Source organism: Anomaloglossus baeobatrachus, chromosome 9 (assembly GCF_048569485.1).
Source record: "Anomaloglossus baeobatrachus isolate aAnoBae1 chromosome 9, aAnoBae1.hap1, whole genome shotgun sequence".
Taxonomy (NCBI): domain Eukaryota; kingdom Metazoa; phylum Chordata; class Amphibia; order Anura; family Aromobatidae; genus Anomaloglossus; species Anomaloglossus baeobatrachus.
Window position 1 is genome coordinate 172,526,766 of NC_134361.1, and position 72,089 is coordinate 172,598,854.

The following is a 72,089-nucleotide window of genomic DNA, read 5'->3' on the forward strand; positions in this document are numbered from 1 at the left end:
ATCCATGGCCGCCAAATGCTGTAAAACTTTTTCAATGTTTTTCTTTTTAAATAAACTCCCCTTTCCAATCTTATGACGTTATTTAATTTGTTTTTGAGCTCTGGTAATGTTGGTGGTAGAGGGTCTAACCAGTGATATGCAAGTAGTTTTCTTACTTGGTACAAGATACGTGCTATTCGCAGGGCTGTTGGAGAATCCGGATCCACTTCTCCTTCCCACAGACGCAACAGGCACAGGCGGGGCGACGGTTGTATTGTGATATGATATATTTGACCTATAAGTCCCAGGGTTTGGTTCCAGAAATCACCAATGTGTCCACACTCCCACATAACATGCATCAAATGGGCATCATCCTGTCCACACCTAACACACTGTGTGTTTGGTCTGAGTCCCATCTTAAATAGTAGACTGGGAGTTTTACATACCCTGTGGATGAGATATATTTGAGACAGCTTTTGGTACTCTGATACCGCCAGTTTAGGAACTTGTTCCAATATATCAGACCACTGGCCTTCTGTCAGGGGACCGACGTCTCGTTCCCATTTGCTTTCAACAATCAATGGATGTGTTTCCAGATGGGCAGGTAGTAATTTTTTATATAATTCCGAAATAAGACCCTTAGAGGACTCAGATGTAAGCAGCCTATGTAATGTTTGATTATGTGTCACTGTTACCGGGTTTGTCCTCCCCTGTCTTTCCAGTGCGTGTCTCAGCTGCAAATACTGATAAAAGAAGACATGCGGAAGGTGAAACTCCGTTCTCAGTTGTTCAAAGCTTTTAAGAGTATTATTTTGTAGTACTTGTGACACTAAATGGATCCCTTTATCCTCCCATCCTCTGAACCCTACTAATTTTTTAATTTCTGGCAAGTCGGGGTTCTGCCACAGTGGCCAGAGCTCTGTAGGTCCGCTTATCCCCAAAAGAGACTTACCCCTGTCCCACACCCGGAATATCATAGCCAGTGTGGGATATCGTGCCCCATTTATCTGTCTTTGTCCCACATCCAACAGGTAACCTGGGTACTTCCATACTGATCCCTCTCTCACTATATCACCACTGGTATCATACCCTCCTTCTTTGTCCCAACCCCTCAGATGTTGCATCTGGGAGGCTATATAGTATATATATGGGTTTGGTACCGCCAGTCCTCCCTCCTCCTTTCCCCGCTGTAGCACTTCCAGTCGAATCCTAGCTTGTTTTTTCTTCCAAATAAGTTCCCGGAATATTGTATTAATTTTTACAAAAAATTCCCTACATATCCACACTGGAGAATTATGTATAAGGTATAGTAATTGTGGCATCATTACCATTTTAATTAAATTGGATCTCCCGATATTTGATAGCGGCAAACGGCACCAGGTATGCACTTTTGCTCTGAATCGCTGTAACAGGGGTTCCAGATTTAGGGCCTGGAAATCCTTCGGGATTGGGCTGACAATTACTCCCAGATATTTAAACTCCCGGACCACAGGAACTGGGATCTGTAAGTCCGAAAAGTCCCCCGGAAGGGGGTCCAACAGCATTAAAGCCGACTTGGACCAGTTGATTCGTAGACCAGACCTCTGTCCAAATTCCCGAATGATATTCATTGCCGGCAAAATCGAGGAACGTACCCTGTCTAAATATAAGAGTAGATCGTCTGCGTATAATGATATCTTTTGTTCCACTGCTCCACACCGAAATCCCTCTACCTCCCTGGATTTCCGTATTGCCACTGCCAATGGCTCCACTGCAGTCGCGAATAGCAAGGATGAAAGCGGGCACCCCTGTCTAGTACCTCTTCCAAGAGGAAAAGACTCGGAGACCCTGCCATTAACCCTAACCTTCGCCACCGGTGAGTCATATAGCAGTTTTACCCAATTTATGAATCTATGTCCAAAGCCCATTTTCCGAAGTACCGCCCACATATATTCCCATTCAAGGCTATCGAACGCCTTAGCGGCGTCTAAAGACAAAATTGCCCTTTCCCCCGGTACCTCAGAACTATGTTGAATTCCCAAATATAATTTCCTGAGATTCATAGATGTGGCTCTGCATGGAATGAATCCTTTCTGATCACTCTGCACTATAGATGAGATGACTCGGGACATCCCATTGGCGAGCACCTTGGCCAGCAATTTAATGTCTGTTTGTAGGAGAGAAATTGGGCGATACGAATCCAAGATCTCTGGATCTTTTCCGGGTTTTAATATTAAGACTATTAAGGCTTCCCTCATAGAGGGCGGGAGGACCCTCTGCCTTTCAGATTCTTCAAATACCTTAAGTAGTTTGGGTAGCAGTAAGGGTGCATACGTTTTATAAAACTCTCCAGGCAGGCCATCTGTTCCCGGAGCTTTTTCATTTTGTGTCTGGCCAAGCGCTTCCTCCAGTTCTTCCAATGAGATGTCCCGGTCCAGCAATTCCCTGTTTACATCACTCAGTGTAGGAAGAGAGAGAGCATCCAAATACTGCTCAATCTCAGTCTCCGTGAGGTCACAGTCTGATGTGTATAGCCGCATATAATACCTCTTTATTTCTCTTATTATATCCTCGCTTTCTGTTACAAAGTCACCTGATTCCGTCTTTAACCTATTTATATAAGAGGATCCTTCCTGTGCTCTAATGACTGTGGCCAGTAGGTGCCCCACGCCCTCCCCCGCCATTAAATAATTTTGTTTAAGGAAATAGCGTTTATTTTCTGCCACCGACATGAGATTTTCTTTGAGTGACATCTGTGCCTTCTCTAGAGTGTTTTTAGTTTCTACTGACGGGTTGAGCACCACCGCGGCCTCCACATCAGATACCTTCTGAATCAGACTCTGGGTGTAACATTTGGTTTGATTTTTGCGTATGCATATTTCTCTAATATATATGCCCTTTACCACAGCTTTCATAGAGTCCCAAACTATATGTGGCGGTGCAGAGCACTCATTAAGATGAAAGTATTCCAGAATGTTATCATATAAAGATCCCCCAATAAGCTGGATCCAGAGGGGATTAAGTTTCCAGATAGGCCTGGGCAGAGCGAGGGGGTTTCCCCATGCAAGCGTAACATGTAATGGTGAGTGATCAGATACACTTCTAGGTAGGTAGGCCACCTTTTGTGTATATGAGGCCATAAGTGCGTTTCCAATAGCCAAGTCTATCCGTGACATGGTGTGGTGGGAGCTAGAGTAACAGGAGAATTGTTTGGTTGTGGGGTGTTGGGCACGCCAAAGATCTACAAAACCCAGCTCTGTTAGCATTCTAGCAAATGAAGTCGGGGCGGCGTTCTCCGATATGTTTCCCGAGTGTAATTTATCTAGATAGGGGATTTTAATAATTACTTACATCCCTATCAAAAGCGTCGGCACAGATGGAAGGGAATCTAAAAATAGACAATATCCTTTTTACCGGTTCGACTGAATATGGTGGAGGGATATATATCGCAACCAGAATAAATTGTATACCATACAGCGTGAAAAGCAAACATACAAATCTGCCCCCCGGGTCAATCACTGATTTGGTACATGAGAAAGGGATGGATTTGTGCACCAACACACTCACACCCCGTGCATGGGTCGAGTATGTGGAATGATATTCATGCGCGATCCATCCCTTCCTCAGCCAATGAACATTATCCCTGACCATGTGGGTCTCGGAGAGACATAAAATAGCCGGTAAAAGTTTCTGTAGGTGAGTAAATATAGCACATCTTTTGTTCACATCTCCGAGCCCTCTAACATTCCACACTACAATATTTAAAGATGTCGCCATAAGCGTAGACTAAGATATGATCCGGACGGATACTTCATACCTGGAGGAGAGAGGCGTTCTCCACCGATTCTCAAAAACATTAGGTTGAGCGATACGACTGAGGCACACCACACTTCCCAAACAGATTGCATCATACAACAATAAACAAGAAAAACAAGGCGAGAGATAGGGCTCCGCACACCAGTGCGCAGTGCCCCTGCCCTCAAAATCAAGTGTATCTTACACATTTCTCCCAAATAGAGAGAATCAGGGCTAAAAATACGCCCCAAATCCATGCAGGGAGGGGGGTCCACAACTCACTAGTGCAGCGTGTGTCCACAATGAACCGGCCGTCTCCCAACCTGGATCCTAGATGAATTTAACTGTAATGAGCTCACCAGCATAGCGTCCCAAACAAAAACAACGCCTGGCGACAGAAAGGGAAATCTCAGGTATTCTTCCTCCTCAGGGATCTCTCATTGATATCCAGCCAAGACAATGCCGCCCCAGCCGTATCAAAAAGATGAGTCTCTCCGTTCGCAGCAATCCGCAGCTTAGCAGGGTACATCATGGAATATGGCACTTGTAGGTTGCGCAATCGTTTTTTGATCTCAATAAATTGCGCTCTTTTACGTTGCACTTCCATGGAGAAATCAGGAAATATTGATATCTTCCTCCCATCAATTGCAAGTTCTTTGATATCTCTGGCTCTGCGCAGGATAGTGTCCCTATCTTTATAGTGCAGTAGTTTAATCAGAATAGGACGTGGGGGTGCTCCCGGCTGTGGGGCACGCGCAGGGACCCTTTGCGCTCTTTCAATGGTGAAAAAAGAGGATAGTATGTCTTTTCCCATGGTGTCTTTAAGCCATTTTTCAAAGAAATTCAGTGGGTCATTGCCCTCCATCCTCTCTGGGACCCCCACCAGTCTCAAATTACTTCTGCGGGAGCGGTTCTCTAAATCATCCACCTTGTTTAGCAGTGTGGAGATATTTTGCGTGGCCTTTCCCAGCTCTCGTGACATTGGTGGTAATTTATCCTCTGTTGTACTCATTTTTCCTCCAGCTCCCCCATTCTGACAGTCATCCCTTGCAGCTCACGTTTAATACAGGCCATATCTGAGGTGACAGTTCCCATCTGGCTGCTTAGAGTGGCTAATGTGGTATTGCAAGAGTTAATTGCTGCCAGAATGTCTCTCAGTATGGCCTCAGTGAAAACAGGTGTTGTTTACTCCACATCTCCCCCTCCTCCCTCTGCCAGCGCAGGCCTCTGTGCCTGCATATCTTGTGCTGCTGAACATGCAGGGCCCAGGGTACTCACAGTCTCACCGTCGGGTATGTTTTGACCCTGCTCCAGGGCCCGTTCAGCGCTGCCATCGGGTGCCTCGTTGTAGGTAGGCTCTGTGCCAGGGGCCACTCTGGCAAACCGCTCCAACCTGCTTGCTACTCCCACTGCTCTAGCTCGGGATGGTGTGGATGCCGGCGGCGCCATATTGGATTCTTCAGAGGCGCGCTCCTGCGCGTCTCTGTCCCTTTTATTGCTGCTGCGGGTCGGCATATCCTGGCTGTGCTCGCTTCCCCGGGTGTTATATTTAGTGTTGCAGCCCTCCAGGGTCGGTAGTGCCTGTCAGCAAGGCCGGTGTGCAGGATATTTCAGGATCCAGGCAGGAGCTCACCCACGCTGCTTCCTCTCTACATGAGGTCCAGGCCACGCCCCCGTTTCTTATCTTTTTCAGTTGGTGAAAATAAAACCGGTGATGGACGGGCAGCCCGCGGAGGGTCTGCATTTAACTAAGGGGGAATGTGGCACCCTGGACAAGCCAGGGGCCACAGAGAACAGCACCAACACACCCCACACTCCCAGCAGGCACATCAAGGTCAGACACAAAACCCTTGTTGCCTTCCTCCAGGGACTGATGTCCACACCAGGGGGTGGAGCCAGGCAGTTGGTCTCCGCCCACCAAGGCGTTCACAGTCCTGGAGGAGGGAAGAACAGAGAGTCTAGTTTGGACAGTGAAAGTGGAAGGAGGAAAGTGTAGTAGTGGAGCAACTGACTGACAGCGTCCGGGTGTGTGGCCCGGACAGAACAGCAAGGTTGGCAGACGGTGGTGACCGTCTGCAGAAGTGGCCTATCCGAGTTACCGTAAGGACCGTGGACGGGCGGTGGCCCGGCGGTACCGGACCGGTACACAAAGAAAAGCCAGCACCATCCTGGCAGGGGCTTTTCGGACCCCGGCAAGGCTAGGAGTCGCCGTGAATTTGCCGAATCCGTTAATGAAGGGGACCTCCTGGGTTTCCAAACAGTCAACACCCGACAGAAGGCAACAGTCCAACCGTTTAAGGGAGACACCGCCACCGCCAAAGGCAACCGATTCTCAGGGCCAGCGCCTGCGGGCAAAAGGGGCTCCTCTGGCCCATATCCAAGTCGGGGAGCGGGTTACCAGTGGGAACCCATCGGAACTAACACAGTACATAGGTGCAGGGAAAGGCAGTCACCACCAACCTGCAGGGAGAAACAACCGCAGCCGCCTGTGGGACCCGTCCATCCAGCCGTGTGTTTTACCGAGAACTGTGTCTTCATCATTGGGCTGAGTGAGTACCACCGTGCCGTGCGGCACAGCACTGCCCTTGTGACCCTGCACCTCACCAGGTCCCGCAACCCGCCTGCCATCATCCCTACCTACCCCATCACCGGGCCCCGGGACAACCAACCCCCCTACTCACGGAGGGGAGAACTACCAACAAAGCTGCTCCCTGTCACCACTCCCGTGATCCCCGTCTAGAGCAGCGGTGGTGTCACAGATATCACCACAACTGTGGGTGGCGTCACGGACAATAATCAAATCCCCTTTTCACTCACGGGTGAGGAACGCCGCTCGAGTCCCCGGGATCCGGCCCACCGCTCGAGCCACCACCGAGCAGCAGCAGCAGCCGGACCCGAGCAGTGGGAGAGCGCAGCATCACCTCCTCCGCCCGCGACATTGGCAAGACAGGTTGCCCAGTTACCGACTGCAGGGCAAGTGACAATTGGCAGTCTGGATTGGCCCATGGGGGATAGCTAGTGCTGAGGGAAAGAGAAAGACTCCAAGAGTTCATTTGGGAACTACCAGAGTTGAGAGCGGATGTACAGGTCCATTAGGTCGTTTTGGTCACCTTCTGTAGGTGACTTGTGGTGGCTGCAACATTGAGACTAAACAAGAGTAGCATGAGAATATGACTTTACATACAGATTGTGGTTGTAATGAAGGAGGGTGCCGCTCTCTTTCACAAGGACGACTCTAGGTGTGGAGCAGACTTTTGAGCTGGGTTGCAGCTGTGGGCCGGTGTCCATTACCTCTGCTGCCAGTTGTCGATGTAGGCAACAGTTAAACATTGTGTGACAGGTTTGAGAAGTAAACACGCAGCCCAGTATCAGGAGACAGTCAGGGAATGCTGAGATTAACTCTTAAAGGTTTGGTGCCTAAGGCTCACCCCGGCGAGCTCAGGGAAGTTGCAAGACTAGACAGCAATCGGGGCCCAGAAGCAGACAGCGGTGAGAAGAGTGGAGGAACAGAGATACAGGTGCGGACAAGTTTCAAGATAGCAGGGATAGGTCGAGTGAGAGTACCCCAAAGAAACACTAAAAGTAGAACCATCAGGAGTCAAACCATGTCTGTCATAATGTGGAAAGAATAAACTGTTCACATTTTGCTTTGCTTAGAGTTCTTTAGTGTCACGTGTTTGTCTACTGCATCTACGATGGGGACTGGCTGCAGGGTAATGGACACCAACCAGAAGAAAATAGTAATTGTAGTACACAGCCCGAAGCTGTACACACACTAACTCTCTCTGGCAAGGAAGTGCGGAGGCCCGCGGCCCACCGTCTATACCAACCTTCAAAAGTGTTCCTGCAAGCAGGATAGTTTATGGCACAACCCTTCAAAAGTGGCTGCGAGAAAGATGCCTGCGATGAAACGTCTACTGCCCATTCAAACAAAGATGGAGGACATGGCCTGGGACCAAGCATGAGCCTCACAATGGTCCTGAGGAAAAAGAAAGCGAAGCTGTAGCCTGTACGCTTGAAAGCGGAGGAAATGCCCCATGTTCAGTGGTGCCTGGCTCCTGTGGGTACACCTGAGAGAGAGACCACCCTTCCCAAGAAGCTCATGGGGATCGTGCGGTGGCCTTGAAAAAAAATAGGAGGAGCCGATAAAGGCTCCCTACTGGAATGTGCAAACCCAGAAGATGGAGACGCCCATGAACTTTGAAAATGTGTAGGACAATAGTAATAATATTGCCATTTTATATGTTGTAATGTGTTACAAAATAGTTTTAGTTGGGGATGACCATATTTCAGAAGGGATGAATGTAGGAGGTGGTTGCACCACCCTCCCCCTTTTCAGTTTGCGCCTTAGGAGGTAGTCTATTATAGATTTTGACATGTATCTAGGATAATTATATATTTGTTGATACCATCCTTTTTCAACTTCAGCTACTAACCATGCAGGGTGCCCAAAGTTTTTGCATCTGCCCCTTTCCCTTTTTTGTTAATTTAAAAATGTAAAAAATTAAAAATAGTTATTTTTTTGCATAAAATACAAAGGAAATTTGTCATCTTTAACTTGAAAATTCTTTGCTATCTTCTTATAGCCTTCTCCTGATATTGGGCCTCCACCATTTTCAGAGTGCTAGGCAGCTTATTAGAAGAGCCCATATCTGCTGTTTTTTGGCACAAGGTTAGAGGAGGCAGGGTTTTTTACAAAGCTGAGAATTTTGCATCATTTGGCAAAATAATAATAATTTTAAAGATAACGAGGGGTCCCCCCCTATTTTTTGCAGGTAACTAAGGTGAAACAGACAGCGGCAGCCTGCAGACCACAGCTGGCAGCTTCACCTGGGATGGTAATCCAAAACAGAGGGTGCCCAACGCTGTTATTTTAAATTAAATAATTTAGATTTAATTAGATCATCAGCCAAGGTAAAGCGAACAACTGTGGTCTGGTATTCTCAGACTAGGGAGGTCTACGGTGATTGGATCCTCCCCAGCCTAAAAATAGCAGTCCGCAGCTGCCCCAGAAGTGGCGCATCCATTAGATGTGCCAATCTTGATGCTTCACACCAGCTTATCCCGTTGCCCTGGAGCGGTTGCAAACGGGGTAATATATGGGGTTGATACCAGCTGTGTAAATGTCACCTGGTATCAAGCCCTGGCATTATTGATGTCGCCGTGATTATCAGATACCCAACATCACAAACCCAGTCAGTAATTTAAAAAAAAAAAACAACAAAATTTAATTTGAAAAACACTCCCCAACACATTCCCTCTTTCACCAATTTATTGGAAGGAAAAAAAAAAAAAAAAGAATCCGGGTCCGGCTTAATCCAATAAGGGGGCCCCACGACGATCCATACTCACTATCCCAGTTAATAAAGAACAGAATGTTCCCCATTAGCTTGGAGAACAGTGCAGTAATCTGAGCTAACATCATTAAGTCACTGCAGGGCATGAGGAGCGCCGACGTCATGAGGTTAGCTAGGTACATTACCTGCGGTGATTAATTCCGCTGATCTTGTGTTCACAAGCGAAGTATAGAGAACTGCACGTGATGTCAGCGCTAGTCACAGCCTCAGGTCGCTCGTGAGACTTGATGTGAGAACATGGTGGGCATGAAATTTAGTGACGAGCACAGACACGAGTTCAGCGGAGATCATCACAGCAGGGAATGAACTTAGCTAACCTCGATGTCGGTGTTTGTCATCCCCGCAGTCGCTCACACACTGCTGTGCGAGAAGCTGCTGACACACTGCTGTGGGAGCAGCTGCAGGGCTGGCGGGTGGAATGGGACACAGACTGCAGGGGCACCAGACGGACGCCACATGGAAGTGACTCCATGTGGCTTCCGGGAATTTTGCGGACCCATTGAATTGTATTGTGTCACGGTCCACAATTACGTAACAGAATAACAACAATGGAACGGATACCAATGGTTTTTTTTGTAGGAACTGATGGCACACGGAAGTGCTTCCATGTACCATCCGATCCTACACAAAATACTTTGAAAAGATGGCCTTGTAAGTGGGGCCGCAAAAAAAAGGAACTGAACAGGACAAACGGAATGGTCATGTGAATGAGCCCTTAGCGATCAGTATTTTAGACTAGGGGTGGAAAAACTTATGCATGCCACTGTACATACAAATAAGAGGCTATTATCTCACATAGTTACGAAGCCCCTGATTGATTTCCATGAACGCTAAAGGGTGGAGGTCATACATGCATGTGTGACACCCCTGACCTTTTCAGGGTGTCACAGGGAACTGCACTCCTTTCCTTATGGTGCAGAACTCACCCTCCATGGTTCTGGGATCCTAACTATTGGTATTGCTTCCATCAGCATTTAAATCCTAGTCACCTCACACCACACCCTGTCAGGCACACCAGTGAGTGGTCTAGCTGGAATAGGGCCACCCGTCTAGGGGTCAGGCAGACTGGTGGGAGGGACTTAGTCGGGAGAGCTGGGTAGTAGCCCTCAGAGAGTGAGGAGCTAGAGGAGTTGTAGCTCCCTGGGAGACTTTGGCTAGGTGGAAAATTTGGTCTGGGACCGGAGGAGTCGGAGACCCGGTCGCAGGGTATTGGAGAAAGGTGCCAGACTTCGTTTTGGAGAACGGTCGGCACCGGAATATCTAGTAACTGGACCGGTACCGAGCATGGTGGGGTACTGAACCCTAGATTAGGGAGTAGCTTCATGCAACCTGATAATTAACCTGTGGAGGATAGTCTCTTTATGAACTTTCCCCAAGAGCTCAGAGATCGAAGGCACCAACACAACAAGGGAGATAGGGCTTTACAACCCATGCAGCCAACTGAAATCCCAAGTGTCAGCCATTGAGAGCACAGCTCTTCTATTTAAAGTATAGGGAACGGGACCCCGACAGCTTCAGGCCGAGGGGTCACTCTGAAACATCTAAACATCAGTGCATGGAGGCAGGTCAGGACCATCAGCAATACCAACAGTAACGGATTCCCGGACGGGCTCCCCAGAGTGGCAGTGGCACCCAGAGATTTGGTTTACTCCTTTGTCAGTCTACGTAATGGTCGCACCAACATCCACACGGCCTGAGTGAGTACGCTGCTCCCCTCCCTGTGTCCTGCCTGCTGCATAGTCTGCACCACGCTTCCCTGCACCTCCACCATCCAAAGTCCCGGGGCCTCCCCTACCCGTGGAGGAAACGTCATCTGGCTGCCCCACTCCATCTCGCCCGGGTACACCCATCGGCAGCGGCGGAACTCCCCTTACCGTGAACCACGGGTGGCGTCACGAACACTAACCCCCTGTACACAGTCCCCCTTTTTGTTTTTGAGTGGCCGCGAGCCCCCGGGTCCGGAGACCCTCGACCTACAGCAACCCCCGGATCCGAGCAGTCCGACTGCTGCAGGGGCAGTACACGTGTGTATGCGGGTGGATGTAACAGGAATATAATTTCAACGGTATGGCAGCTTTATAAGAGGAGATGTTAATTCACTTTCGCTCTCTCAGAAGACACATCTGCATGTTTTTCTCACTATCTGACATGAAATCAGAATAAACCTTTCCCGTTTTTAGGTCAATTAGGAACCAAAATTATTTATATTTACCAAATGCCAGAATAATGAGAGCGAGAATAATACATTTTTATTCTTATAGTGACAACATATCTCGCAGCTCTTTACAATTCAGAGGGGACATGTACAGACAATATGAGACATTACAAAATAACAAATTTCAGATACCAAGATGAGTGAGGGGACTGCTAGTCAGCTTACAGTCTATGAGGAGATGGGGGAGGCACAAAAGGTGAATGGGGGGGGGGGGAAGCTTGTCATTTTTGGTCCAGCCATCAAAATAATAGGTGATTCAAGTTCAGTTCCATGGACCATTCACCAGCCAGAATTTACACAGAGTATAAAAAAGTACATGAAGAGGAATGCAATTAGAAGATACAGGGGACAAGAATTGGAACTAAATTTTATGAAGAGCAGAAAGGGACTAGATTAGATCAGGGCAGTGAGGTGATAGGCTAGTCTAAAGAAATGCGTTTTTTGGGCCCAAAAGGTGTGGATGTTGGTAGTTAATCAAATTATTCTTGGTACTGTGTTCCAGAGCATTGGCGCAGCTCATGAGAAATCTTGAAGACGGGAGTGGGAGGTTCGAATTATTTAGGATGTCAGTCTTAGGTCATTACCAGAACGGAGCGCACGGCTGGGGTGATAGATGAGGGCGGAGATGTAGGACAGTGCGGAACTGTGGAGCGCTTTGTGGGCGAAAGTGATAAAGTTATATTGTACTCTGTAGCAGATAGACAACCAGTGCAATGACTGGCACAGAGCAGAGGCATCAGTGAAGCAGTTGGAGAGGGAAATGATCCTGGCTTCAGCATTCAGGATGGATTGGAGAGGGGAGAGTTTAGTAATAGGTAGACCAATTAGTAAGAAATTACAGTAATCCAGGTGAGAATGGATAAGAGCGACAGTAAGACTTTTTGCAGAGTCAAGGGTAAGAAAAGGTTGAATTCTAGAGATGTTTTTGAGGTGCAGTCGACATGAGCGAGTGAACGAATTCTGAGGACTGAAGGAGACATCGGAGTCAAATATAACCCCAAGACAGCAGGCATGCTGTTGGGCTGTAATGGTAGAACCACACACAGAATAATATTGGGTTTGGGAAGGTTAGACAAGGGAGGAAACAAGAGAAGTGCAGTTTTTGACAAGTTCAGTTTTAGATAGAGGGAACATGATGTTGGAGACAGCAGACAGACAATCACTAGTATTTTGTAATAATGCAGGGGTGATGTCAGGAGACGATGTGTACAGTTGGGTGTCATCAGCATAGATATGGTATTGTAAACCAAATCTGATGATTTGTCCAATAGGAGCTGTGTATAGAGAAAGGGAGTAGGTCTAGGACTGAACCCTGAGGAACTCAAAATCATAAGGGGAAGAGGAGCCGGCAAAAGATACAATGAATGAGCGGTCAGAGAGAGATAAGAGGAGAACAAGAGAATGGTGTCCTTGAGCCCGATAGAGCGAAGCATAGTGAGGAGGAGCTGGTGATCCACAGTATCAAATGCAGCAGAGAGATCCAGGAGAATCAACAGGGAGTAGTGACCATTAGATTTAGCGGTTAGTAGATCATCAGACTTTAGTAGGAAGAGTTTCAGTAGAGTGTAAGGGTACCTTCACACTTAGCGATGCAGCAGCGATCCGACCAGCGATCTGACCTGGTCAGGATCGCTGCTGCATCGCTACATGGTCGCTGGTGAGCTGTCAAACAGGCAGATCTCACCAGCGACCAGTGAACAGCCCCCAGCCAGCAGCGACGTGCAAGCGACGCTGCGCTTGCACGGAGCCGCCGTCTGGAAGCTGCGGACACTGGTAACTAAGGTAAACATCGGGTATGGTTACCCGATGTTTACATTAGTTACCAGAGCACACCGCTTAGCTGTGTGTGCAGGGAGCAGGGAGCCGCGCACACTGAGCGCTGGCTCCTTGCTCTCCTAGCTACAGCACACATCGGGTTAATTAACCCGATGTGTAATGCAGCTACATGTGCAGAGAGCAGGGAGCCGCGCACACTGTTTAGCGCTGGCTCCTTGCTCTCCTAGCTACAGTACACATCGGGTTAATTAACCCGATGTGTAGTGCAGCTACATGTGCAGAGAGCCGGAGCCGGCAGCACAGGCAGCGTGAGAGCTGCAGAGGCTGGTAACTAAGGTAAATATCGGGTAACCACCTTGGTTACCCGATGTTTATCTTGGATACAGCTTACCTCAGCTGTCAGACGCCGGCTCCTGCTCCCTGCTCGCTTCATTTGTCGCTCTCTCGCTGTCACACACAGCGATCTGTGTGTCACAGCGGGAGAGCGGCTTTGAAGAAAACGAACCAGGGCTGTGTGTAACGAGCAGCGATCTCGCAGCAGGGGCCAGATCGCTGCTCATTGTCACACACAGCGAGATCGCTAATGAGGTCACTGCTGCGTCACAAAAAGCATGACTCAGCAGCGATCTCGGCAGTGAGCTCGCTGTGTGTGAAGCACCCCTAAGGAGCGGAAACTAGATTGTAGAGGGTCAAGGAGAGAGTTATCTAACAGATAGCGGATTAGACTGGAGTGGTCCAAGTGTTCCAGAAGTTTGGAGATTAAGGGGAGATTAGAGACTGGTCTGTAGTTAGCAGCGCAGTTGTGGTCCAGGGATGTTTTTTTACGTAATGGGTGTATATGCTGGCTTGTTTGAAGGAGGAGGGAAAGACACCAGAGGATAGACAGATTGAATATTTTAGTTAGACAAGTGTTGACAGCTCCTTATTCTTAAAGTTCATGGCAGTTATGCAGATTCCATTTTCATACTTTAATTTCTACATAGAGAAACCAAGGGAAAAATTGTGAAAACATACCCTGCTGTAACTAAATAAAAGCATAGTGCATATAAACATAGGGTACTTAGTAAACACTGTTTTTGATCAAAAAAAGCATAAAGCTATCCCACCAACGCCAAGGTGTACCCAGTTGGGATAGTACCTACACTCTCTAATATTAAAACCTTACCATGGGTCTAAAATAGGCCTCAATGTGGCTAAGGGCTGAGAGCGACCGGGTCCCAACAGGACACACACAGTCAGGGGGATTCACAGAATGAAATGTCCAGCTCACCAAGAGGGAGGGCCACACCCCATTTGTACTGAATACAAAAAAAACTACATAAAAACAAAAAAGTGAGCCGGAGTATAAGATGGTATACATGGAGCTTCTGAGCTCATGTTCACACTGGCCATTAGACAAAGAGAAACCAAGGGAAAAATTGTGAAAACATACCCTGCTGTAACTAAATAAAATAATATTAAAACCTGTGATTCTGTGAATCCCCCTGACTGTGTGTGTCCTGTTGGGACCCGGTCGCTCTCAGCCCTTAGCCACATTGAGGCCTATTTTAGACCCATGGTAAGGTTTTAATATTAGAGAGTGTAGGTACTATCCCAACTGGGTACACCTTGGCATTGGTGGGATAGCTTTATGCTTTTTTTGATCAAAAACAGTGTTTACTAAGTACCCTATGTTTATATGCACTATGCTTTTATTTAGTTACAGCAGGGTATGTTTTCACAATTTTTCCCTTGGTTTCTCTTTGTCTAATGGCCAGTGTGAACATGAGCTCAGAAGCTCCATGTATACCATCTTATACTCCGGCTCACTTTTTTGTTTTTATTTAATTTCTACATATAGCTATTGTATTGTTCATGTCAGTATTCATACAGCAGTTTCTGCTTTACATTTATTCACCTTGCACTGTCAATGGTGTGCAACCCTTCTCTTTATATAGTGACGTTTTTTGGTGGGTTTTTGCACCTAGATCAGACTTAGAATGGTGTTCCAGGTGTTATATCTTAATTGACAGCTGGGGTGACAGATTTAAGGAGATGTGAGGAAATAGGGCAACTGGTGCAGGTAGTAGGATGAGAAGATGCAAGGAGCATGGTAACAACTTCTGTGACCAGATCAAAGAGTTTGAGTAAGCCATTTTTATTACTTTCTGCAAAGTCAAAAGTTTACCTACATTTCATTAGTATTTGGTAGCATTGCCCTTAAACTGTATAACTTGGGTGAAACATTTTGGATATCCTTCCACAAATGTCTCACAATATTTAGTAGGAATTTGAGCCCATTCCTCCTGACAGAACTGGTGTAACTGAGCCATGTTTTTAGGTCATCTTGCTCGCGTCTGCCTTTCAGCTTTGCCCATAAATTTTTAATAAGACTGAGGTCAGGGTTTTGTGATGGCCACTTCAAAACATTCACTTTGTTATCCTTAAGCCACTTTGTAACCAGTATGGCAGTATGCTTAGGGTCATTATCCATTTGCAAGACCCATTTCCACCCAAGATTTAAGTTCCTGGCTGATGTCTTGAGATGTTGCTTCAGTATTGCCACAATATTCTTTCCTCATGATGCCATCTACTTTGTGAAGTGCACCAGTCCATCCTGCAGCGAAATATCCCCACAACATGATGCTGCCACACCTGTGTTTCACAGTTGGGATGGGGTTCTTAGACTTCAATGCTGCTCCCCGTGTTCTCCAAATATAATGATGGTCATTTTGGCCAAACAGTTCAATTTTAGTTTCATCAGACCACAGCATGTCTCCAAAAATGAAGATCTTTGTTCCTGTGTGCATTTGCAAACATTAAGCAGGCTTTTTTATGTTTCTTTTGGAGTAATGGCTTCTTCCTGGCAGAGTGTCCTTTCAGCCCATGTTGATACAGTACTCATTTCACTGTGGATAATGACACAATCGTACCAGCTTTTGCCAGCATTTTCACAAGGTCTTTTACTTTTATTCTTGGGTTAATATGCACATGTCTGACCAAAACACGTTCATCTCTGGTACACATAGCGTATATCTTTTCAGAGCTGTATGATGGCTGTTTTCACTTGTTTGTTACCATCTTGTTTGTACAGATAAACAAGGCACCTTCAGGTATCTGGAAATTGCACCCAAGGATGAACCAGACTGATGAACCATCATCATATGGCATAGTATTCAGTGTATGTAAACCTTTGACTTGACTTTGCAAAAAGTAATAAAAATGCCTTAAAAACACACTCTCTCTCTCATTATTCTGGCATTTGGCAAATTTTCATAATTTTAGTAATCCTAATTAACCTAAAATGGGAAAGGTTTATTCTGATTTCATGTCACATAGCGAGGAAAAACGTGTTTTTTTTAGATAGTGTATGTAAACTTTTGGTTTCAATTTGTATGTCTTCTAGCAGGACAACTTTAATCTTTTCTATAAAACCAGGGAGTCGTAATTATTGTATTTTCCCCTACCCCAAGTTTTCATGTGTCTCCAATGCTGCAGACGCAAAAGGAACACATTTCGGAGACAGCAAGACAGAGGCAGGAACCTGGGACAGTCCCTCTTAATACAGAACATTTTGGATTTTTTTATTTTATTCTTTATTTTACACAATATGACATTATTAATATATATATATATAAATGACAAGAATTCTAAGCTTACTTTCTGAAATCACAGCATTTATGTCGTAATAAAGGGAAAAAAGGCAAGATAGAGCTGGGTAACTAAATGGGTTAGGAAAGCTCTGGCTTCACCATGAACAGGCGCTGAGCTCTGAACTTGCAGTTGCACAGGCACACATTCACTATTGATAGGGTAATCTAGCCTTACAAACCCACGGAAAAACACTGACAAAGGGGTACATACTGTCAAACAGTTGACAAAGTGGAACCCATCATCGGATTCATGTTGGTTGAACTGTTTCATGGTAAACATTTTATAAAAAGACGGCTATGGGACAGATTTAAAGCTTTTACATCAGTCTTCTGACCTAAAAAACTTTGAATAGTCACATAATTTTGGTGCAGCTGGAGGCTACGCTAATATTATGTAACTTTTGGACTTCATTTTTGCTCAGCTCTAAGTTGAAGCTAGGGCAGTAGGGGGATCACCGCTTACCACATTCATGGTGAGCAGCTCTCAAAACGCACTCGAAGTAGGATTTGTGGTGAGGAGGACATTGAGGTATATGACTAAGGAAGCTGCAAATCCGAAAAGCATAGAATGCTAATGACTTCAGCCTTTGCCAATGTTTTTTCGCTAAAGTTTTTTTTATCCAATAAAGAAGTCTGCAAGTTTGCGAAGCTGGTTTTCCTCCTCTTTATAGTTGCACACATCTTGGCAGAAACCATTTCGTGCTCCAGACTACTGTTCAAACGGATTATCACAAAGAGTTGGTTTTTCTGTCTATTTGCACATAGGTGTATGCTACTCATCCGGCGCTCCCAATTCATTTCAAAATGTGCTTGTCTTCATGAATCAGGAGCGTCTGACTCCAACACATCTCATCATCAAGACCTGCATCCTCCAGGCTGCCTTGATCCCTTTGACGGACTGGTTTCTTCTTTTGCACACACGTAGAGAGAGTCTAGTCAGTCAACTGGATCTGGATGGGAAGATGATGGCCGATGGCTCGCCTAGGAATTGTCAGCCAATCCCTAGACAGCTTTTAAATGTATATTTTTATATGAAACACATCAGCAATTCCAAGTAAAACATGCCTCAGTGATTCATGAAGCCAATGGTCCCCTTTAAAACTTCCATACATGGATATATTTTTTAAAATAAAAAAACAATAGTCTCTATAACCTAGCTGTGTGAACATACACCTAAAGCAATAGTGTTGCCACAAATATTTATTTCTTTATTTTTATTAAAACCGGACATGATTGCTGCTGTTTGCGTTTATGAAGTCTAACAGTATATGAGGGTGAGAGTCCTAAAAAAAATTGTTTTGGGGGGGGGGGGGGGGAGGAGGGGTTCAGCATCTTTAAACCTTTAAAATCTATACATAGAATTACAAAAAGTGAAAAAAGTTTTATTTTCATTTCAGGGTGGGAAAGGAATAAAGTTATACATCTATAGAAAAAGACCTGCTCGTCAGTCACATCTATAAGCTTAAATAACATACAAATATTTACACACATTTCCAAGTAGGTTCATCAAGTGGCCTGATAAAGTGCTTGATTTTCTCCTGCTTTTCTAGGCAACAGTCCCTGTTCTACTATCGACAGGTGCAAGATTGTGCAATCATATTTTCATATTCTTTATAGAGGATATTTCCTCCAGGTTCAATCATAAGAACACTGATTGGACCATAGGAGTAAGGGACACAAGAAGGACGTGGGACATTTCCATCAACCATCTGATTAATAAAGTTTTGAATAATGGCGTGGTTGGGCGCGTTATACCCCGAGTGAAGAAGTCTCGGGCAGTCTCCTTTGCAGTATCCAGGGTTGTACCTGTGTGGTGCAATGATCCAGTGATCCCATCCTAGTTGATGAAAACTAACCCAGAATGGACGGAGCGAGCAATGATTCTTGAGCTGTTCACTTTGGTTGGTAATTTTTGGAAGCTTAATGCCAATAGTCCCCACTTGACGTGGTTTCCTTTTCAACACACGTGGCTTTTCTGAAAAAGCAGTTAAAATTTTCTCACTAGACCAATTGGGTAATTTTGGACTGAAGTATATAAGCAAGAAAGGGATGTGGGACGTGGAAACAGCCAGGGATCTTGCGTTGCGTTTCCCAATACTCTGGCATATGCGTTGGACATGTAAAGTTCGGTTTGCATCCTCCAGTACAGATTTGATGTGGACAGTGATATCTGTCTCAGCCCACACCCAAATTCCAGGTGGCACTTTTGTCTTGGAGAAGTGTCTGGCACGTGGCAGAAGATCCACCTTGCATAGGTAATAACTTCCTCCAAAAGTCATCGTGCGTGGATACATCACAGTTGCCTTGATCAGCTCCTCTGTTGTTATGTTATGCAGGAGAAATTTAAGATTTTGTATTCTCCATTTCTTTTCTGAAAAAAGTGAAAACATTTTGCTTCACATAGTTAAAATATTAATTCTTACAATTTTTAAGTCACCTATTATAGCAAAGACGTTGTTCTGTATCCGACAGTAAGATTTATGATCTTAAAGGGAATCTGTCATTAAATTCATGCTGCCGAGATTACGGTTAGAAGAGTACCATAGCCGGGGACGAGATTAGTAAGGCACTACTCCAGATGATTGACAGGTCTCTGTCTCTATGGGAAAGACCTGTCAATCACAGAATTGCAATAGTGCAGCCAGACAGATTTATGTAGCCAATGGTTTGAGCATCACAAATTATGCAACAGGCTCCCTTTAAAGGGGAACCTGTCACCAGATTTGTTCCCTATAAGCTGCGGCCACCATTGAGCTCTTATATACAGAATTCCAGACTTAGGCCGCTCTGTAGAACATAAAAATCACTTTTATAATACTAACCTAGGAGGCGGTCCAGTTCAATAGGCGTCACTGCTCTCCAGTCCGGCACCTCCTCTCTGCTGCGATCTCCGTCCTGTTTCTACCCAGTTCAGTATGTTATGACGAGTCTACATCATCCACACTGACCAACATTGCGGTCCTGCACAGGCGCGAGGAAAGGTTAAAGACCGCCCACGCATGTGCACTACAATACTTTGATCTGGGCTAAGCAAGGCAGATCAAAGTGCACCGGCAGGACCTCAATGCCGGCTAGTGTGGATGATGTAGGATGCATCGTACACACAGGCCTCAGAAGAAGGACAGCAATCACCACAAATAGGAGGTGCCGGACTGGAGAACAGTGACACCTTTTAGACCGGACAGCACCCCTAGGTGAGTATTTTGAAATTTTTGCATTGTACACAACAGCCTTTGCTCTTATATACAGTATTCTAGAATGCTGTATATAATGGCTCACTGGTGATAGCCGCAGCTTATAGTTACCAAATCTGGTGACAGGTCCCCTGTAAACAGAAGAACATCAGTGTTACCACAGTCCCACAAATATCATGAGGAAAATTGTTGGACCCCAACCCATATTTTACACATACAATAGGTGAAAAAAAAAAAAATGTATTTTCAGATGTACGAGTCTTCTAAAATCTATGCCAGATGTGCTCTTAACACCGGGAACAGGAAATTTACCTTGTAATACCACAACAAACAGTCCACATACCAAACACACAACTGGACTGTACAACCCCAGACATTTTCTCAATTGTCGGTGTATCCCTCAATTGTCTAGAGCTACCACACACAGGCTGTTGGACAAATCCATCGATATCGATGGGTTTGTCCAATATTACTATAATGTATGAGGGGCTTTATGTCCCTGTGGTATCATCTGATGGGCAAGAGACAGAAGACCCCTATACACATAAGACCGTCTAACTCTCCTGCAGAAATCACGCCTTATCTAATGTGTATGGGTGCCTTAAAAAGGGATGGTTCGATACCTATAATGCTCTTTATAAATATTTCTTTTTCAGCCCCTAGACACTTTTGTATTTTGCTTTACTCAAATTCCCTTCACTTCGCCTTATCCTGAAAGTGCCTATAGCTGTCTTTTTTCTTTACTTACTGTGACATTTCGTTTGAGAGGAGGCTCAAATGGCATATTACAGGAAGAAAAAAAGGACAGCTTCTATTACAACCCCTGAAACAGCATGTCATTAGGGGGCAGCGCTATAATCACTTACCCCAACATTCCCCGATTATGTCCTGTTTAGGGTGTTGGGGGGGATGAATAAGCGACTGCAGCATCAATGACCCCTATCACACTTCTGTGCCTGCTTCAGTCTCATCCATCTCTTTCCCTGAAATGAGATGTTATCAGGGAAGGATGATAGAAGCAAGGTGAGTGACACCAGTGCAAAAACACAACTATTCCCATCTCTGAACAACTGGTCATTAGGAGTGGTGACAGAAGCAGGGTGAGTGATAGCAACGCCACTAAAGCAAATGACTAATGTGGTTAGGACTTAAAGATAGAAATTATAATGAGCATTATAAGTATCAAGGTGGTCTGATACTTATTGTATCAGGCCACCCCTTTAAGGGTGGAGCGGGGTTTAGTCATGGAAATTACATTGTGATTGTACCAATGAAGCAAAGCTGAAATTTGATATTAATTCTGGGGCTGCATTGTTGCGATTAAAGGAGTCACCCAAAGATTGAAGACATTTTCATCTAAATCCCTATTTCGTTCAGTAATCTAAAGTAATTTCTAATATGGCTGCCTTAAAAATCCACTATGCTTTCCTAACCACACTACCAATTTAATTTTTTTCCCCTACTTCCCATCTGATGACATTTCGTTGGAGAATCCCAGTGCATGCTGGCATACTAAAACAAAGCGTCATCAGAGCAGGGGGCAAAGGCTGCAGTCACTGTCACAATCCCTACCCCCTTCCTGAAACGAAACGTCATATGTGACATTTGTTTCAGGGGCTGATCTGTGCCCTACTATGTCCTAGCGTGGTGTGCAATTTGCACAGTGACAGTGTGTGCTGTGTTGCCAGCTCAGATAAGTAGTAATGAGCCAACTAAACAGAGCAGAGTGCACGATCAGTGTGCAAAGGCTGAATCCCTCTCATGCAGAGACCAGCAATGTTTCCGCGAGTGATATCATTTGTGGTGACTGTGCTGGTTTCGCCACCCTGCGAATTCTGCTAATGTGCATTGATCGTGTGCTCTGCTCTTTGTAGCCGGCTTGTTACTACTGGCCTGAACTGGCAATACAGCGTGCATTGTCACTGTGCAAATCGCATTATGCACAGCATGTTAGGACACAGCAGGGACCAGTTCAGCCCCTGAAACGAGTGTCGCTGAGGTTACTGCCATAGCCTTTGTCCCGATGAAGCTTTGAGTATCCCAGCATGCACGGGGATTCTCAAATGAAGAGTCATCAGACAAAAAAAAAAAAAAAGAAGGAGGCAAGAAAAATAAACAAATAAAAAAAAATGTATGGTAGTTAGATAGTGTAGTCACAGTAGGCAAGGGAATGTTTAATGCAGCCATTTAGAAATAATTTTAGATTACGTCAAGGGTGCGTCCAGATATCGCACGCTCCGATGATTCAGCTCACCTGAGACATGAGGAACCCAGAAGCCAGAGAATGGTTGCCTTTAAAATGACAGTCAGACTGCAAGAAAAGCAATGATACTCTAGTCTGATCTCTCCAGGCACAAAAAGCTATACCTATACCTGTGATGCAGGCCATCCCTTACCAACAGAAGTGGCAGCAGAGACAGAAGATCCAAAAGCCACTCCAGTTGGGAGAGCAGTAGCACAAGTTCTGGTAGGAGGCATTCCATAAGGAGAAAACCCAGAACCACAGTCCCACAGTCCCAGCAGACCCGACAAAAAGAGATTCTACAGCCTCCAGAGACTTGTCAGGCAATATGGTTCCTTCTCCTACTCAGGTACCCTCTCTTTGCATCTGAATGGTGAGTGATATTTGAGCCAGTTCACTTTGTAAAGAGTTTTTTTTTTTTTTTAGTGACGGAAAAACCTAGTCACCCTTTGGACCACACCTTTAATCATCTGCACAGCTGTGGGAAAACTACTATGGGTACATGAAATGTCATTGTGTTGTGCCACTTAAGGTCACCTACATCTCTACACGTTATGTGCTTGAACTGAGCAGCTACTCCTAGGATTAATGAAAATCCTCACCACCTTATCCTAACTTAAAAGGAACCCGTCACCGGATGTTTATAATACTCACCTAATGGTTGGTGCAGAGCAGACTTGTCGGATGGGCGTCTCCATTCTCTGGGTCCGCGCCTTCTCTTCTGGCCATCTTTGTCCTCCTTCTGAAGCTAGTGTGGATGACGCATTCTACACCATCTACACTAGCCAACATTGAGGTCCTGCGCAGGTGCACTTTGAGCTGCCCTGAGTGGGCAGATCAAAGCATTGTAGTGCGCCTGCGCGGGACCTCAATGTTGGCTAGTGTAGATGATGTAGAATGAATGAGTCATCCACACTAGCTTCAGAAGGAGAAGGACAAAGATGACCGAAAGAGGAGGCATGGATCCGGAGAATGGAGACGTCCATCCGACCAGTCTGCTCCACACCTACTGTTAGGTGAGTATTATAAACAACCGGTGACAGGTTCCCTTTAACGTACAGCAAATAGATAACTCAACACTACTACATCTGTGCGCACTATTTTATAATATTTGTGGCATACAAACCAACTGTCTCTCTGCACACATAATTCAAATAAATAATTATCTTCCATTGGTCTCGTCTAATCTCCAGAGACTCGAGCTTGTGACCTACCTGTTCATGGATAGTAGCTCTAGCTATGATCTAGAAGTAAATACTGGTACACAGAGATACAGTATAAATAGACTGCTATGCTATGTACAATGTACGTCCCTGTGACGCCCCTGGACTATCGGGTCATCACAGGGTATTGCACAATATGCCCTCCCGTGCAATATCCACTTCCTTCTTGGTTATGGGTCCTCAACTACATGGTGTTGCCTACATCAGCTAGTCAAAATCCTAGGTACACTCTGCACCACACCCACCAGACACACCAGTGGATGGCCTGAGTGTAATAGGGTCGCCCACTTGGGGCGTTGGTTAGGGGAGGTCAGGAGTGTCAGGAGTAGGAGAGTTGAAGTTTGGAAGTGAAAGAGAGAGGAGGTCAGGAGCAGGGCTCCTAGGAAGCTATCTAGGTGGCAGACTGTGGTCTAGGCCTAGGAGCTGGACCCCCAGTCGCAGGGGATCGTGGCAAGGGGCACAGAACGGTCAAGGACAGCCGGCGGCCTTGCACCATCACCGGGCTGGGACCAGGGCACAACGGGGTACGTGGACCCTATGTCAGGGAGTAGCTTCAGGCAACCTGACAATTCACCCAACGAGAATGGAGCCTTCAAGATCCGCTCTCCACCCGCTCCAAAAATCGGGGTACTAGCGCAAAGAGGGGGATAGGACTTTCCACTAAAAACGGTCCAGAAAATCCCAAGCGTGAACCCTGAGAGCAAGCTCCCACACTTAGCCATAGTGGGGAGCAGGACCCAGCAAGTTCCATACTACCGGGACCAACACAGAAGTAAACTTAGTGCCAGGAGGCAGGTCATGCATCACCGGGCAGCTCCATTGGGGAGGGTACCCAAACTAAGCTCCCCTCAGCGGCAGCGGTATCCAGAACTTTTGTTTATCCAGTTGTCGGTGTCCGCTTAATGGACTGAGTGAGTACGCAAGTGACCCCTTTGCATCCAACGGCACTCCCCTACCATCACTGAGCCCCGGGGTATTCCCCCTACCCGTGGAGGGTCACAACACCTGGCTGTCCCATTTCATCATCCCCGGGTACTCCCAACTGCAGCGGTGGTACTCCTAATTACCACATACCACGGGTGGCGTCACGAACTCTAATACATCCCCCTGTAAATACCCCCTTTATTTGAGTGGCCGCACGAACCCCGGTGAACTCCGGAGACCCCTAGAGCCACCGCGGATACGGATCCGAGCAGCTCGGCTGCTGGCACGGGGGCGGCACAGACTTGTCTTCATAAACTACCTATACATGAATAGGTTTGTTTGTAATCCTGACAGTAGTTGAAATTAAATGTGATAATGGATCTGTTCCTCAGTGCTCCTCCTACCTTCTGGGACGATACGTGATCAGCCCTTGCCAAGCTGCAGTCATTCTGTCTGGTGCTCTGCCTGGCCTCTGCCACTTCTCAGGATCCATACCTTCTAGTTTTGGCCCATTTACCTTTTAGGAGCTACAGCTACTCGGGGCCATACTGCTGAATGTCCTATTTAAGGACCCGTCTCATTCGTTCAGTCCGCTGGCTCACCTATGTTTGATCATGCCATGTTCTGGTCACTTCTTTCTACCTTTATCTTCTGGATCACGCTATCTTTGGATTCAGTCTCCTCTAGCTCTTGCTACAGAACACCCAATGCAGCTCTAGTGTGTATTCAGACCTAAGGTCTGCTCTAGTTGCAAGCTAGGCCCTGTCTGCGCTTCTAGAACAGGTCTCTGTCCCTAGACCTTAACCCCTCCCACTATGGGCTAGTCCTAACTGTTAACTGTTTTCTAAACTTATTGTCTGTTGCTCGGCAGAACTCCACTTCTTCACAGTACAATACAAAACATTACAAGGCATCACAATTCACAATACGCTTATCATATTATACACTACATATAATGACAAGCCGTGACAGTGCATAATGGGTACAAACATGTGTCAGGTAAGGAGTAGGGGAAGGCCTGGTCCACGCATGTCAGTACATATGCTGTGCAGAATAAGCAATGACAGGGCATTATGTACTGCCGTGTGTGGATCAGCTATGCCTCTTCTCCACGCCTTAAACACGTCTGTGCAGTAGAGGAGACAGAAAAGGGCCACTGTGCAAGAACAATTTATGGGCCCTTTGTAGTACAATAGCTCAGCAAAATGTACAATTCTGCCAGGTAGAAATGGGTCCCCCTATCTCTTGGGCCCCTGTGCAGCCACAGAGATAGCACCAATCATATGTCCGCCCGTGTCCGTGCATGTGCAGTGCAGAAAAAGCCACGACAGGGCATTATGCACTTGTAGGGGGTGACCTAACCCCTGCAAGCCTCCCTGAACACCTGTGATCTTATACTGTGGTTTTTTTTACATTGTGACTATGTATTAATGTGTTATTGGCATTATTTGTTATGAAACTGTTGTGTCCCATGAATGGGAACAACGTGTTGTATATAATTCTTGCATTGCATATTTTTCCTCCCATCAGGAAATTCCTTAATGTTACTAGGTAGATTAGACTGTATGAAGTTTGTCCCTATGTACCTCCCTTAGTTGGCTTCTGCATAGAAAGCTCCTCCCTTCTTCAGTTTAGTCTAGAGGAACCATTACTGAAGAGACATGTCTGCAACCCTGTACAGATTATTCCTTTTCACCTGCCTTTACTTTGTACTTAATACAAGATTCTAGAAGAAAACTACAGCGTTTCTCCTTGTCTTTCTACAAGTCATCGTTGGGCTGAGTTGAACTATCTGTGGAAGCCGGTAGAGTGAGTAAAATCATACAGTTATCTAAGGGACTGATAATTAGAGCGGTTGGATTCATTGCTACCAGGAAGAGACAATAGTGAAAAGGACTAGCTGTGACCGGGATTAGTATTCATATATCAGTAAATAACCTGTTTCAAGGAGTGCTATACTGCATACAATCCAGAGAAAGGATTAGCCCAAGGGGCTGATAACAAGCCACCGCATAAAACCTATAGCAGCTTCAAAGTGCCCTGTAAAGTATTAACCTGTTATCAGAACTGTGTGCAGCTATAAACCAAGAATCCCCCATAAGCTAATTGTAAATTGCAGCCAGAGACTCTGCAAATACATCCTGTAAACACAGACTGCCGGCTGCAGAGATTGCAACATTGTATTGTTTCCCTGACAACCAGTGCAGAGCAGCATTCACCCTTCCTGATGGAGGCAAAGAGAGCCCTCTCACTACCTGCTTTAAAGCAACAAGAGGAAGACATGGACTCGCACTTACATTACAGTGAAAGATCTAAGCGGTTGACCAAACCAACATGGAAGGTTAAAGAGAACCTAGAAACAGCCAAAAGTGAACTGCACACCCACACAGCATTATTGTGGCAAAGAGTGCAAAAACAAGTGACTGTTTTATCTGCGCCCGGTGCTCATGAGCTACCACCAGAGGGAGTCCTTGAACAACTGTACTCAACATACCGGTCCTACAAAGAGAGTTGTAAAAAATATTCCTCTACCCTGCTGAGATCAAATACGTCCGAGTATCAAAAAAGAACTACAGGACTTTCAACAGCTTAATGCTGAACGAGACCGCACCGTGCGTGACATTGTGAGCGAGACTGAAGCAAAAATTGCGCAAATGTCAGGAGTGGCATCTTACAAATCCAGGTCCATTAAGAGCTCAAGGCACTCACTCAAATCAGGCTCATCAAGGTACTCAACCCTCAGCGAGCAGCTCATAAAGGCGCGCGCTGAAGCAGAAACAACAAAAGTACACGCCATCTTCGCCCAAAGCAGAGGGAAGCAGAGATGAAAGCAGAATCTGCACGCAAGGAAGCAGAAATTGAAGCCCTTCAGAAGGAATGTGAACATGTGGCGGCCATGGCAAGGCTAAAAGTCTTTGAGCAAGCTCTGGGTGGGAGCCAAGAAGGCAGCGCCAGTTTGTGTGATCTCGACACAGAAGACTCACTTAAGCGTACAAGAGATTACGTGCTGAGCCAAGCCGACGAACTGCCAACTACCATTAACATTCTCGTCAGTGCTAACACTTCTCCAGAGCCTCAAGACACTGATCCACCTACAGCTTCCAGCCTTCCAGGTCAGTCCAATGCACCTCAGACTTTCAAGCCTGAACCTGCTTCATATTCCAATGCACAGCCACACCCTGCGCATCAGCAACCTCCGTATGCAACCTACATGCAACCTAACATGCCGGCAAGGCGCTACACTCCCAACAACTATGTAGTTCCAGCCCCGTATACAACAGAGATTGTACACACCAAACCGATCACTGGTCTAAAGGCCTACACCACTCCATACTTTCCCATGTTCCCGAACCAAGAAGCTACGAATCATGCAACCAGCACCACGCAGTCAACAAATGTGCCCCCAACGTCGCAAAGATCAGACATGTCCGACTTTGCGAGGTACATGATCCGCCGAGAACTCACCAACACCGGTCTCACAAAGTTTGACGACCAGCCCGAAAACTACAGAGGGTGGAAGTGTGCCTTCAAAACCGCAACGCGTGACCTCGGCATTACGGCTTCTGAAGAGCTGGACTTGCTAATCAGGTGGCTAGGGCCACGGTCTGCTGAGAGAATCAAGAGACTCAGATCCGTCTACATCAGCGACCCAACAACTGGTCTCGCAACCGCATGGGACAGACTAGAGAAAGGCTTCGGCATTCCTGAAGAAATTGAAGATGCATTGCTGAAACAACTATACGACCTTCCCAAAATATCTGGCAAGGATGCTTCAAAGTACCAGGAACTCAGCGACCTGCTGTCCGAGCTCCAGCTGGCCAAAACAGACACACACCTACCTGGCCTCAGCTTCCTGGACACCGCTCGTGGGGTGAAACCCATAGTCGCCAAGTTACCTTACAACGTGCAGGAAAGGTGGACCACGGTAGGAACAAACTATAAAAAAAGAGCACCAAGTCTCCTTCCCTCCATTCTCCTACTTCTGCGAGTTCATCAATGGCATCGCGGAACGTAAGGCAGATCCCAGCTTCACCTGTGGAGAACCCACCGACGACACTTCACCGGCTCCCAGATATGAGCCCTCATCAAAATGACAGGAAATGTAGGGGCCCATTATCAGTCAAAAAGACCGATGTTCTACCACCTACACCGTCAGCACCAGAAAATTGTACTGAAGGCGGGAAGGCGGAAAATCCGAACCGCCAATGTCCTATTCACAATTTGCCACACCCCCTGAAGAAGTGCAATGGCTTCAGGAAGAAACCCCTTTAAGAACGAAAGGAACACTTGAAAAGGTTTGGGGTATGTTTCAGGTGTTGTGCCTCTACAGAACACCTTGCCAAGGACTGTAAGGTTACAATTAAGTGCATGGAGTGTGACAGCACAGATCACGTACAAGCGCTGCACCCATCTCAGCCTGATCCTGCACCTACACCTTCTCCTACCACAAGTCATGGCGGGGAGAGTACAGGCCAAGCTACAAACCACCTCACAGTATCCTCCTCGTGCACCGCAGTCTGCGGAGAAGATCTCTGGGACAAGTCTTGTGCGAAAATATGCCTAGTAAGGGTATATCCCAAAGGTCACCCAGAACGAGCCGTGAAGGTGTACAGCATCCTGGACGACCAGAGTAACAGGTCACTTTCCAGGTCTGAACTCTTCGACTTGTTCGGCTTAAAAGGAAATGCCTACCCTTATACACTAGGTACTTGCAGCGGCATCTCAGAAGCTTGCGGAAGAAGAGCCAGTGGTCTCGTGGTAACATCTCTTGAAAATACCGTAGAGATACCTCTACCGACACTCGTCGAGTGCAACCAGATACCGGCTAACCGGGAAGAGATTCCAACACCAGAGGCAGCTCTTCACCACCCTCACCTGAGAACTATCGCCAGCAAGATCCCACCTCTTGATTATAGTGCAAAAATCCTGATTCTGATTGGAAGGGACATCCTCCGGCTACACAAAGTACGCCAACACATCAACGGGCCACATGATGCGCCATTCGCTCAGCGCTACGACTTAGGCTGGGTGATCATAGGAAACGTCTGCGTAGGCAAAATGAAGAGTCCCGACGCGATCTCCTCCTACAAGATGCACATCCTCTCAAACGGTCGCGGCACTCACTTTCAACCATGTCCGCATCACTACGGGGTGAAAGAGAGGCTGAGTTACACCAGGTGGCGACAGCAGCCTCCCGACTGCGCGGACGCATATCATCTCTGGGATGACGACTTCGGGTCAACAGCGTTCGAGTCTACAAACGAAGACAACAAATTGGCTCCGATGAGAGAAGACAAAGAATTCATAAAGATTATGGATAAAGAGTTCTCTCAAAATGACTCTAACAGTTGGGTAGCCCCATTACCCTTTCGGTCTCCAAGGCCAAGGTTGCCAAACAACTCCCAGCAAGCAACTGCAAGGTCCTCCTCTCTAAAACGCACTTTGGAAACACAACCAGAGATGGAGAAATGCTTTGTCGAGATTACGCAAAATATCCTCGACAGATATCATGCTGAACACTGGCACCACATTCCCACCGAACAAAACCCAGCCGACCGAGGAACGAGACTCACTGCTGCGTCCAAACTCGGCGACAACATGTGGCTGACACCTCCAAGTATCTTATACGAGGAGACCTGCGATAACTACGCTGACAACATGTACGAGCTGGTGGAACCAGAATCTGACAAAGAAATTAGACCGGTCGTCTCTGCTCGCTACACTTCAGTGACATCAGAACAGAAGTTGAGACCTCATCGCTTCGAGCGCTTCTCAAGTCGGTCATCTGAAGTACGAATCGTAGCTTGTCTTATTCACATTGCTCACTGTTTCACCGACTACAAGTCTTCAACGGCTGGCACCTGTGTGTGATTCGTCCAGTCACCGAACTCGTGCTACCTTTACCAAAGGAGGACGTTACATGAACTAACTTTGTCGTTGGACACTGCCACGGCGGGGAGCATACTTTGCCTTACCCCTGCTGTACGGAGACACAACTGTCCGTGTCCAATTGAACCTTGAACTTTACAGTTGGATTATTGGGTTGGAGGAAGAGTTGGCATGTTTGCGGCTTCCCCAATCTGAAGATGGGTTTGTTGAACTTGGATTAATTTTTTACATTTTTCTACTTTTACATTTTTACGCAAGGACAATGCGTCATCAACCAAGCATGGACTTGAATTCAGTGCATTACTGTTGCATTTTTTGTGTTTGTCTCTTTTCTCGTTACAGGTTTCGTGACATTGAGGGACAGGATCGACTCCTTACGTCGTAGAAGGACTTGTGAAATCATATGATTTCAGACGGGGAGTGTTGTGTCCCATGAATGGGAACAACGTGTTGTATATAATTCTTGCATTGCATATTTTTCCTCCTATCAGGAAATTCCTTATTGTTACTAGGTAGATTAGACTGTATGAAGTTTGTCCCTATGTACCTCCCTTAGTTGGCTTCTGTATAAAAAGCTCCTCCCTTCTCCTTCAGTTTAGTCTAGAGGAACCATTACTGAAGAGACATGTCTGCAACCCTGTACAGATTATTCCTTTTCACCTGCCTTTACTTTGTACTTAATACAAGATTCTAGAAGAAAACTACAGCGTTTCTCCTTGTCTTTCTACAAGTCATCGTTGGGCTGAGTTGAACTATCTGTGGAAGCCGGTAGAGTGAGTAAAATCATACAGTTATCTAAGGGACTGATAATTAGAGCGGTTGGATTCATTGCTACCAGGAAGAGACAGAATAGAAACAATGTATTGGGTATGTCACAGTCCCACCAGCTACCACAAGATGGCGCTGCGCTCCCCTGGTTACAGGCAGGAGTGTCAGGCACAAAGGATTAGTGGTGGGGTTGCTAGGGCAGCAAAGATTAGCCCGGCCCATGTTGCAGTAAAAGGAGGGGAAGGAGTTGTAAGGACAGGGAGTTGGTGTAGGAAGAAGAGAAGAGAGCTGTGCAGTCAGAGCGGATCCTGAGAGCAAGAAATGAGCGCTCCTGTGGACAAGGGGCAGGCGGAACGTGCACGGTACGCAGGAAGCGTGGGGCTAAGTCTTAGGGGTAGGCACCGTGACGACTGATTGTAGGGACTCCTGAAGTGGGAAGCACCCTAGCCAGAATGTCCAAACCCGCAGTGAGAAGGGCCGGTACTCTAGGAAGCTGATGAGCCTGACTGCCAGAATGATGAAAATGATATGGAAATGTGTGTCCCGTCCTGATAAGAAGTTGTGCCTTTCCTCTGGAAAAGAACATATATATGTGACGCCCTGGCAAAACCAGGTAGTCACAGATAGGCCCCTGCATAACACCCTTCCCTCACTTAGGAAACACATAGCCGACCTGAAACCCTAGTCACCCCCCCCTTAGGGAAAGACAGGCACACCAGTGGGTGGGACCAGGCATTTGGACACGCCCACCCAGGGGTCTAGACAGCCCAGGGCGGGGAAAAAAAAAACAGTAGCTAGTTCAGTTTGTAGTTCAAGTTCAGAGGAGTGTGGGCTGGAGCTAGGTGTAGCTCCAGCAGAGGAGATTCAAGTTGAATGGTGCCAGGGTAGGAGCCCGGGTACCTTGTCTAGGAGGCAGACGGTGGTCTCCGTCAGCAGGAGACGGGAAGACGGCTCGGCAGAACCGAGGTGGACCGGGACAGGGTTGTAGCCCGCCGGTACAGACATGGGGAACTGACCCGGAAAACGGAGCACAAAGGGGGTACACGGACCCTGAAGCCAGGACTGGAAACCAGCGGCCTGATAAATTAACCGATTGAGGCCAGGACTAAAAAGGTCCTGTCCCACCCAAAGTCCCTCATAGAAGACAAACAGCCCACCGATAGGGATAAGAGGTCACCGCCAGGGCCCATAGATCCCATGGGCCAGCGTCTGCGGGCACGGCTTCTCAGGCCACATCCAGCTGGGAGTGGATTCCTGAGTTCCAGACTAGGAAGTCGACCTACACAAAGTCAGTGGAGAGGAAAAGGATAGAGACCACCAGCCCGGGTGGGGGACCTGAATGCAACCGGCCGCGGTGCCGGCCACCAGCACCTTGGTTTTACTAGAGACTCGTGTAATTTATTGACTGAGTAATCAAGCATCCCCTTGCCGTCGCTATACCCTGCACAGAGACACTGGGTCCCGGGGGCAACCATCCCTACCCACGGAGGGGTTAACATCCAGCTGCCACTACATCTCCCCCGGGTGCCCCAATAACAGCAGCAGTGGTGTTCCAACTCACCACACACCGTGGATGGCGGCACGAACTTAATACGGCCTAGCCCGTACATCTACGTCCCCCCATTTATTCGGCGTGTCCGCGAGACCCCCGGGTCCGGAGACCCTCGAGCCACCCCACTTAGAAGGTATGGATCCGAGCAGCGACGGCTGCTGGCATGGGGGCGGCACACCCCGAATCTTGGCATCGCGAACAGGATATTTACCCACCCACTTACCTGGTGGAAGTGCACCTTGAATTGGACAGTGAGCGGTGATGCGTTGCTAAATTTTCACAAGTCGCATTTTTGCCGCCATCTTTGAGCGCGAAAACTACAGCCCAGCGGCTTCTTCCCAGAGAAAAGGCCACGAAAGCTGAAGCCCCACCCCCTGGGAACACGGCCGGAAGATGAACCCCGAGGTCATAAAACGAAATTAGCAAGGCGCAAAAAAGAGTGCCGGCAAAAGACCAAGGAGTAGCAGCAGGAAGATGTCTGCGCCTAACCCTTGATGGCGGAGTGGCACCGGCCGCTGGAGCAGCGGCACCTGCAGATGTGGCAGATGACGGAAATGTGGCGGCTCCCGCTCCGGCCGCAGGAGCTGTAGCCCCGGCGGTCACCCAGGTAATGCCGATCTCCTTGCCCTACGTGCCCGGTGCTGCCTGGCTACCCCAGTATGATGGGAAGTTTGATGCCCTGCAGATGTTCAGGAAGAAAATCTGGACCATCCTCGATTTGTATGCCATGACTGGCAAGCAGCGTGCATCTGTGGTACTCGGGCAGCTGACCGGCGCTGCTGAGCAGGAGGTGGAGACTTGGGCAGACACCGACCAGGTCTCAGTAACCGACATTTTTGACAAACTGCAGGTTGCTTTTGAGACCCGTACCGAAGCGGAGATGCGGATGCACTTTTATAACTGCCAACAGCGCCCACAGGACAGCATTCGACACTACGCCTTAAGGCTGCAGACAGCCCTGTGCACACTGAAGCAGGTGGACCCTTTTAATGAGGCTGAGAGCAACAAAATGCTGGTGGAACAGTTCCTGCAGGGGCTGGGGTCCGAAGTAGACCGTAAGCAACTACGGCTGTGGTCTCTAGAGCACTTTGACTTGAGCTGAAAGCACTACAGCTGGACAATGCTGGTGCCCCCAATCCGCCATCCTGGCCAGCTGACACCGCTCCCGCCTTGGTAGCTGCCCCCTTGTTGGCCCTGCCGGCTCCCAAAGTTCACCGCCTATACGGACAACAACCCTTGACACACCTGGACACGGCAAAACTGGAGGCCCTGGAACAGCGCTGGGTAGCCCGGCTAGCCAATTACGACTTCACCATTAAGTACAGGGCCGGCCGCAAGAACATCAACGCGGATGCCTTGTTCCGGATGCCGCACCCACCCGATGAAGGGGTGGATGAAGATGGCTTGGAGGAAAATCGAACTGCCCGCGTTCCATCAGCCAATGGATGAAAAGCCTTATGTTGGCCAGCAGCAGGCGAACTTTGACCCGTTACCCCGCCATAGGTAGCGAGAAGCTCAAGATCAGGAACCCGGCTAGTCAAAATGATGTTTTCCTAAGGTGCTTCCAGGTTAGAGCCTACTGCCCCCTCAGAAGCGCAGCGGTTACGGAAAGAAAGGGACCGCCTCTACTTGCAACAGGATAAGCTGTACAGGGGGTTAATCAATCCGAAGACGCACGAGAAGGTCCGCCAGCTTGTGGTGCCACAGGCATACGTACCCATGGTCCTGATGGCTTATTACGACGGGGCCAGACATTTCGGCTGTAAGAAGTTGGAGATGCTGCTACTTCTACTGGAGCGGGATGAGAGTCCGTAGAGGCCTGGTGCAGAGAGTGTGGTCCCTGTGCACTGAGAAGACGGGACGAAAGCAGTCAAAAAGGCCCTGCTGCAGCCAATTGTCACCCGCCAGCCGTTGGAGCTGGTCGCCTTGGACCATGTCAAGCTCATGCCTAGCTGGAGCGGATATACGTACGCCCTGACCATCGTAGACCACTATTCCAGGTTCATGGTGGTGGTCCCCGTCAAGGACTTAACCGGCCGCACTGCAGCAAGTGTCTTCCAGGCGTACTTCTGCCGGCCGCATGGTTACCCGGAGAAGGTGCTTACGGACCGGAGCCCGGCCTTCGAGGCAGAGGTTTTTCAAGAATTCTGCAACTTGTACGGGCGCAAGAAGATCCGGACCATGGCCTACCATGCCCAGACTAACGGGATGTGTGAGAAAATGAATCACTTGGTCCTTAACCTTCTCAAAACCCTGCCTTTGGAAGAAATAAACTTGTGGCCTGAGAAGCTGTCCGACCTGGTGGACATGTACAATAATATCCCCTGCGGCTCCACTAAATGCACACCTGCATACCTGATGAGGGCTCGGCCTGGGAAGCTGCCGGTGGATCTAGAATTGGACGTCGAGGTTCCTGAGACCATCTCCCCCACTGCCAATTGGGACGCCAAGCGCCAGAAGCAGTACCGGCAGATCCAGGAATATGTAGAAAGGAACCTGCGCCAGAGCAGAGAGAGGCAAGAGCAGCGTTTTAACAAACGAGCCCAGGCTGCCCCCTTTGGACCCGGAGATGTAATACTGAAGAGGAAAAGGACACATAAACTAGATGACCAGTGGGAAAGGACCCCTTATGTTATCCAATCCACTGGATGGGAAGACCAGAAAACATACCTTGTCAGTCGTGATCAGGGAAAGACTACGGCCACTGTTTCCAGGGACCACCTGAAGAAGTGCCCAGGGCCCCTGAAGATGGTGGAAAAGGTCTCCACTCCTACGGCGAACGTGGAGCAGAAGAAAAAGAGGTGATCCACACTGTAATGGGCGATTTTCCGGCTGATTGGCCTATGCAGAATGGAGTGGTGATTGTTCTAGTTATCATGTTCCCACAACTCGTGGAAGATAGAGAGCCAGAAGAGCCTATCAGCAATACACCAACACCAGCGCCCAGGGATGCACCAACACCCCGCCCCCGTAGGTCTCTGCCAGCCATACCTGACGTTGGGGAGGAGGGGTCTGTACTTCCCTCTCCCCCACTGGTACCTTTGTGAACCTAGAGGGCTCAGAAGGTCCACACGCCCCCAACTTGGGTCAGCCACCGCTCAGGTACAGGGAGACCGCAATCTAGTGAGTGGTGTCTGTTCGTTGTGTAAATATGTGTATGAATGAATGCCAATGAACCGAGATCTTCACCAGATTATGATGTTTAGGTAGTGGTTCCCAGCTACCTCCAGTTTAAGTCCCCTGTTGGCACCGTCTACAGTTCCCGTTTGCAGTTAAAAAGACAATGGCTGTGAACTTGCAGGCCGACCCATAAACTTTTGGTTCTTGTAAATAATCCCTGACCAACCTTCTCACCTGCCGCAGTCTCTCGAGAGGCTGATTGGAGGAAGGGCCTGCGGTAGAGTCAGCCGAGGCCCTGTCACCAGCAAAACCAGTGACTACCCTCTGGGTCAGGCGTCCCCTGGACGTGGGGCCCTTGAAAAAGACTGCCGGGTAAGGAACTTTTTACCCGGCCCGTACAAGCAACACCTGGACCTGTCCTGGACTTGGGCAAGGGGTACGCACCAGTGCTTAGTGGTGGCACCAGGGGGCAGGTTGTTTTAGGTGGGGGTGAGTTGAGAAGGACCCGGTCCGTCCCGTCCTGGTTTTAATGTGCAACGTTTAAGAAAAATGCCTCCCGTAAGGGAAGAAACCACATATGCTTGAATGTAAATATGTTAGTATACTTGTAATCTGTTTTACCCTTTTCATCTTTTTCAGTTCAGTTCAATAAATGTTGGTGGTCGGACAGCCCGCGGACGGTCTGTATTAAACCAAGGGGGAATGTGACGCCCTGGCAAAACCAGGTAGTCACAGATAGACCCCTGCATAACACCCTTCCCTCACTTAGGAAACACACAGCCGACCTGAAACCCTAGTCACCCCCCCTTAGGGAAAGATAAACACACCAGTGGGCAGGACCAGGCGGTTGGACACTCCCACCCAGGGGTCTAGACAGCCCAGGGCGGGAAAAACAGTAGCTAGTTCAGTTTGTAGTTCAAGTTGAGAGGAGTGTGGGCTGGAGCTAGGTGTAGCTCCAGCAGAGGAGGTTCAAGTTAAATGGTGCCAGGGTAGGAGCCCTGGTACCTTGGCTAGGAGGCAGGTCTCCGTCAGCAGGAGACGGGAAGACTGTTCGGCAGAACTGAGGTGGACCGGGACAGGGTTGTAGCCCGCCGGTACCGACACTGGAAACCGACCCGGAAACCGGAGCACAAAGGGGGGGGGTACTCTGACCCTGAAGCCAGGACTGGAAACCAGCGGCCTGGTTAATTAACCAATTGAGGCCAGGACTAGAGGTCCTGTCGGACCCAAAGTCCCTCATAGAAGACAACAGCCCACCGATAGGGATAAGAGGTCACTGCCAGGGCCCATAGATCCCACGGGCCAGCGTCTTCGGGCACGGTTCCTCAGGCCACATCCAGCCGGGAGAAGACTCCCGAGTTCCAGACTAGGAAGTCCACCTACACAATGTCAGTGCAGAGGAAAAGGATAGATACCACCAGCCCCGGTGGGGGACCCGAATGCAACCGGCCGTGGCGCCGGTCACCAGCACCTTGGTTTACCAGAGACTCGTGTAATTTATTGACTGTTAGTAATTAAGCATCCCTTTGCCATCGCTATACCCTGCACAGTGACACTGGGTCCCGAGGCAACCATCCCTACCCACGGAGGGGTTAACATCCAGCTGCCACTAAATCTCCCCCAGGTGCCCCATAACAGCAGCGGTGGTGTCCCAACTCCCCACACACCGTGGGTGGCGTCACAAACTTAATACGGTCTAGCCCGTACATCTACGTCCCCCCATTTATTCGGCGTGTCCGCGAGACCCCTGGGTCCGGAGACCCTCGAGCCACCCCCCTTAGCGGCGGCTGCTTGCACGGGGGGCGGCACATATACAGAGTTATTAAAATTGGCATGTTGAATGAAAGCTGGGAGTCCGCCTCTGCTTTAGTGAGACAAGAAGCTGCCACAAAGGTAACAAAGCCAAAACCCCCACAGGCAAATTCCACATCTGATCCAACATGCTCACATCCCCTATTTCATGTAGCGAGCCGGTCAGGGACACAACTGCAACCCCTAGCCTTGGCAGAACCCACGGCCGGTCCTACACACTCATGTGTCAGATAGGGAGCAGAGGCAGAGCTGGGCCACACCTCAGTGCATATGTGGCACCCCTAAGGCTCTGGTCGCCACAGGATACTGCACCTTAATTAAGGTGCGGTATTTCTCTCAGGTAAGGGGGTTAATTACCGGTGCTCCACCTTCACACACCACATGCAGCTTAGGAGCCTTCTCACAGAGTGGGATGGCTCAGGGTAGGCAGGGGTGGTGGCCATCACGATCATGGTACTTCCCCGGTCACTGAAGCCAGCCACCTGGGGGGTGGGTTCGACCTGAGGGTAGAAATAGGCACAACACATGTGGCGCCCTGGACAAGCCAGGTCGTCACAGGTACTGCAACAACACACCCCACACCCCGAGATAGGCACATCAGTCACACACAAATCCCCTCCATCCAGGGGCTGATGTCCACACCAGGTGGGGTGGAGCCAGGCAGTTGGCTCCACCCACTGAGGAGTTCACAGTCCTGGAGGCGGGAAAGGAAGGCAGATGAGTTAGGGAGAGTGAAGGAGAAGGAGGGAAGTAGCAGTTGAGGAGCAATCTGACCGTGTCCGGGTACGTGGCCCGGGCACCAAGAGCAAGGTTGGCAGACGGTGGTGGCCGTCTTCAGGAGAGGCCGATCGACGCGGAACCGTAGGACCGGGGTCGGGCGGTGGCCCGCCGGTACCGAACCGGGGAGCGAAGAGAAGCCAGCACAAACCGGCAGGGCCTACGGACCCAGACCAGGCTTGGAGTCGCCGTTAAACCGGTCAAATCCATTAGCGACTGGAACCTCCGGTGTTTCCTAGCAGCAAAGACCCGATTGAAGGCAACCGTCCAAACTGAGAGAGGGAAATACACACAGCTAGAATGCCCAGGACCAGAGCCTGCGGACAACAGGGGCTCCACCGGCACCTATCCAAGCTGGGGAGCGGGTTACCGGTGGGAAGCCATCGGGACCGAAGATACACAACAGGTGCAGGGAAAGGCAGCCACCACCAACCGTCCGGGAGTAACCACAGCAGCCGGCTGCGGGACCCATCCATCCGGCCGTTTGTTTTACCGGAGACTCTGTATCCATTCTTGGCTGAGTGAGTACCACCGTGCCATCTGGTACCGCGCTGCCCCCGCGACCCTGCACCTCACCAACCCTGCCTCCCCAGTCACCTCACCGGGCCCGGGACCACCAAATCCCCCTACCCACAGAGGGGAAAGAAACATCCCAGCTGCTCCCTGTCATCGCTCCCGGGATCCCCATCCAGAGCAGCGGTGGTGCCCCAACCTCACCACAAACCGTGGGTGGCGTCACGGACCAACTCCCCAAACCCAAAACCACCCGTTTCACTCACGGGCGAGGAGCGCCGCTCGAGTCCCGGATCCGGCCCACCGCTCGAGCCACCGAGCAGCCAGCAGCAGCGCCGGACCCGAGCGTTAGCGAGAGCGCAGTGGCGGCGGCCTCCTCCCCGCCCGCGACACACACACCAAAAACAGATCCGTCAGGACCATAGTTCTGGCAAAATATCTCTGGAAAACTTGAACTTTACTAGGCCTGGGGCTTGGAGCTGGAGCTCAGCCAGGGTTCTAACCACTAAGGGGGACACCCTAGAAATAGGACACGCTCTCTCTCACCTTCTCTCTTCAAACACCGGTGGTGGCCCCCTACTTGTCTGGGATTTACCAGAGCCCATTACGGCAGTGTCCAGTACTACTCGGCTAGCGACTGAAGCTGTGAGTAAACTACACCTTGAACCCGCAGAGACTGTGTTGGCTTGTCCTTACCGGTGTCACTGCCCAGCCCTAAGGCACCAACCGCCATTACCTTCCCTCTTCATCCACCCGGGGCCCAGTCTACCTGTGGGGAACGACACCATCCCGGCTGCCTTCACACCTACCCCATTCAGATATTCTGCAGCAGCGCTACTGAGTCGCCCACCACAGCGCTGCAGCGGGACACTGCGGGGACTTCTCTGTAGGGACCTTTCTGGCAATAGATATGTCAGGTTAACTTTCATAGGAGTCGTGACGCCACTCTCGGGTTTGCGGTCAGGATGAGGGGTGACCGCCACTGCAGTTTTAGCGAGCGTCTGGGGCTGATTGTATTTGCTGTTTGGTGTTATGGCCTCCCGAGAGTGAGGCTGGCCGCAGGGGCTCGGGTGTATGTGTGTAGTACCACAGGTCACAGAAGAACTCACACACAGTCCAGAATATCTTTCACGGTTTTTACTCACTTTCAGTTGTTTTCTGTGAGGTAACCCGGGCGATACTGAGACAGACCAGAGAGAACCAGGTATCCTTCAGGCTGAAATAGAGGTGACTGCAAGCTCGCCCTTCTAGCACTTCTTGTTTCGGATAACCCCCGACTTGAAGTATATGGGATTCATCCAGTGAAGTCGCATCTGCCTTTTCTCCCCTTTCTGGCCCGTTTGCTGGCACCGTGGACCAAATAAAGATGGCTTCTTGCCCTATCTCACTTATGGGCCCCCTCGTTGCTGCTGACGCTGCGGAATCTGTGTGTTTGGTGAGACACTTGGAGTGCCCTCACCGGCAGGTTTAGTAGGTAGTTAAACTTGAGCCTACTTCGGGAACCTGTTTCCCCTGCGTGCCTGGTTTACCAGGAGTCCCCGTACTCAACCACCCCGCTTCTTCCTGAGGTGTCTTTCAGGCTGACTGTGTGGCAACCGAACTCCCCCACAAACAGCCACTACACTTTCAGGGTCTGACTAGCATGTCTGCGTGCCCGCTCTCCGCTTCAGACTCTGCTTGTGTGTTCTCCACCGCTTCTCTCTGACTCACTACCACTGCATCACTAGCTTCCAGCTTCTCCACCCACCACTAGCTGAGATGTGGAGGCCACGCCCCCTCCTGGGTCTTCCCAGGGGTCCCCTCTATGATGTGTATGAGACCTGGTCACTATGTGTCTGTGCGTACACACTTTACTCAGCCTTTGGGATTACCTATTTGCACTCACCCAGCGTGGGTGCAGTACTCAGTGATGCCTGACCAGGTCAGGGGCGCCACACTACCACTGGCCGCAATCCACAGGTGGTGTCACGACAACTTTCCCAAATACCCCACTTCCCCCACCATTTACTGTACGCTTCGGGGAACCGGAACCGGGCAAGGACACCCCATGACATCGCCTGACCCGACCCGCAACGGCCCGGCAACGAATAGGGTAACCACCTGACCCGTAGGGCGCTACACATATATAGAGCATAATAAGTCATGACAGGGCATAAGGCAGAAGCAGAGCTGGACCACACCTCAGTGGGATATATAGTAAATATTAAGCCATGACAGGGCATAATGTACTGTTGTGTGTGGATGAGCCTTGCCTTTGCTCCCCGCCTGACACATCAGTACATTGTGCCTTGCCATGGTTTGTTCTGCAGTGGACCTCAGCCTGTATTTGAAGCTTCTTTATGGCATGTGGAGGACTGTAATAAAGAAGATGTGAACTTAGAAGGCTCCACAGTGCAGATGGGAAAGGGAAGACAGGCGAAGCTCAGATAAAATAACGGCAGCTTGGCAGAGTGGCTATGTGGCGCCCCTGACCTGGTCAGGCACCACTAAGTACTGCACCCATCATGGGCGTACCCAGCATCAAAACTAGGGGGGGGCAAACCATGGTCGTTCAGGTTGTAAAATATTAGAACGGAAAAGGTGAATGAAACGAAAATTTTAAGAGAATTAAATGTAATTATAGCTCGATTAATGACTCCGCGCCCCTCTCCACACACGCACACACTATAATGCACCCCCATTACCATCACACACACACACACACACACACAATACAATGCACGCTCCATTACCCCTCCAAACACACACACACACACACACACACACACACACAATACATCCCCCCATCACCCACTACATACACACACAAATACCATGCACCCCCCATTACCATCTCCCCACGCACACAATACAATGCACCCCCCATAATCCACACACACACACACACACACACACAATACAATGCACCCCCCCATCACCACCACACACACACACAAATACAATGCACCCCCCCATCAACCCCCCCCCACACACACAATACAATGCACCCCCCCCCCCATCACCACACACACACACACACACACACACACTGCACCCCCATCACCCCCTACACACACACACACACACACTACAATGTACCCCCCATTACCCCTCCCCACACACACAAATACAATGCATCCCCCCATCAACCCCCCCCCCCACACACACACTGCACCCCCCATCACCACACACACACACTGCACCCCCCATCACCACACACACACACTACAATGTACCCCCCCCCATTACCCCTCCCCACACACACACTACAATGTACCCTCCATTACCTCTCCACCCACACACAACACAATGCACCAACATCACCCCCTGCAGACACAAATTACACTACCCCATCATGACACACTCCTGCCTCCCCCCCTCCCTCGGAATACAGTGCTCCTCCTCTGCCTGTCACAAAGCTGTGTCTCCTTCACAAATGTTCCCCGTTATGTGTCCTCAGCCCCTCCCCACACATCTCCATTAATTACACCTGTCTCTTTGGCTCCTCCAAGGAGCGCTTACCGCTTCCTGATCCTGATGTCTCCTGTGTCCCGGCGCCCGCAGCACTGTGATGACATCAGCAATGTGCTGATCTCATCACGTTGCTGCACGTCAGGGGCGGGGCCCCAACCCGGCGCACTATTCAAATGTATTTACGTCTGAAAGACGCAAATGCATTTGAATAGGAAGAAAGAGGAAGCTGCGGTCGCCGGCATGCTCCTCTGCACTGTGTGCATGCCGGGCACACAGCAGGGCCGCCACAGCACAGCACGCTGCCTCCTGCTGCAGCTAGTGTGCCCGGCATGCACACACTGCTGAGCAGCGCGCCGGTGGCTGCAGATACAGCGGCCCACTACAGGCACCGGCCCACTACACCGTGCCCTTGCTTCTAGGGGGGGGCAGCTGCCCCCCTGCCCCTCGCTGGGTACGCCCATGGCACCCATGCTGGGTCAGTACAAACAGGTAATCCCAAAGGCTGACTAGGATGTGTACGCACAGACACGAAGTATCCAGGACACACACACACACACACACACACACACACACACACACACACACACTGCTCAGAGGGGACCCCTGGGCAGACCCAGAAGCGGGCGTAGCCCTCACGTCTCAGCTAGTGGTGGGTAGTGGGACTGGAAGCTAGAGAGTGTGCTGTGGCAGTCAAAGGAGTAGGAGTGGAGCAGCCGAGTCTGGAGGTGCAGACGTCAGTGAGCGGACACCAGTCAGACCCTGCACCTGTAGTGGCTGCTGGCGGGTGGAGTACAATCACCAGAGGTTGGACAGAAAGACGCTGGGGAAGTCAGCTAGTCTGGAGGTCACTGAGGGAACCAGCTGGTCGTGTACGGAGACTTCTGGAGGGTTAGGCACGCAGGGGAAACAGGTTACCGAAGTAGGCTCAAGTTTAACTACCTACTAAACCTGCCGGTGGGGTGGACAAGAAGTCCCACACCAACCATCACAGAGCCCGAGTATCAGCAGCAACGAGGGGGCCCATAAAGGAGGATTGAGCCAGGAGCCATCTTAGGCTGCTTTCACACATCCGGTTTGAGCTGTGCGGCTCAATCCGGCTGTGAAGCCTATGCAACGGATGCGGTGAAAACACCGCATCCTTTGCATACGTTTTTTACATGCGGCCGGTCCGGTTTTTGCCGCTTGCGGCATGCTACTGAGCATGCGCAGTGGCAAAAACCGCATGCGGCGGCCGGATGCGGTTTTTGCCGCATCGCGCCGCATCCGGCATCCATAGGAATGCATTGGGAAAAGCGCCGCTTCGGCCGGATGCGGCGCGATGCGGTTTTTTTGCCGGAGCAAAAAACGTGCCAGGGAACGTTCCATCCGGCCGCCGCATCGGCTAAATCTGCCGCATGCGGCAAAAACCGGACCGAACGCAAGCCCATGCAGCACAATGCGGCACTAATTAAAGTCTATGCAGGAAAAACGCAACCGGCAGCAAAAAAAAAACGGTTGCGGTTTTCCTGCAAAGTGCCGGATTGTGCCGCATTGCAAAAGCCGGATGTGTGAAAGCAGCCTTAGCCTTTGTCCACGCTGCCAGCAAACGGATCAGAAAGGGGAGGAAGGCAGCTGCAACTTCCTTGGACGAATCCCACGGTACTCTAAGTTAGGGGTTGTCCGAAACAAGAAGTGCTAGGAAGGAGAGTCAGCAGTCACCCCTACGTCGGCCTGAAGGATACCTGGTTCAACACAGCATCGCCCGGGTTGCCTCACTCTACCACCAGAAAGTGAGTAAAAACCCTGAAAGACATTTCTAGACTGTGTGTGAGTTCTTCTGCAACCTGTGGTACTACGCACTTACACCTGAGCCCCTGGGGCCAGCCTCACTCTCGGGAGGCCATATCATCTAACTGCACATACCATCAGCCCCAGACGCTCACTAAACTGCAGTGGCGGTCACCCCTCATCCTGACCGCAAAACCGAGAGTGGCGTCACGATTCCTATTAAAGTTAACCTGACATACCTGTTGTCGGAAGATTCCCAGCACGTGAAGACCCTGAGGCGACCTGCAGGTGAGCGGCTTCACATCTACACCCCCTATTCTTGGACTGCATGGATAAAAATATTATCAGGGATGGATGCTATTAGGCAGCAGGCCACACCCTCTGATCTGTGATGTAGCGCCCCAGAAGGGAGGAGGAGCAGATCCACCGTCACATTCAATAGCAAGTAGTGTGAGGATTACAAATAACATTACATGTGAGCGTTATTAGTTTATGAAGGCAGGTCCATTAAAATACTTCATCTCCCTAGAGTACCGCTTTAATACTTATTTATTTATTTTAACTTGTTGCTTAGAAAACCGACCACCGCTGCAGACTACCACCACTGGCTAAACATGTACAGTTCTAACAAATGTTTCTATTAAGCTTGTAAGTATGACTTTGAAGCTGGCTGGGATTGTTGGAGTGTGCAGTTGGCTCCTAATCCCAGGCAGTTTCAGTGCAGCACTTACAAGCTAGACAGCAGTGGTGTTCAGTCTCCTAGGCAACGTGTGTACACAAAAGACTACACAACTAAAATACTGCCACAAACACACATGTAAACGTTCTTAAAGGGAGCCGGTTGTGAAAAAATTGCTATTAACCTTCTAATATTGGATTAAAGAGGTTGGCTACTACTAGGACACCCTTTCTCATTCCCCATGTTTGGCCCCATTAAAGTAAAAAGGCTTACACTCACTTCTGCTGGTGGCATTGTTCCAGCAGTGAAAATGTGGTGCCCCTGAGGCTCTGGTCACCACAAGGTACTGCACCTCAGTTAAGGTGTGGTATCCATCTCAGTGTCACCACATTTCATCTCACATACAGTCAGGTGCTTCCCACTGGGGAACTGTCTTGGGGCAGAATGAGTCATGGGACTTTCCAGTCGCTAGGGCAACCGCCAGGGGGCGAGCACCATTGAGGATAGAGGTAGGCGCAACACACTCGTACAGACAGGCCAGTAGGGACCATAGTTCTGACAAGACACCTCTGGAACTCTTCTATCTACACAGGGCCTGGGTCTTGGAGCAGTAGCTCAGCCCGGGTTCCTAACTTCCATGGAAAGAACACGCTTTCTCTCCTCAAACACAGGTGGTGGCCCCTCACTTGCTTGGGATTGACCGGAGCCCATGACGGCAGAGACCAGCACCTGGGCGCAGCCTTAAATCAGTGAGTAAAAAGAACCTGGAACCGCAGTTACTGACTCAAACTATGATTAGCTACGCCGTTGCCCCACGCTTCACTGCTTCCAAGTAACTGCCAACCCCCATCATCCAACCGGGGCCCGCTCCGCCTGTGGGGAGTGACACCATCCCAGCTGCCATAACACCTGCCCCGGTGAGGAATTCTGCAGCAGCAGCTACTCCCTGGCTGCGTGCCACAGGTGTCATCACGACAGACTTTCCCAAACACCCCGCTTTCCCCACCATTTCCTGTACGCTTCAGGGCAACGGAACCCGTGACATTGCCTGACCCAACCCTCAACGGCCCGGCAACGAGTAGGTTAACCACCTGCCCAGTGGGGCGCTACAAAAGTTCTCAGTTTTTCTCACATGAGGTTGTTATGTTTCAAGAGTGCCAGACCGAATCACCGCCATCTTTTTTTCTCCCTGCATTAATATATATAAATAATCAACAGAAAGTGAGCGGCCAGCCATAGCTTTTACTTCCTATTGAGTACTCATTCATATGAAAGTGGGGAGAGAAAAGCCAGCGGTGATTGGGTACGGGGCTCAAGTGACGTCACAACCTGACCTGAGCCCCGGGAATGTCAACGCCAACGGCTGCGGCATGGCAGGGGTATAAGTTTTTCGTTTATTTTAATGGGCCAAACATGAAGAATGAGAAGGGCTTGTCCGAGTAGTGGACAACCCCTTTAATCTGCAGGTTAAATAGTATTGTGAACTTGCCCTGTGCCTGCACTGAAAGCTTTATACCTCCTGGCAGCATTCAGCTTTCAGTCATTGGAGCGGCTTCAGTCACTGCTCTGGGCATAGTGAGTTGCGGCTGTAATCATACTCCTGGCACTCACAGCCAGTTCAGCTGTAGAGCCAGCTGTCAGTGCTGAGGGCACAGTTACAACCACAGATCACTATGTACTAAGCGATGGCTGAAACCACATCTGAACCAAAGAAATTGCAGCACATTACACAGAAGTTAGGCCTCAGATTACATTCACATATACAAATTTGTATATTGATCCATAGGCCCTGATTCATGAAGACCTCTAAAAAGATGGCTGCAACAAGGAAGCGATGTAGATGCAAACCGGTCCCTTTCTCACAGCAAAATCGGATATGTGAATGTAGCCTAAGGTCAGTGCATGTTAGCAGAGTTTGGTTTTCTTGGAGTTGATGAAGGGAGGAGGAAGGGGGGGGGGGGATACATGTACTCCGCACCGAAAAAAAACAGCTAAAAAAATAATCTGAGTGTGAACATTGCCTTATACCTTATGGTCCACACCAAGTTTTGGGTGAAAACAAACCCCAACTGTGGCACCACCTTGATTACACAAGGTGGGATTTCAGTAACCAGGGAAAAATATATCATCAACCAGTAATTAGCAAGCAAAAGGTCCATAGAATGGTGGAACAAGAGTGGTGGGACTGGATATTTTGTAATTGTGTATCCATGGATGGGATATTTTACTTACCTTTCAATCTACAGATCATAAACCAGAAACCTAAAGCAACACTAGTGTGAATGACGTCTTATACCATTTCATCTCTGAAAACCCTGTGGCTCTCACCCGAAATAAAAGGCTCTTGTCTGCCAGGCCTTACAAGCCTGACGGCGGCTCCGGCTGGCCTACTTGCTTTGGGTCTTCCGTCTCCATCTGCCGACCTCTTGTATAATTGTAGCATAAAGCGGAGATGCTGTATACTCAGGTCATGTCTTGCTGCATTGTGGGACACCAAAGGTCCATGGTCCATCAATGTCCGAATCAAAGGCAAAGAATGAGACCTCATGATGGCACTTAATCCATTCATCCCTATAGCAGGGGGTGATACAACCAAAACCAACCAGAGGAGCAGCAGGTTTTGCGATAAGGGCATCATGGCAGCAGTCTATGGTGTGGCAGGGTCATGGAGGGGGGTACAGTGAGCAGGTCTCTGCAGGATCATGAGTAGGAGGAAAGACTCTGCTTGGATCAACATTTTCTCACCCAGGTGTCGCCATTACTTAAAATGGGAGGAGGATAGCCTAGTTAATGTCCCTATATAGGCTATATAGTAAGTGGAACCTCTGGATCTGAGCTGATTTGTAGGAAGTGGCTTTTTTTTAATCTCCTTAGAACAAGTTATTTTAGAAATTTGCAGCTGTAAAATCCAGAGCTGAGACAGTTAATTGCCAAGGTATAACATAGTATGGGGAGAGAGTGCCCTGTCCTGCCTTATATAAAACCAGACACTAGGAAAGACCTGCCCATTTAACCCATTCCACACCAAGTAAAAATATGCCTTAAAAAAAAAAAAAAAAAAAAAAAAAAAAAGGGTTTATGTTAGATTGCATTTTTTTTTCTGATCCAATTTTGCACTGTAAGTCCAGGACTCTAAAGCGGCGTACTCCCCCGATGTGATGGATGAAAAAACCTATTCATTTCAGTATCATCCGTTTTTTCTGGTTCATGTTACACGGATGCTATCCAGGTAATGTCTGTATTTTATCCATGCTGCTGGGAAAAAATAAATGTCATATCTGTGCCTGGTTCGAATGGACACACTGTAAATGTAAAAACACGGAGACATAAAGATCCCCATTCATTTTAATTAGTGTGTGTATGAACATATCTCCAGAACGTGTGAAACACACCAGGTGCAGTACCATTCCCATCCAGCAGAGGGCATATCATGTGCAGTACTGTTCCCTTCCAGCAGAGGTAATATCAGGTGCAGTACCATTCCCATCCAGCAGAGGGCATATCAGGTGCAGTACCATTCCCATCCAGCAGAGGGCATCCAGCAGAGGGCATATAATGTGCAGTACCACTCTTATCCAGCAGAGGGCATATGAGGTGCAGTACCATTCCCATCCAGCAGAGGGCATATCAGGTGCAGTATCATTCCTATCCAGCGAAGGGCACATCATATGCAGTACCACTCCTATCCAGCAGAGGGCATATCAGTTGCACTACCACTCCAATCCAGCAGAGGGCATATTAGGTGCAGTACCATTCCCATCCAGCAGAGGGCATATAATGTGCAGTACCACTCTTATCCAGCAGAGGGTATATCATATGCAGTACCATTCCCATCCAGCAGAGGGCATATCAGGTGCAGTACCATTCCCATCCAGCAGAGGGCATATCAGGTGCAGTACCATTCCCATCCAGCAGAGGGCATATCAGGTGCAGTACCATTCCCATCCAGCAGAGGGCATATCAGGTGCAGTACCATTCCCATCCAGCAGAGGGCCTGTCAGGTGCAGTACCATTCCCATCCAGCAGAGGGCATATTAGGTGCAGTACCACTCCTATCCAGCAGAGGGCATATCAGTTGCAGTACCACTCCAATCCAGCAGAGGGCATATTAGGTGCAGTACCATTCCCATCCAGCAGAGGGCATATAATGTGCAGTACCACTCTTATCCAGCAGAGGGTATATCATATGCAGTACCATTCCCATCCAGCAGAGGGCATATCAGATGCAGTACCATTCCCATCCAGCAGAGGGCATATCAGGTGCAGTACCATTCCTATCCAGCAGAGAGCATATCAGGTGCAGTACCATTCCCATCCAGCAGAGGGCATATCAGGTGCAGTACCATTCCCATCCAGCAGAGGGCATATCAGGTGCAGTACCATTCCCATCCAGCAGAGGGCATATCAGGTGCAGTACCATTCCCATCCAGCAGAGGGCATATCAGGTGCAGTACCATTCCCATCCAGCAGAGGGCATATTAGGTGCAGTACCATTCCCATCCAGCAGAGGGCATATCAGGTGCAGTACCATTCCTATCCAGCGAAGGGCACATCATATGCAGTACCACTCCTATCCAGCAGAGGGCATATCAGTTGCAAAACCACTCCAATCCAGCAGAGGGCATATTAGGTGCAGTACCATTCCCATCCAGCAGAGGGCATATAATGTGCAGTACCACTCTTATCCAGCAGAGGGTATATCATATGCAGTACCATTCCCATCCAGCAGAGGGCATATCAGGTGCAGTACCATTCCCATCCAGAAGAGGGCATATCTTATGCCCTCTGCTGCATGGGAATGGTACTGCATATGAGATGCCCTCTGCTGGATGGGAATGGTACTGCACATGATTTTCCCTATGCTGGATGGGAATGGTACTGCACCTGATATGCCCTCTGCTGGATGGGAATGGAACTGCATATCAGGTGCAGTACCATTCCCATCCAGCAGAGTCAATATCATGTACAGTGCCACTCCTATCCAGCAGAGGGCATATCAGGTGCAATACCATTCCCATCCAGCAGAGGGCATATCATGTGCAGTACCATTCCCATCCAGCAGAGGTCATATCAGGTGCAGTGCCACTCCTATCCAGCAGAAGGTATATCAGGTACAGTACCAGTCCCATCCAGCTGCGGGGATATCAGGTGCAGTACCATTCCTATCCAGCAGAGGTCATATCAGGTGCAGTACCATTCCCATCCAGCAGAGGGTATATCAGGTGCAGTACCACTCCTATCCAGCAGAGGGCAAATCATATGCAGTACCACTCCTATCCAGCAGAGGGCATATCATGTGCAGTACCATTCCCATCCAGCAGAGGTCATATCAGGTGCAGTGCCAATCCTATCCAGCAGAGGGCATATCAGGTGCAGTACCACTCACATCCAGCAGAAGGCATATCAGGTGCAGTACCATTCTCATCCAGCAGAAGGCATATCAGGTGCAGATCCACTGCTATTCAGCAGAGGGATATAAAGTGCAGTACCATTCCTATCCAGCAGAGGGCATATCATGTCCGCTACCATTCCCATCCAGCAGAGGGCATATCAGGCAAAGTACCATTTCCATCCAGCAAAAGTCATATCAGGTACAGTACCATTCCCATTCACCAAAGGGCATATCAGATACAGTACCATGCCTATCAAGCAGAGGGAATATCAGGGGCAGTACCATTCCCATCCAGCAGAGGGCATATCATGTGCAGTACCATTTCCATCCAGCAGAGGGCATATCATGTGCAGTACCATTCCCATCCAGCAGAGGGCATATCATGTGTAGTACCATTCCTATCCAGCAGAGGAAATATCAGGTTCAGTACCATTTCCATCCAGCAGAGGGCATATCATGTGCAGTACCATTCCCATCCAGCAGAGGGCATATCAGGTGCAGTACCATTTCCAACCAGCAGAGGGCATATCAGGTGCAGTACCATTTCCATCCAGCAGAGGGCATATCATGTGCAGTACCATTCCCATCCAGCAGAGGGCATATCATGTATAGTACCACTCCTATCCAGCAGAAGGCATATATCATGTGCACTACCATTCCCTTCCAGCAGAGGGCATATCATGTGCAGTACCACTCCTTTCCAGCAGAGGGCATATAATGTGCAGTACCATTCCCATCCAGCAGAGGGCATATCATATGCCCTCTGCTGCATGGGAATGGTACTGCATATGAGATGCCTTCTGCTGGATGGGAATGGTACTGCACCTGATTTGCCCTCTGCTGGATGGGAATGGTACTTTACCTGATATGCCCTCTGCTGGATGGGAATGGAACTGCATATCAGGTGCAGTACCATTCCCATCCAGCAGAGTCAATATCATGTGCAGTGCCACTCCTATCCAGCAGAGGGCATATCAGGTGCAATACCATTCCCATCCAGCAGAGGGCATATCATGTGCAGTACCATTCCCATCCAGCAGAGGTCATATCAGGTGCAGTGCCAATCCTATCCAGCAGAGGGCATATCAGGTGCAGTACCAGTCACATCCAGCAGAAGGCATATCAGGTGCAGTACCATTCCCATCCAGCAGAGGGCATATCAGGTGCAGTACCATTTCCATCCAGCAGAGGGCATATCATGTGCAGTACCATTCCCATCCAGCAGAGGGCATATCATGTATAGTACCACTCCTATCCAGCAGAAGGCATATATCATGTGCACTACCATTCCCTTCCAGCAGAGGGCATATCAGGTGCAGTACCATTCCTATCCAGCAGAGGGCATATCAGGTGCAGTACCACTCATATCTAGCAGAGGGCATATCAGGTGCAGTACCACTCCTATCCAGCAGAGAGCATATCAGGTGCAGTACCATTGCCATCCAGCAGAGGGCATATCAGGTGCAGTACCATTCCAATCCAGCAGAGGGCATATCAGGTGTAGTACCACTCCTATTTAGCAGAGGGCATATCATGTGCAGTACCACTCCTATCCAGCAGAGGGCATATCATGTGCAGTACCATTCCTATCCAGCAGATGGCATATCAGGTGCAGTACCACTCACATCAAGTAGAGGCCATATCAGGTGCAGTACCATTCCAATCCAGCAGAGGGCATATCAGGTGCAGTACCACTCCTATTCAGCAGAGGGCATATCAGTTACAGTACCACTCCCATCCAGCAGAGGGCATATCATGTGCAGTACCAATCACATCCAGCAGAGGGCATATCAGGTGCAGTACCATTCAAATCCAGCAGAGGGCATATCTAATGCCCTTTGCTGGATGGGAATGGTACTGCATATGATATGAGCTCTGCAGCATGGAAATGGTACTGCACCTGATATGCCCTCTGCAGGAAAGGTTTGGTACTGCACATGATATGCCATCTCCTAATAGGGATTGGTACTGCACCTGTTATGCCCTCTGCTGGATGGGAACAGTACTGCACATGATATGCCCTCTGCTGGATAGGAGTGATACTGCACCTGATATGCCCTCTGCTGGATGGGAATGGTACTACACCTGATATGCAGTACCATTCCCATCCAGCAGAGGGCATATCATGTGGAGTACCATTCCTTTCCAGCAGGGGGCATATCAGGTGCAGTACCACTCCCTTCCAGCAGAGGGCATATCAGGTGCAGTAGTACTCCTATCCAGCAGAGGGCATATCATGTGCAGTACTGTTCCCATCCAGCAGAGGGCATATCAGGTGCAGTACCATTTCCATCCAACAGAGGGCATATCAGGTGCAATAATAATCCTATCCAGCATAGGGCATATCAAGTATAGTACCACTCCAATCCAGCAGAGGGCATATCAGGGGCAGTCCCATTCCTATCCAGCAGAGGGCATATCAGGTGCAATACCAATCCTATCCAGCAGAGGGCATATCATGTGCACTACCAATCCCTTACAGCAGAGGGCATATCATGTGCAGTACCATTCCCATCCAGCAGAAGGCATATCAGGTGCAGTACCATTCCCATCCAGCAGAGGGCATATGAGGTGCAGTACCATTCCTATCCAGCCGAGGGCTTATCAGGTGCAGTAGTACTCCTATCCAGCAGAGGGCATATCATGTGCAGTACTATTTCCATCCAGAAGAGGGCATATCAGGGGCAATAATAATCCTATCCAGCATAGGGCATATCAAGTATAGTACCACTCCAATCCAGCAGAGGGTATATCATGTGCAGTACCATTCCCATCCAGCAGAGGGCATATCATGTGCAGTACCATTCCCATCCAGCAGAGGGCATATCATGTGCAGTACCATTCCCATCCAGCAGAGGTCATATCAGGTGCAGTACCATTCCCATCCAGCAGAGGGCATATGAGGTGCAGTACCATTCCTATCCAGCCGAGGGCTTATCAGGTGCAGTACCACTCCTATTCAGCAGAGGGCATATCATATGCAGTACTCCTCCTATCCAATAGAGGGCATATCATGTGCAGTACCATTCCTATCCAGCAGATGGCATATCAGGTGCAGTACCACTCCCATCTAGTAGAGGGCATATCAGGTGCAGTACCATTAGCATCCAGCAGAGGGTATATATCAGGTGCAGTACCATTCATAGCCAGCAGAGGGCATATCAGGTGTAGTACCATTCCCGTTCAGCAGAGGGCAAATCATGTGCAATACCATTCCTATCCAGCAGAGTGCATATCATATGAAGTACCATTCCCATCCAGCAGAGGGCATATCAGATACAGTACCATTCCCATCCTACAGAGTGCATATTATATGCAGTACCATTCCTATCCAGCAGAGGACAAATCAGGTGCAGTACCATTCTTATCCAGAAGATGGCATATCAGGTGCAGTACAACTCCAGTCCAGCAGAGGGCATTTCAGTTGCAGTACCACTCCTATCCAGCAGAGGGCATATCAGGTGCAGTACCATTCCTATCAAGCAGAGGGCATATCATGTATAGTATCACTCCTATCCAGCAGAGGGCATATCATGTGTAGTACCATTCCCATCCAGCAGAGGGCATATCATGTGCAGTACTGTTCCCTTCCAGCAGAGGTAATATCAGGTGCAGTACCATTCCCATCCAGCAGAGGGCATATCAGGTGCAGTACCATTCCCATCCAGCAGAGGGCATCCAGCAGAGGGCATATAATGTGCAGTACCACTCTTATCCAGCAGAGGGCATATGAGGTGCAGTACCATTCCCATCCAGCAGAGGGCATATCAGGTGCAGTATCATTCCTATCCAGCGAAGGGCACATCATATGCAGTACCACTCCTATCCAGCAGAGGGCATATCAGTTGCACTACCACTCCAATCCAGCAGAGGGCATATTAGGTGCAGTACCATTCCCATCCAGCAGAGGGCATATAATGTGCAGTACCACTCTTATCCAGCAGAGGGTATATCATATGCAGTACCATTCCCATCCAGCAGAGGGCATATCAGGTGCAGTACCATTCCCATCCAGCAGAGGGCATATCAGGTGCAGTACCATTCCCATCCAGCAGAGGGCATATCAGGTGCAGTACCATTCCCATCCAGCAGAGGGCATATCAGGTGCAGTACCATTCCCATCCAGCAGAGGGCCTGTCAGGTGCAGTACCATTCCCATCCAGCAGAGGGCATATTAGGTGCAGTACCACTCCTATCCAGCAGAGGGCATATCAGTTGCAGTACCACTCCAATCCAGCAGAGGGCATATTAGGTGCAGTACCATTCCCATCCAGCAGAGGGCATATAATGTGCAGTACCACTCTTATCCAGCAGAGGGTATATCATATGCAGTACCATTCCCATCCAGCAGAGGGCATATCAGATGCAGTACCATTCCCATCCAGCAGAGGGCATATCAGGTGCAGTACCATTCCTATCCAGCAGAGAGCATATCAGGTGCAGTACCATTCCCATCCAGCAGAGGGCATATCAGGTGCAGTACCATTCCCATCCAGCAGAGGGCATATCAGGTGCAGTACCATTCCCATCCAGCAGAGGGCATATCAGGTGCAGTACCATTCCCATCCAGCAGAGGGCATATCAGGTGCAGTACCATTCCCATCCAGCAGAGGGCATATTAGGTGCAGTACCATTCCCATCCAGCAGAGGGCATATCAGGTGCAGTACCATTCCTATCCAGCGAAGGGCACATCATATGCAGTACCACTCCTATCCAGCAGAGGGCATATCAGTTGCAAAACCACTCCAATCCAGCAGAGGGCATATTAGGTGCAGTACCATTCCCATCCAGCAGAGGGCATATAATGTGCAGTACCACTCTTATCCAGCAGAGGGTATATCATATGCAGTACCATTCCCATCCAGCAGAGGGCATATCAGGTGCAGTACCATTCCCATCCAGAAGAGGGCATATCTTATGCCCTCTGCTGCATGGGAATGGTACTGCATATGAGATGCCCTCTGCTGGATGGGAATGGTACTGCACATGATTTTCCCTATGCTGGATGGGAATGGTACTGCACCTGATATGCCCTCTGCTGGATGGGAATGGAACTGCATATCAGGTGCAGTACCATTCCCATCCAGCAGAGTCAATATCATGTACAGTGCCACTCCTATCCAGCAGAGGGCATATCAGGTGCAATACCATTCCCATCCAGCAGAGGGCATATCATGTGCAGTACCATTCCCATCCAGCAGAGGTCATATCAGGTGCAGTGCCACTCCTATCCAGCAGAAGGTATATCAGGTACAGTACCAGTCCCATCCAGCTGCGGGGATATCAGGTGCAGTACCATTCCTATCCAGCAGAGGTCATATCAGGTGCAGTACCATTCCCATCCAGCAGAGGGTATATCAGGTGCAGTACCACTCCTATCCAGCAGAGGGCAAATCATATGCAGTACCACTCCTATCCAGCAGAGGGCATATCATGTGCAGTACCATTCCCATCCAGCAGAGGTCATATCAGGTGCAGTGCCAATCCTATCCAGCAGAGGGCATATCAGGTGCAGTACCACTCACATCCAGCAGAAGGCATATCAGGTGCAGTACCATTCTCATCCAGCAGAAGGCATATCAGGTGCAGATCCACTGCTATTCAGCAGAGGGATATAAAGTGCAGTACCATTCCTATCCAGCAGAGGGCATATCATGTCCGCTACCATTCCCATCCAGCAGAGGGCATATCAGGCAAAGTACCATTTCCATCCAGCAAAAGTCATATCAGGTACAGTACCATTCCCATTCACCAAAGGGCATATCAGATACAGTACCATGCCTATCAAGCAGAGGGAATATCAGGGGCAGTACCATTCCCATCCAGCAGAGGGCATATCATGTGCAGTACCATTTCCATCCAGCAGAGGGCATATCATGTGCAGTACCATTCCCATCCAGCAGAGGGCATATCATGTGTAGTACCATTCCTATCCAGCAGAGGAAATATCAGGTTCAGTACCATTTCCATCCAGCAGAGGGCATATCATGTGCAGTACCATTCCCATCCAGCAGAGGGCATATCAGGTGCAGTACCATTTCCAACCAGCAGAGGGCATATCAGGTGCAGTACCATTTCCATCCAGCAGAGGGCATATCATGTGCAGTACCATTCCCATCCAGCAGAGGGCATATCATGTATAGTACCACTCCTATCCAGCAGAAGGCATATATCATGTGCACTACCATTCCCTTCCAGCAGAGGGCATATCATGTGCAGTACCACTCCTTTCCAGCAGAGGGCATATAATGTGCAGTACCATTCCCATCCAGCAGAGGGCATATCATATGCCCTCTGCTGCATGGGAATGGTACTGCATATGAGATGCCTTCTGCTGGATGGGAATGGTACTGCACCTGATTTGCCCTCTGCTGGATGGGAATGGTACTTTACCTGATATGCCCTCTGCTGGATGGGAATGGAACTGCATATCAGGTGCAGTACCATTCCCATCCAGCAGAGTCAATATCATGTGCAGTGCCACTCCTATCCAGCAGAGGGCATATCAGGTGCAATACCATTCCCATCCAGCAGAGGGCATATCATGTGCAGTACCATTCCCATCCAGCAGAGGTCATATCAGGTGCAGTGCCAATCCTATCCAGCAGAGGGCATATCAGGTGCAGTACCAGTCACATCCAGCAGAAGGCATATCAGGTGCAGTACCATTCCCATCCAGCAGAGGGCATATCAGGTGCAGTACCATTTCCATCCAGCAGAGGGCATATCATGTGCAGTACCATTCCCATCCAGCAGAGGGCATATCATGTATAGTACCACTCCTATCCAGCAGAAGGCATATATCATGTGCACTACCATTCCCTTCCAGCAGAGGGCATATCAGGTGCAGTACCATTCCTATCCAGCAGAGGGCATATCAGGTGCAGTACCACTCATATCTAGCAGAGGGCATATCAGGTGCAGTACCACTCCTATCCAGCAGAGAGCATATCAGGTGCAGTACCATTGCCATCCAGCAGAGGGCATATCAGGTGCAGTACCATTCCAATCCAGCAGAGGGCATATCAGGTGTAGTACCACTCCTATTTAGCAGAGGGCATATCATGTGCAGTACCACTCCTATCCAGCAGAGGGCATATCATGTGCAGTACCATTCCTATCCAGCAGATGGCATATCAGGTGCAGTACCACTCACATCAAGTAGAGGCCATATCAGGTGCAGTACCATTCCAATCCAGCAGAGGGCATATCAGGTGCAGTACCACTCCTATTCAGCAGAGGGCATATCAGTTACAGTACCACTCCCATCCAGCAGAGGGCATATCATGTGCAGTACCAATCACATCCAGCAGAGGGCATATCAGGTGCAGTACCATTCAAATCCAGCAGAGGGCATATCTAATGCCCTTTGCTGGATGGGAATGGTACTGCATATGATATGAGCTCTGCAGCATGGAAATGGTACTGCACCTGATATGCCCTCTGCAGGAAAGGTTTGGTACTGCACATGATATGCCATCTCCTAATAGGGATTGGTACTGCACCTGTTATGCCCTCTGCTGGATGGGAACAGTACTGCACATGATATGCCCTCTGCTGGATAGGAGTGATACTGCACCTGATATGCCCTCTGCTGGATGGGAATGGTACTACACCTGATATGCAGTACCATTCCCATCCAGCAGAGGGCATATCATGTGGAGTACCATTCCTTTCCAGCAGGGGGCATATCAGGTGCAGTACCACTCCCTTCCAGCAGAGGGCATATCAGGTGCAGTAGTACTCCTATCCAGCAGAGGGCATATCATGTGCAGTACTGTTCCCATCCAGCAGAGGGCATATCAGGTGCAGTACCATTTCCATCCAACAGAGGGCATATCAGGTGCAATAATAATCCTATCCAGCATAGGGCATATCAAGTATAGTACCACTCCAATCCAGCAGAGGGCATATCAGGGGCAGTCCCATTCCTATCCAGCAGAGGGCATATCAGGTGCAATACCAATCCTATCCAGCAGAGGGCATATCATGTGCACTACCAATCCCTTACAGCAGAGGGCATATCATGTGCAGTACCATTCCCATCCAGCAGAAGGCATATCAGGTGCAGTACCATTCCCATCCAGCAGAGGGCATATGAGGTGCAGTACCATTCCTATCCAGCCGAGGGCTTATCAGGTGCAGTAGTACTCCTATCCAGCAGAGGGCATATCATGTGCAGTACTATTTCCATCCAGAAGAGGGCATATCAGGGGCAATAATAATCCTATCCAGCATAGGGCATATCAAGTATAGTACCACTCCAATCCAGCAGAGGGTATATCATGTGCAGTACCATTCCCATCCAGCAGAGGGCATATCATGTGCAGTACCATTCCCATCCAGCAGAGGGCATATCATGTGCAGTACCATTCCCATCCAGCAGAGGTCATATCAGGTGCAGTACCATTCCCATCCAGCAGAGGGCATATGAGGTGCAGTACCATTCCTATCCAGCCGAGGGCTTATCAGGTGCAGTACCACTCCTATTCAGCAGAGGGCATATCATATGCAGTACTCCTCCTATCCAATAGAGGGCATATCATGTGCAGTACCATTCCTATCCAGCAGATGGCATATCAGGTGCAGTACCACTCCCATCTAGTAGAGGGCATATCAGGTGCAGTACCATTAGCATCCAGCAGAGGGTATATATCAGGTGCAGTACCATTCATAGCCAGCAGAGGGCATATCAGGTGTAGTACCATTCCCGTTCAGCAGAGGGCAAATCATGTGCAATACCATTCCTATCCAGCAGAGTGCATATCATATGAAGTACCATTCCCATCCAGCAGAGGGCATATCAGATACAGTACCATTCCCATCCTACAGAGTGCATATTATATGCAGTACCATTCCTATCCAGCAGAGGACAAATCAGGTGCAGTACCATTCTTATCCAGAAGATGGCATATCAGGTGCAGTACAACTCCAGTCCAGCAGAGGGCATTTCAGTTGCAGTACCACTCCTATCCAGCAGAGGGCATATCAGGTGCAGTACCATTCCTATCAAGCAGAGGGCATATCATGTATAGTATCACTCCTATCCAGCAGAGGGCATATCATGTGTAGTACCATTCCCATCCAGCAGAGGGTATATCATGTGCAGTACCATTCCCATCCAGCAGATGGCATATCATGTGCAGTACCATACCCATCCAGCAGAGGGCATATCAAGTGCAGTACCACTCCTATCCAACAGAGAGCATATCATGTGCAGTACCATTCCCATCCAGCAATGGGCATATCAGGTGCAGTACTATTCCTATCCAGCAGAGGGCATAACATGTGCAGTACCATCCCTGTCCAGCAAAGGGCATATCAGGTGCAGTACCACTCCTATTCAGCAGACGGCATATCATGTACAGTACCAAACCCATACAGCAGAGGGCCTATCAGGTGCAGTACCATTCCCATCCAGCAGAGGGCATATCAGGTGCAGTACCATTCCCATCCAGCAGAGGGCATATCAGGTGCAGTACCATTCCCATCCAGCAGAGGGCATATCAGCTGCAGTGCCACTCCTATCCAGCAGAGAGTATATCAGGTGCAGTACCAGTCCCATCCAGCTGCGGGCATATCAGGTGCAGTACCATTCCTATCCAGCAGAGGGCACATCATATGCAGTACCACTCCTATCCAGCAGAGGGTATATCAGATGCTGTTCCACTCCAATCCAGCAGAGGGCATATCATGTGCAGTACCATTTCCATCCAGCAGAGGTCATATCAGGTGCAGTACCACTCACATCCAGCAGAAGGCATATCAGGTGCAGTACCATTCCCATCCAGCAGAGGGCATATGAGGTGCAGTACCATTCCTATCCAGCCGAGGGCTTATCAGGTGCAGTACCACTCCTCTTCAGCAGAGGGCATATCATATGCAGTACTCCTCCTATCCAATAGAGGGCATATCATGTGCAGTACCATTCCTATCCAGCAGATGGCATATCAGGTGCAGTACCACTCACATCTAGTAGAGGGCATATCAGGTGCAGTACCATTAGCATCCAGCAGAGGGTATATATCAGGTGCAGTACCATTCATATCCAGCAGAGGGCATATCAGGTGTAGTACCATTCCCGTCCAGCAGAGGGCAAATCATGTGCAATACCATTCCCATCCAGCAGAGTGCATATCATATGAAGTACCATTCCCATCCAGCAGAGGGCATATCAGATACAGTACCATTCCCATCCTACAGAGTGCATATTATATGCAGTACCATTCCTATCCAGCAGAGGACAAATCAGGTGCAGTACCATTCTTATCCAGAAGATGGCATATCAGGTGCAGTACAACTCCAGTCCAGCAGAGGGCATTTCAGTTGCAGTACCACTCCTATCCAGCAGAGGGCATATCAGGTGCAGTACCATTCCTATCAAGCAGAGGGCATATCATGTATAGTATCACTCCTATCCAGCAGAGGGCATATCATGTGTAGTACCATTCCCATCCAGCAGAGGGTATATCATGTGCAGTACCATTCCCATCCAGTAGAGAGCATATCATGTGCAGTACCATTCCCATCCAGCAGATGGCATATCATGTGCAGTACCATACCCATCCAGCAGAGGGCATATCAAGTGCAGTACCACTCCTATCCAACAGAGAGCATATCATGTGCAGTACCATTCCCATCCAGCAATGGGCATATCAGGTGCAGTACTATTCCTATCCAGCAGAGGGCATAACATGTGCAGTACCATCCCTGTCCAGCAAAGGGCATATCAGGTGCAGTACCACTCCTATTCAGCAGACGGCATATCATGTGCAGTACCATTCCCATTCAGCAGAGAGCATATCATGTACAGTACCAAACCCATACAGCAGAGGGCCTATCAGGTGCAGTACCATTCCCATCCAGCAGAGGGCATATCAGGTGCAGTACCATTCCCATCCAGCAGAGGGCATATCAGGTGCAGTACCATTCCCATCCAGCAGAGGGCATATCAGCTGCAGTGCCACTCCTATCCAGCAGAGAGTATATCAGGTGCAGTACCAGTCCCATCCAGCTGCGGGCATATCAGGTGCAGTACCATTCCTATCCAGCAGAGGGCACATCATATGCAGTACCACTCCTATCCAGCAGAGGGTATATCAGATGCTGTTCCACTCCAATCCAGCAGAGGGCATATCATGTGCAGTACCATTTCCATCCAGCAGAGGTCATATCAGGTGCAGTACCACTCACATCCAGCAGAAGGCATATCAGGTGCAGTACCATTCCCATCCAGCAGAAGGCATATCAGGTGCTGTTCCACTGCTATTCAGCAGAAGGCATATAAAGTGCAGTACCATTCCCAAACAGCAGAGGGCATATTAGGTGCAGTACCATTCTCATGCGGCAGAGGGAATATCATGTGCAGTACCACTCCCATCCAGCATAGGGCACATCAGGTTCAGTACCATTCCCATCCAGCAGAGGGCATATCATGTGCAGTACCATACCCATCCAACAGAGGGCATATCAGGCAAAGTACCATTCCCATCCAGAAAAAGTCATATCACATACAGTACCATTCCCATTCACCAAAGGGCATATCAGGTACAGTACCATTCCTATCCAGCAGAGGGCATATCATGTGCAGTACCATTCCCATACAGCAGAGGGCATATCAGGTGCAGTAGCATTCCTATCCAGCAGAGGGCATATCATGTGCAGTACCATTCCCATCCAGCAGAGGGCATATCAGGTGCAGTACCAATCCTATCCAGCAGAGAGCATATCATGTGTAGTACCACTCCTATACAGCAGAGGGCATATGATGTGCAGTACCATTCCTATCCAGCAGAATACATATCAGGTGCAGTACCAGTCCCATCCAGCAGAGGGCAAATCAGGTGTGGTACCACTCCCATCCAGCAGAGGGCATATCAAGTGCAGTACCACTCCTATCCAGCAGAGAGCATATCATGTGCAGTACCATTCCCATCCAGCAGAGGGCATACCATGTGCAGTACCATTCCCATCCAGCAGAGGGCATATCATGTGCAGTACCATTCCTATCCAGCAGAGGGCATATTATGTATAGTATCACTCCTATCCAGCAGAGGGCATATCATGTGCAGTGCCACTCCTATCCAGCAGAGGGCATATCAGGTGCAGTACCATTCCCATCCAGCAAAGGGCATATCAGGTGCAGTACCATTCTTGTCCAGCAGAGGGCATATTAGGTGCAGTACCATTTCCATCCAGCAGAGGGAAATTCATCTGCAGTACCATTCCCATCCAGCAGAGGGCATATCATGTGCAGTACCATTCCCTTCCAGCAGAGGGTATATCAGGTGCAGTACTATTCCCATCCAGCAGAGGGCATATCAGGTGCAGTTTCACTCCCATCCAGCAGAGGGCATATCAGGTCAGCACCACTCCTATCCAGCACATGGCATTTCAGGTGCAGTACCATTGCCATCCAGCAGAGAGCATATCAGGTGCAGTACCAATCCTATCCAGCAGAGGGCATATCAAGTATAGTACCACTCTAATCCAGCAGAGAGCATATCTGGTGCAGTCCCATTCCCATCCAGCAGAGGCCATATCATGTGCAGTACGGTTCCCATCCAGCAGAGGGCATATCATGTGCAGTACCATTCCCATCCAGCAGAGGGCTTATCAGGTGCAGTACCACTCCTATTCAGCAGAGGCCATATCATATGCAGTACCACTCCGATCCAGCAGAGGGCATATCATGTGCAGTACCCCTCCTATCCAGCAGAGGGCATATCATGTGCAGTACCCCTCCTATCCAGCAGAGGGTATATCATATGCAGTACCATTCCCATCCAGCAGAGGGCATATCAGGTGCAGTCCCATTCCCATCTAGCAGAGGTCACATCAGGTGCACTACCATTCACATCCAGCAGAGTGCGTATAATGTACTGTACCAATCCTATCCAGCAGAGGGCATATCATGTATAGTACCAATTTTATCCAGCAGAGGGCATTTCAGCTGCAGTACCATTCCCTTCCAGCAGAGGGCATATCAGATTCAGTCCCATTGGCATCCAGCAGAGGGCATATCATGTGCAGTGCTGTTCCCATCAAGCAGAGGGCATTTCAGTTGCAGTACCATTCCTATCCAGCAGAGGGCATATCATGTATAGTACTACTCCTGTCCAGCATAGGGCACACCAGATGCAGTACCATTCCTATCCAGCAGAGGGCATATCACGTGCAGCACCATTCCCATCCAGCAGAGGGCATATTAGGCAAAGTACCATTCCTATCCAGCAAAAGTCATATCAGGTACAGTACCATTCCCATTCACCAAAGGGCATATCAGGTACAGTACCATTCCTATCCAGCAGAGGGCATATCAGGTGCAATACCATTCCTATCCAGCAGAGGGCATATCAGGTGCAGTACCATTCCCATCCAGCAAAGGGCATATCAGGTACAGTACCATTCCTATCCAGCAGAGCGCATATCATGTGCAGTACCATTCCCATCCAGCAGAGGGCATATCAGGTGCATTACCATTTCCATCCAGCAGAGGGCATATCAGGTGCAGTACCACTCCCATCCAGCAAAGGGCATATCATGAATGGTACTGCACCTGATATGCCCTCTGCTGGATGGTAATGGTAATGCACATGTTCTGCCCTCTGCTGAATAAGAATTGTGCTGCACCTGATATGCCCTCTGCTGGATGGGCTGTAATGGGGGAGAAAAAAAGGGCGCAATAGGGTTTTACCCGGTTTACAGAGTGAAAGAGGATAAAGACAGTGCACTCACCTGGCCGGGTTGTGCCAGTCACAACCCCTTTGCTAGCGTGGATGAGCGCTTAGGTGGTTCTGCAGCGGCCCCGTTATAGAACAAATTTTGGATATGAAGGACTGGAGAAAACGGGTTTAGTGCCGCGCTAAAAACCACGAGCATGTATAAATCAAAATATTCTCTTTATTTAGATCATTCCTACACGTTTCAGAGGCTCATCTGCCTCCTTCCTCAGGGAAAAGAATCCTTTCAGCAGAGGGCATATCATGTGCAGTACCATTCCCTTCCAGCAGAGCGCATATCATGTGCAGTACCATTCCCATCCAGCAGAGAGCATATCAGGTGCAGTACCATTCCCATCCAGCAGAGGGCATATCAGGTGCAGTACCATTCCTATCCAGCAGAGGGCATATCAGGTGCAGTACCATTCCTATCCAGCAGAGGGCATATCAGGTGCAGTACCATTCTTATCCAGCAGAGGGCATATCAGGTGCAGTACCACTCCTATCCAGCAGAGGGCATATCATGTGCAGTACCACTCCTATCCAGCAGAGGGCATATCAGGTGCAGTACAATTCCTATCCAGCAGAGGGCATATCAGGTGCAGTTTCACTCCCATCCAGCAGAGGGCATATCAGGTGCAGTACCAATCCTATCCAGCAGAGGGCATATCAAGTATAGTACCACTCCCATCCAGCAGAGGGCATATCAGGTGCAGTACCATTCCCTTCCAGCAGGGTGCATATCATGTTCAGTAGCACTCCTATCCAGCAGAGGGCATATCATGTGCAGTACCATTCCCATCCTGCAGAGGGCATATCAGGTGCAGTACCATTCCCATCCAGCAGAGGGCATATCAGGTGCAGTACCACTCCTATCCAGCACATGGCATATCAGGTGCAGTACCATTGACATCCAGCAGAGGGCATATGATGTGCAGTACCATTCCCTTCCAGCAGAGGGTATATCAGGTGCAGTACCATTCCCATCCAGCAGAGGGCATATCATGTGCAGTACCATTCCCATCTAGCAGAGGGCATATGAGGTGCAGTACCATTCCTCTCTAGCAGAGGGCAAATCAGGTGCAGTTTCACTCCCATCCAGCAGAGGGCATATCATGTGCAGTACCAATCCTATCCAGCAGAGGGCATATCAGGTGCAGTCCCATTCCCATCCAGATGAGGGCATATCAGGTGCTGTACCATTCCTATCCAGCAGAGGGCTTAACAGGTGGAGTAATATTCTTATCCAGCAGAGGACCTATCAGCAGCAGTACCATTCCTATCCAGCAGAGGGCATAACATGTGCAGTACCATTCCTATCCAGCAGAGGGCATAACATGTGCAGTACAATTCCTATGCAGCAGAGGGCATATCATGTGCAGTACAGTTCCCATCCAGCAGAGGGCATATCAGGTGCAGTACCTCTCCTATCCAGCAGAGGGCATATCATGTGCAGTACCATTCCCATCTAGCAGAGGGCATATGAGGTGCAGTACAATTCCTATCCAGCAGATAGCATATCATGTACAGTACCATTCCTATCCACCAGAAGGCATATCAGATGCAGTACCACTCCTATCTAGCAGAGGGCATATCAGGTGCAGTACAATTCCTATCCAGCAGATAGCATATCATGTACAGTACCATTCCTATCCACCAGAAGGCATATCAGATGCAGTACCACTCCTATCCAGCAGAGGGCATATCATGAATGGTACTGCAGCTAATATGCCCTCTGCTGGATGGCAATGGTACTGCACATGTTATGCCCTCTGCTGGATGGGAATAGTACTGCATCTAATTTGCAGCACCATTCACATCCAGCAGAGGGCATATCAGGTGCAGTACCATTCCCGTCCAGCAGATGGCATATCATATGATGTACCATCCAGCAGAGGGCATATCATGTGCAGTACCATTCCCATCCAGCAGAGGGCATATCAGGTGCAGTACAATTCCTATCGAGCAGAGGGCATATCAGGTGCAGTTCCATTTCTATCCAGCAGAGGGCATATTATGTGCAGTACTGTTCCCATCCAGCAGAGAAGATCAGGTGCAGTACCACTCCTATCCAGCAGAGGGCATATCAGGTACAGTACTTTTCCCATCGAGCAGAGGACATATCAGGTGCAGTACCATTCCTATCCAGCAGATGGCATATTATGTGCAGTACTGTTCCCATTCAGCAGAGAGAATATCTGGTGCATTACCACTCCTATCCAGCAGAGGGCATATCATGTGCAGTACCACTCCTATCCAGCAGAGGGCATATCATGTATAATACCACTCCTTACCAGCAGAGGGCATATCATGGGCACTACCATTCCTTTCCAGCAGAGGGCATATCATGTGCAGTACCACTCCTATCCAGCAGAGGGCATATCATGTGTAGTACCATTCCCATCCAGCAGATGGCATATCAGGTGCAGTACCACTCCCATCTAACAGAGGGCATATCAGGTGTAGTACCATTTCCATCTAGCAAAGGGCATATCAGGTGCAGTACAATTCCTATCCAGCATAGGGCATATCATGTGCATTACCACTCCTATCCAGCAGAGGGCATATCATGTACAGTACCATTCCTATCCAGCAGATGGCATATCAGGTGCAGTACCACTCCTTTTCAGCAGAGGGCATATCATGTGCAGTACCAATCCTATCCAGCAGAGGGCATATCATGAATGGTACTGCAGCTAATATGCCCTCTGCTGGATGGCAATGGTACTGCACATGATATGCCCTCTGCTGAATAGGAATGGTACTGCTCTTGATATGCCCTCTGCTGGATGGGAATAGTACTGCATCTAATATGCAGCACCATTCACATCAGGTGCATCAGGTGCATCAGGTGCATATCAGGTGCAGTACCATTCCCGTCCAGCAGAGGACATATCATATGAAGTACCATTCCCATCCAGCAGAGGGCATGTCAGGTACAGTACCATTCCCATCCAGCAGAGGGCATATCATGTGCAGTACCATTCTCATCCAGCAGAGGGTATATCAGGTGCAGTACCAGTCCTATCCAGCAGAGGGCATATCAGGGGCAGTACCATTCCCATCCTGTAGAGGGCAAATCAATTGCAGTACCATTCCTATCCAGCAGATGACCTGATATGCCTTCTGCTGGATAAGGCTGGAACTGCACCTGATATGCCCTCAGCTGGATGGGAATGGTACTGCACCTTGTATGTCCTCTTCTGGATAAGAATGGTACTGCATCTGATATGTCCTCTACTCAATAAGAATTGTACTGCACCTGATATGCCCTCTGCTTGGTAGGAATGATACTGCACCTGATATGCCCTCTGCTGGATAGGAGTGGTACTGCACATGATATGCCCTCTGCTGAGTAGGAGTGGTACTGCACCTGATATGCCCTCTGCTGGATGGGAATGGTACTGCACCTTATATGCCCTCTGCTGGATAAGCGTGGTACTGTACATGTTTTGCCCTCTGCTGGATGGGATTGGTAGTGCACATGATATGCCGTCTGCTGAATGGGAAAGGTACTGCACTTGATATGCCCTCTGCTGGATAGCAATAATACTGCACCTTATATGTCCTCTGCTGGATAGGAATGGTACTGCAACTGACATGTCCTCTGCTGGATAAGAATGGTACTGCACCTTATATGTCCTCTTCTGGATAGGAATGGTACTGCACGTGAAAAGCCCTCTGCTGGATAGGAATGGTACTGCACCTGATTCGTCCTCTGCTGGATGGGAATGGTACTGCACCTTGTATGTCCTCTTCTGGATAGGAATGGTACTGCACCTGATATGCCCTCTGCTGGATGGGAATGGTACTGCACCTGATATTCCCTCTGCATGATAGAAGTAGTACTGCACATAATATGCCCTCTGCTGGATAGGAATGGAACTGCACCTGATATGCCCTCTGCTGGATAGGAATGGAACTGCACCTATTTCCTCTGCTGGATGGGAATGGTACTGCACCTGATATGTCCTCTGCTGGATAGGAATGGTACTGCACCTGATATGTCCTCTGCTGGATAAAAATGGTACTGCACCTTATATGTTCTCTGCTGAATAGGAATGGTACTGCACCTGATACCAGTACCATTCCCATCCAGCAGAGGACATATCAGGTACAGTACTTTTCCCATCCAGCAGAGGGCATATCATGTGCATTACCATTCCCATCCAGCAGAGGGCATATCATGTGCAGTACCATTCCTATCCAGCAGAGGGCATATCAGGTGCAGTACCATTCTTATTTAGCAGAGGACATATCAGGTGCAGTACCATTCTTATACAGAACAGGACATACAATGTGCAGTACCATTCCCATCCAACAGGGGGCCTATCATGTGCAGTACCATTCCTATCCAGCAGAGAGCATATCAGGTGCAGTACCACTCCTCTCCAGCAGAAGACATATCAGGTGCAGTACCATTCCCATCAAGTAGAGGGCATATCAGGTGCAGTATCACTCCTATCCAGCAGAGAGCATATCAGGTGCAGTACCATTCCCATCCAGCAGGGGGCATATCAGGTGAAGTACCATTGCTATCCAGCAGAGGGCATATGAGGTGCAGTACCATTCCCATCCATCAGAGGGCATAGGTGCAGTACCATTCCCATCCAGCAGAGGGCATATTAGGTGCAGTACCACTCCTATCCAGCAGAGGGCATATCAGGTGCAGTACCATTCCTATCCAGCAGAGGGCATATCAGGTGCAGTACCAATCCTATCCAGCAGAGGGCATATCAGGTGCAGTACCATTCCCATCCAGCAGAGAGCATATCATGTACAGTACCATTCCTATCCAGCAGAGGGCATATCAGGTGCAGTACCATTCCTATCCAGCAGAGGGCATATCAGGTGCAGTACCACTCCTATCCAGCAGAGGGCATATAATAGGTGCAGAACCATTCCTATCCAGCAGAGGGCATATCAGGTGCAGTACCATTCCTATCCAGCAGAGGGCATATCAGGTGCAGTACCATTCCTATCCAGCAGAGGGCATATCAGGTGCAGCACCATTCCCATCCAGCAGAGGGCATATCAGGTGCAGTACCATTCCTATCCAGCAGAGGGCATATCAGGTGCAGTACCATTCCTATCCTGCAGAGAACATATTAGGTGCAGTAATATTCTTATCCAGCAGAGGGCATATCAGGTGCAGTACCATTCCCATCCAGCAGAGAGCATATCAGGTGCAGTACCATTCCCATCCAGCAGAGGGCATATCAGGTGCAGTACCATTCCCATCCAGCAGAGGGCACATCAGGTGCAGTACCATTCCTATCCTGCAGAGGACAAATTAGGTGCAGTAATATTCTTATCCTGCAGAGGGCATATCAGGTGCAGTACCATTCCCATCCAGCAGAGGGTATATCAGGTGCAGTAACATTCCCATCCAGCAGAGGGCATATCAGGTGCAGTACCATTCCCATCCAGCAGAGGGCATATCAGGTGCAGTACCATTCCTATCCAGCAGAGGGCATATCAGGTGCAGTACCATTCCTATCCTGCAGAGGACATATCAGGTGCAGTACCATTCCCATCCAGCAGGGGGCATATCAGGTGCAGTACCATTCTCATCCAGCAGAGGGCATATCATGTGCAGTACCACTCCTATCCAGCAGAGAGCATATCAGGTGCAGTACCATTCCCATCCAGCAAAGGGCATATGAGGTGCAGTACCATTGCTATCCAGCAGAGGGCATATCAGGTGCAGTACCATTCCCATCCAGCAGAGGGCATATCATGTGCAGTAGCATTCCCATCCAGCAGAGGGCATATCATGTGCAGTACCATTCCCGTCCAGCAAAGGGCATATCATGTGCAGTACCATTCCCATCCAGCAGAGGGCATGTTAGTTGCAGTGACACTCTCATCCGGCAGAGGGCATATCAGGTGCAGTACCATTCCCATCCAGCAGAGGGCATATCAGGTGCAGTACCACTCCTATCCAGCACATGGCATATCAGGTGCAGTATCATTCCTATCCAGCAGAGGGCATATTAAGTATAGTGCCATTCCTATCAAGCAGAGAGCATATCTGGTGCAGTCCCATTCCCATCCAGCAGAGGGCATATCAGGTGCAGTACCATTCCTATCCAGCAGAGGGCATATCATGTGCTCTACCATTCCCTTCCAGCAGAGGGCATATCAGGTGCAGTACAATTCATATCCAGCAGAGGGCATATCATGTGCAGTACAATTCCCATCCAGCAGAGGGCATATCATGTGCAGTACCATTCTCGTCCAGCAAAGGGCATATCATGTGCAGTACCATTCCCATCCAGCAGAGGGCATGTTAGATGCAGTGCCACTCTCATCCAGCAGAGGGCATATCAGGTGCAGTACCATTCCCATCCAGCACATGGCATATCAGGTGCAGTATCATTCCTATCCAGCAGAGGGCATATTAAGTATAGTGCCACTCCTATCAAGCAGAGAGCATATCTGGTGCAGTCCCATTCCCATACAGCAGAGGGCATATCAGGTGCAGTACCATTCCTATCCAGCAGAGGGCATATCATGTGCACTACCATTCCCTTCCAGCAGAGGGTATATCATGTGCAGTACCATTCCCATCCAGCAGAGGGCATATCATGTGCAGTACGAATCCTATCCAGCAGAGGGCATATCATGTATAGTACCTCTCCTATCCAGCAGAGGGCATATCATGTGCAGTACCATTCCCTTCCAGCAGAGGGCATATCAGGTGCAGTACCATTCCCATCCAGCAGAGGGCATATCAGGTGCAGTTTCACTCCCATCCAGCAGAGGGCATATCAGGTGCAGTATCAATCCTATCCAGCAGAGGGCATATCAAGTATAGTACCACTCCTATCCAGCAGAGAGCATATCTGGTGCAGTCCCATTCCCATCCAGCAGAGGGCATATCAGGTGCAGTACCATTCCCTTCCAGCAGAGGGCATATCATGTTCAGTAGCACTCCTATCCAGCAGAGGGCATATCATGTGCAGTACCATTCCCATCCTGCAGAGGGCATATCAGGTGCAGTACCATTCCCATCCAGCAGAGGGCATATCAGGTGCAGTTTCACTCCCATCCAGCAGAGGGCATATCAGGTGCAGTACCACTCCTATCCAGCACATGGCATATCAGGTGCAGTACCATTGACATCCAGTAGAGGGCATATCAGGTGCAGTACTAATCCTATCCAGTAGAGGGCATATCATGTGCAGTACCATTCCCTTCCAGCAGAGGGCATATCAGGTGCAGTACCATTCCCATCCAGCAGAGGGCAAATCAGGTGCAGTTTCACTCCCATCCAGCAGAGGGCATATCATGTGCAGTACCAATCCTATCCAGCAGAGGGCATATCAAGTATAGTACAACTCCTGTCCAGCAGAGAGCATATCTGGTGCAGTCCCATTCCCATCCAGATGAGGGCATATCAGGTGCTGTACCATTCCTATCCAGCAGAGGGCATAACATGTGCAGTACCATTCCCTTCCAGCAGAGGGCATATCAGGTGAAGTACAATTCCTATCCAGCAGAGGGCATATCATGTGCAGTACAGTTCCTATCCAGCAGAGGGCATATCAGGTGCAGTACCTCTCCTATCCAGCAGAGGGCATATCATGTGCAGTACCATTCCCATCCAGCAGAGGGCATATGAGGTGCAGTACCATTCCCATCTAGCAGAGGGCATATCAGGTGCAGTACCATTCCTATCTAGCCGAGGGCATATCATGTGCAGTACCACTCCTATCCAGCAGTGGGCATATCATGTGCAGTACCATTCCCATCCAGCAGAGGGCATATCGGGTGCAGTACTATTCCCATCTAGCAGAGGGCATATCAGGTGCAGTACAATTCCTATCCAGCAGATAGCATATCATGTACAGTACCATTCCTATCCACCAGAAGGCATATCAGATGCAGTACCACTCCTATCCAGCAGAGGGCATATCATGAATGGTACTGCAGCTAATATGCCCTCTGCTGGATGGCAATGGTACTGCACATGTTATGCCCTCTGCTGGATGGGAATAGTACTGCATCTAATTTGCAGCACCATTCACATCCAGCAGAGGGCATATCAGGTGCACTACCATTCCCGTCCAGCAGATGGCATATCATATAATGTACCATTCCCATCCAGCAGAGGGCATATCAGGTGCAGTACAATTCCTATCCAGCAGAGGGCATATCATGTGCAGTACAGTTCCCATCCAGCAGAGGGCATATCAGGTGCAGTACCTCTCCTATCCAGCAGAGGGCATATCATGTGCAGTACCATTCCCATCCAGCAGAGGGCATATGAGGTGCAGTACCATTCCCATCTAGCAGAGGGCATATCAGGTGCAGTACCATTCCT

The 72,089-nt window shown here is 49.2% G+C and overlaps 1 protein-coding gene across 1 annotated transcript; it reads right to left on the reverse strand.

The window, feature by feature from the left end:
* Positions 1-18,301: 18,301 nt before the first annotated feature.
* Positions 18,302-47,284, reverse strand: BMP15 (bone morphogenetic protein 15). The gene is made up of 2 exons (XM_075322798.1): positions 46,975-47,284; positions 18,302-19,104 (listed from the first exon to the last, which is right to left on the reverse strand). Exons 1-2 carry the CDS (start codon positions 47,282-47,284, stop codon positions 18,302-18,304), a joined length of 1,113 nt encoding a protein of 370 aa, XP_075178913.1.
* Positions 47,285-72,089: the final 24,805 nt, after the last annotated feature.

Excerpts from the sequence above, each read along its gene's own strand:
- BMP15 (XM_075322798.1), bottom strand. The coding sequence starts at position 47,284 with ATGATGCCCTTATCGCAAAACCTGCTGCTCCTCTGGTTGGTTTTGGTT. Across the intron at positions 19,105-46,974 it reads ACAAGAGCCTTTTATTTCGG|AAAAGAAATGGAGAATACAA; the intron begins GTGAGAGCCACA and ends CACTTTTTTCAG.